Below are 54,798 nucleotides of genomic sequence, written 5' to 3'. Positions count from 1 at the left end.
GACCCATCTGTCTTGTTTTCCACTTGTATGTCCTGGGCCAAGAACTGCTTCTGGCACACAGAGGTCACTAAATAGATTTGGCTCACAAGGGGCACTGTATCAAGAGAAGTGAAAGGGAACCACAGAACATCTAGGTTCTTCCAACAGTGCCTATTTTTTAAACTCTTGGCTTCCCATCACCCAATCTCCCTGGAACCTCTAGCAAGTTGGCTTTATTCTTGATGCTCTGTTGAAACAAAGTTTATGGAAGTAAACACTAACCTAAATTTTGCACATTCAGTAAGTCTTTTTTTTTTTTTTTAAATTTTAAAATCTTCTTCTCCAGGCGTCAGCCACATACAATACTTGGTTTGTATGACTCAACCCTATCCTAGGTCCTGGGCTATTTCTGCAATCACTGAAGTCAATTGACAACTTCAGCCATGTTGGTTTTTGCTCCCACTGCATCTCTAACATTGCCTAGCACACAGCAGCAGCATCATCAACGTGTATTATGTTGCACAAATTAAGGAACCACTCTCCTGTCTCCTCTGGCCAGCTCCCCAAATCTTTCCTTGAGCCTCTCTAAATCATCTTTTCTAGTTTCTGTATTTTCAAATGGTTTTAACCATTACTGAGTCAAGGATGGTTACTGAAGTTCGTTAGTCAAGAAACTGAGTCTTTAAAAAAAACAAAAGGAAAAAAAACAACCTTTTCCTCCCCTCATTTCTAAATGCCTACCAGGTCTCACCATCACCTCATACCACCATTTAAATTATCTTCACCATTCTAACCCCTAAAATCAGTTCCCTTTCACAACTCTCGGTTCATTACTTCCAAATGCAGACCTCCAGCCCAAGCTTTCCACTTGAACTGCCACCAGGCTTACTCAATTCTTCCAAGATACTTCCTCCTGGTATCCCACAGCCAACAACAAAACCTAACTTTTGGTATCTTCTTCGTTGCCTCCATTCTATGTTCCCTCTCATTGAATGCACCAACCACCTCCTTGCCCCTAGCCCAAGACATCCAAGACTCCTACCTTCTGAGGCCTACTGCACCGGACACAGTGCTGTATTTTTATGTATGTGATCTTATGGAAGCCTCACACAGCCTACAACACAGAAGGAATGGGGGACTTGGAAGCTACTCCCTTTAAGTTTTACATATTCTCAGTAGAAACCTCCTCTCTACAGCCAGCCCCACTGCTACCTGAGTCCACGACCTCATGATTTTCAGACTATTGAAGAACCTGTTGCCTGGTTTTCCAGCCTCAAGACTTATCACATCCACACCATCATCTTCCATATTAACCTTGCTAATACTAACTAATCATGCCATTGCGTGTACTTACTTAAAACCTTCCAAAGGTTTATCATTGCTTCAGCCTAAAGTCCAAACTCCTTAGTATAATACTCAAGACCTTCCACAATCTGATCACTTGGCCCTCTAGATTCTTCTCTTGGCAACCCCCTCAAATTCTCTCGACCTGACAAACCACAATACCTGTGATTGAAAGGCCAAGTAAACACACGAAACATTGAAACATATTCCTGGGTCTCACTTCAGATACCCATTGGCAACACCCATCTGGTCCTATGTACCCTCTGCCCAAGAAACACAAATTCCTTTCTTATGGCATTGGCCCCAGGCATCTTTTGTCCGATTGAAATCCACTGTCCAAACCAACTCTGATCCTCAGGACATCACGAGATGTCAGATATGAACTTTTACAAACTAGTATTCAAGGAACTGAATCCACCTGTTTGCATTCTATACTGAATGTGTTAACCCAGCTGTGTCTCTCCCACTTTTCTTTGGGTCTTAAAATTAATTTTAACTGTGATCAGAGTAGCTTCAATTGGTCTGTGAGCCACACATGATCTATGGGAATGATTACCATTGTATCTGAGAATTTCCCACTGAAACCTTATCTACCAAGGGCCATAGGCACTGGCAAACAAGAGATAAGCTCATCTTATACTCAACTCACAGGCCTTTCTTAATGCATCACTGCCCACCTCTCACAACCCCTTTGTTCCAATTGTCTTCTGGCCCAGGACTGCGAAATTCCGCAAGGCTTCAGGTCAGTGCCCACTCACCTCAAGGCCTAACATTTATTCCATCCTGGGCATGACCTATCTTAAAGGGCCTCTCCAGCACTCAGAAATCAACCATGAGTAATACTAAAGATTTCAAAGATCTTAAGACCAAGTCAGATTATTTCACTACTCTCAAGCCAAAATACATTAAAATCACTATTTTTGTAGGTCAAAAGCAATTTCATAAACTTGAACCTACTATACCAACTTTAGGCCTTGGCCACTGTTAATAGCACCTTCACTTATGTAACTTGCAAGCCCATACAGTTAGACCTTCAGTTTACAACGGAGCACAGGCACATTAGTAAAATCACACTAACAAAATGTCAACTGGATTCAGCAACTATGCTCGAACTTAATTATACATCCCTAACGTATAGAGTACTGAGTCATACCGAGTCTCACATATTGGAAGGAAGCGCAATGTAGATTTAAATCAGCAGGGGCTTTATAAGTTAAATGCAAGCTGAGACCTGAAGGATGAGTTAAGAACTAAGGAAAAGAGCAGGAGGAAAAGAATTAGCTAGAATTCTGGGAATTCATTCTAGGATGCAGAATGCATTCTAAAGGTAAGGTTGGTGAGACAGTGGTGATCATGAAAACCCCTTCAAGGTCAGGTTAAGGATATTATTCCTAATACAACGGGAAGCTACAAGCTAGGACAGGACAGCTCAGCCACACCACTGTTTTATACTAGTTGTCCCGACATTTGTGCTGTTTCATTAATGTTCTATTCTCTCGCTCAGCAGTCCAACAAAGTTGGCCTTGTCTTCACGTCAAAAAACTGTCTGGCAGTAACATCAGAATTGGGAAAGCAAGACAAAAAATTTCAGAGCATTGAAAAATCAATGCTCACCCAGCTGAGTGCGGGTTAAAAAATTTCTAATAGGGATCTATTTATCATTGTCTTTAGCCTACAAATATGAGTTTATACCTGGCATTCTTTACATTCTACTCAATCCACTGCATTTGCACATAGCCCTACAAACTTTCTTCCATATTTGTTATCACCTCACACAGAGCAAGTTGCTGCACTTAGCTGACCATGTGAAATGGCATGCACAGCATATAAGCTAGGTGCCAAGCAACAGTTAAGATCACCTTTCCAAAAATCTGAAAAATATGTATGCATAGCTTCATCACAAACTAACACAATATTGTAAATCAACTATACTTTGATAAAAAATTTTTAAGGAAAAAAGTCACCTTTCTAAAATAGAATTCATTCAACTCTTATCATCCTTCATGTTCTCACCAGTACTCCAAAACCTATCATACAGGATTGACAACCACTCCCCAAAGACAACAGAGCCACTAAAAGAAATTAAGTTATGCTCTTTCACTTTAACATTTTAAATATCCATATACGTAACATGAGTTGTGCAATGTTAACCCACTATATTCTTCACATCGTCTGCCTGTGCTGTCTGCCTTGAAGGAATCCTGGAATTCTGCTTGTTCTTTATCCTCTTAAGCAGTATCAGAACCCAGTTCAAAAGTTAGTGTTCCAAAACTGCCACTTAACATGTAAATCTGACTTCAAGTTGTCCCATTCGCAAACCTATATAAATCATCGATACAAGCCTATTAAAAATACCTTAGCACACCAGACTTTTTTTTAAACCAGAACATTTATTGCGTGACTAAAATCACGGCAATCCTTAAGATGAACTGGATGCTGCAACAGCTGCCCTCTTGGGTTTAGGTGTTGTTCCTTCACGGAATCCATGCCTACACCGTGTTAAAAACAAAAACAAGAACGGTTACTCCAGCAATGTCTACATATATAAGGATGAATAAAAAATCATCTGCACTCTGGCTGTAGGATTTATAGAAGTTTTGACATAACCAGAGTGCGGATAACTTCTGACTCACCCTCATACATTTTAATTTTGTTAAAACAGATTTCTATGAGCTTATCTCAGTTAAATGCTGAAATCAATATTACATTCATATGTTCAGACATTTATTTTTACAACATCATTGATAAGCTGCAGTATTTTATTTACTTCCTTCTGCTTCAAGACAACCATTTCATGGATACAGTTAACTTTGGGGGTAAAAAAAAGCAACGTATTTGGTTGTACTGATTACTGGGCCAGTATTTCCCCACTACTTAAGATTCCTACAATGTTTGTGAAAATGAGTTCTTAAATTATGAGCCAGAGATCCTACTTTTCTTCAGCCAAGGAAAAACAATGCGCTTAACGGTAGACATTTTCTCAATTGCTTAACATCTTAACTCATTTAATATTAACACCTACTTGAAATGTACTATTATCCCTCTTTTGAGGGACAGACAGTTGGCTTCAATTCATGCTCTTAACTCTTACAGTGAACTAGCAGACCACTGAACCCTAAGCCCCCACTACTACTGAGTAACTGTGTTAAGTGCAAAGAAAGGTCACTTCAGCACATGAACACAAGCACATCCAAGGGTGTTGTTTACAAACCCCCAAACTGTTTTTGTAAAATTTGAAAATCTGGAATTGAGTGGCAGAGGTCAGAAATTCTGCTCAATATCCTACTACACTGCACAGGAAAACCCCCTCCTCCCCAACAAAGAAATCACCTCAGGTGAGACCTTACATGGGCTAACCCCTCAAAAGCTGCCACTAAAATGCAATTTCTATTCCAGATGGGGGCTGAAAATAAAACTCTAAGGTCTTTAAATAATAAGACTGTAAAATTTCTTCCTATACAAATGCAATAGCCACTGACAGTTTTACAGCTGCCTTTCCCAAAGCCTTCAAACTGAAAGCCTCATGTATCACACTGTTATCTTGACAAATCTTGGTAGGAAAGTGAAATGCAGACGTGCTAACGTCATCACGCTTTCTGGAGTCTAGCTCCAACTACACCCCAGCATATATAGCTCATACTACTGTTTACTGAAAGATTCCTAAGATCCTGAAGAACTGATCTGAAGGTTATGGTGGCATTAGAAAAAAGTTCCTTGCCACACCTCATCCCACCAACCAGGGTACAGGTGAGAGGACTGTTACCCAAGCTCACAGAACCAACTACAACTGAAACATAAAAACTGTACCTGAATCTGCGGTATACAATTTTTAGGTGCCTCATTCGACCAGTCCCGGTGGTATTTCGCCTCTTGGCTTTAGCACTCCAGTTATCTAAAACACAAATTCAGGTTACGGTTCTATACGGGTTTCCCCACACACCTTGTAGGCACTGTCAGTCAATGTACTTAAAAAATGCCTGCTTCGGGTTTTAACCCACTTCATCATATACAGATGCACAAGTCTGCTAGGGACCAAATAATGTTCAAAGTCACGCCCCACTTAGGTACAAAACAAACAAGAGAGACTATTCTCAACCTCTCGAGATACATTTAACACAGTCTAATAAACATGGACTTACACTTTCTCTTTCGCTTGGCCGGGTAGCCACATTTGCCACAGGTCGACTTCTGGAGGTGGTAGGCCTTAGAGCCACAGCGGCGGCACAACGTGTGCGTCTTATTCCGACGCTTTCCAAACGATGACGTTCCCTTCGTCTGCAAATTGAATGGAGAGATAACTATTAAATCTAGCAATTTCTAAATACCCCTACATTTTCGGCTAAAGAAACTACTGTTAAGATTTAATAACCATCACAAAGGCTGAAACTGTTAGAGTCTGACCTTTCTTAAACGCTGAATCAAAGACCACTATCGCAATTTCACTTTATCTAAAGCCCCCTCCAAGAGTTGCTGTGTTTTGAAACCTGCTACGTTACTAAAAAAGAAAAAAAAAGGCATAAGGCAAAAGACGAGATAACGCGCGTTCTCCTACCCAACCCTACTCCAAAACCTAAGAGCTCCTGCCCAGGGACCCCTGCCAACGATTCCTTTGTTTACAGAGTCAAATACTCCCAAACCATGCTTCTTCCATCAGGTCCATTAGACGGCAGGGCTACGCGGGCTCCTCAAAGGTCAGACAGCAGCAAGGGGCCTAGAGCAGCGGCAGCTCCACGACTGCAGGCTCAGCACCCCCAGATAGTTAGGAGCCATTCTTCTGCCTCTCGGGGACCACCGCATGTCCCTGTCCTGCCCACCGGCTCCCCTTATCGAAAACCTTGCCGGACCCCCACGGATACCAAAGAGCGCGGTGCACGGAGCGAGGATGGAAGCAGATTCCGAGAACCCTTGCAAACAACTCACCATCTCGCTTCTGCCGCCGAGACCAAAGAGGCCGGAAGAGCAGGCACTTCCGCTATATCGCCTTCAGAAGCTTCCGCCCATGGGAGTACTTCCGGCGGGGCGCGGTGCACCGCTCTCAAGCGTCCGTCGCTGCAGTGTGGGTGGGGTCAAGAGGAGGATCCGGAGCGAGGTGGGGCCAATAGAGGGTTCAGAGGGGCTAGGCTTACTGCTTTTTTGGGGACCGGAGTGGGCGTATCCCCGCCGGACCCGCCTTGCCTTGCGGAACTCGGCTTCTCCCCCTGCTGTTGTTTCCCTCCGGTCTTCGAGCGTTTTCAGTCAGAGCTGTGATCGCGTTGCGGATTCCGGTCTTCTAGGGAATGGGGACACTGTGGTTTGATGCTGCTTCCTCGGGGATAATCTCGCCGACTCTACGCTCCTGGCGTCTGTGTAGGGTTCAGGGTGGGACTGGGGTCCATTCCCAGATTCCTCCTCACTCCAGCCGAAGCTTTTGGCTGACAGGTCGCTAGGACGGAGCTGGGCTCAGAATGTGAAGAGAAAGGCAAATAATGTTTTTTCTAACTGTAGTAATTTAAAGGCAAATAATTTGATCCTCAGGCTTATTAGGCCAAGGAGTCAGACGTGGAACCTGTTAAGTATTCTCTCCTAAACTCTAATGTGAGGAAATCTGGTTCAGCAGCTTTGCCTAGGGGTTGGACATCTGTACTTAAAAAACACTGTATAACGTTACTGTTGGTGGTTCCCAGATCTTCTTGATAAACACTAATCCACTTGTAACCTTCTTGCCTAGGAAAGGCCCCACCCTCGCAAAAGGATAAGCTATCCAAACATTTGAGAGGTAGTAGGGAAGAATGATCTTGAATGTGCCTGCTTTCTAAAGGAAACAGAATTCGTGACCTATCACTTGTAAAATACTGGCAGCGGTAATTAACTACTAACAGAACGAGATTACCTCTAGGAATCAGAGGTTTAATTTTGACAGGTTACCATTTGATTAGTGCCTAATCAGTATTAGGCTCTTCTAGAAACTGGGAATAGAAACTTTAACAGGAGAGAGTCCCTGTCCTCATGGGAGTGGTAGGTGGGGAGTGGGGGGTTCCGGGGGAGGTGCAACCAGGGGAGAGAGAGAGAGAAGGCCAGCAGTTGAGTGTTTGGACCAAACTGCAATTCAGGGGAGACAACTGGATTAGGTGCTGTTTTAGTTCCCCGTTGCCATTCAGACAATTTACCACAAGCTTAATGACAAGAGAAAACATTTAATCAGCTAGTGTAGTTTCAGTTATGTGAGATGAATACACTCGAGAGCTATGCGGTACAATATTGTGTCTGCAGTTGACAATACTGCATTGTACACTTAAGAACAGTTGCAAGCCACCAAATAGTCTTTAAGCTATAACCAATCAAGTAATATCCTTTCTTTGCTTCTGCACTTTATATAAAGTCTTTCCCCTGCTCATATAACGCTACTAACCACTTCCGGTTTGGTGGTGCCCTTTTTGGATCAATTTTTGCTTAAATAACAAATTTTGACTGTGCCTGTTTTTCTTTTTTAATAACCCCTTGTGAGTACTCTGGCCTCACCCAGATAATTCTCTTATATCAAGGTTAGCTGATTAGCAACCTTAATTGTCCTTTGCCTTGTAACCTAATATATTCACAGGTTGTGGAAATGAGGACATAGTCATCTTTGGGGGAGATCACTAGTCTGTTTAGCACAGGTGTTATGACAAATGAGATCACTGTAGACTGTTGTTGAACCCTTGTGAGTGTGCCCCAGCCACACTGAGGCCAAACTGAAACATTGGAGTTTAGAGCAGAGAAAGGTTTATTGCAAGGACCAACGAAGGAGGACAGCTCAGCTCATACTCAAAAGCCCTGAACTCTCCAATGGTTTTCACAGAAGAGCGTTTTTGGTTTTGAGTGGTTTTTTTTTTTTTTAATTATGTATTTATTTTTTGACCATGCCGTGAGGCTTGCAGGATCTTATTTTCCTGACCAGTGATTGAACCTGGCCCTCAGCAGTGAAAGCTCAGACACCTAACCACTGGACAATCTTCCCTCTGGGAAGAGTTTTTAAAGGCAAAATAAGGGCTGCAGGGCGTGTGACCTTTCTCTGATTGGTTGGTGGTGAGGTAAAAGGGTAGTGTTCCAGGAATCTTGTGCTCAGCCATCCTCCACCTGGATGGGGGCCTTAGTTCTTATAGCAGAACTCAAATATTTGTATCATATTATTTTATATATATATATAAATTGTGGAGCAACTAGGACTCTGCTCTATCGCTGCACTATTGTTTCTTGACTGCCTTTCTTTTGTTTCTGCATTCCCTCACTTCCCTAATTAGTAACTGTTTGAATCTGCCCTTTGGAACACAGTGGCGAAGGTTTAGGAGGCTGAAAACTTTTTCCTACAAACAAGAAAAGGGGGATATGGAAAGGCTTTTGTACTCAGGAGGGCCCCACAGGGTCCAGCTCGTTTTAAGAAATGGTAGGCCAGGTAGCAACCACTGAGGAGCCCAATTGTGTGACAGGCACTATGTAAGAGTCTCTTTTACCCCAGACATTCCCCAAGTTGTAAACATAAGAGTGAAATAGTTTTCCTCCTCTTCCTTTTTGGTGTGCTTGAAATCACACCATTCTGGCCCTGGTCAGGTAGGCCCTTGGCTCTGTGGAAGCCTATGAAGCCAGCTTAGAATCTCCAGATTTCTATCCAAATGCCAGGTTTAGGTCAGGAGTAGATTGACTTCTGAAACAGATGGTCTCTGCTGTAAACTAGGCATTCGCCCTATGGCATTTTGCCTTTTGGCAGAGAGTGATAGAGACTTCATAAATCTTACATCTGTTGTTCTGGTACAGTTAAGGTCTCTTGATTTGACCTGCCTTTTTTTCCTACAATAGATGAAATTAAATTAGTGCTGACTTTTCTCTTTAAAAAAATCACATAACAAACTCCTAGCTGCAAACAAAATTTTTACACCTATTTCACTGTATTTGATTTGAGGGATGTATTTTCAAATCTGCATCTCCTGGCCACCCTTTCCCCAGCTCAATTCTGATACCGTGTAACTCAGATTGGGACTTGAACCCATGGTCTTTTAGCTGAGACCACACACTCGTTCTTGGGACTTAGACCCACAGTCTTTTCTTGATGTCTCATCACAGAATTCAGTGAGAGACAAAGTGATAGGTAAGAAGTGAACCTGTTGCCGAGTCCAAGCTCGCCGCACGACAGGCCAATAAATTGGGAGATGAGGTGTTGAGGCAAGGAATATGACTTTATTAGGAAAGCCAGCAGACCAAGAAGATGGCGGACTAGGGTCCCCAAAAAGCGACCTCATCGGGGTCTAGATGCCAGTCTTCTTCACAGAACAGAGGGGGAGAGAAGATGAGGAAGCAAAGGAAAAAGGCCATTTATCTTGAAAAATATCTCCCCACATTGGGGAGGGGATTTGTTAACGCCTTCCTTTCTGCAGCCATTCACAGGTGGACAGGGTCAGATTGTCTCTCTGTGATCTGAACAAAGGCACTTTAGCTTAACATTCAGGTGCAGGGCCGGGGTTCCCTGAGGCAGGCTGTTATGTGTGATTATAATAACAAAAGCAACAAAAAGCAAAGGTGGAAGCCAAAGAAACAGATCCAACATGGAGTCAAAATTGGCTCTTCACTGTTACAGACTTATTTAGAGAGAGACACTCCACCTAAGGAGAGTGGGCCATCTCAGAAAGCACCAGGGTATGGTGTTGTCAGTTTTTATAGGGGTGGGTAATTTCATGGGCTAATAACTGGGAGGAGTATTCTAGCTATTTTGGGGAAGGGATGGGGATTTCCAGGAATTGGGCCGCCACCCGCTTTTTTGACCTTTATGTTTGGCCTCAGAACTTTCATGGCGCTTGTGGGTGTCATTTATCTTGCTGATGTGTTACAGTGAGCATATACTGAGGCTCAAGGTCTCGTGGAAGCAGACTTGTCCACCATCTTGGACCTATTTGGTTCTAATCAGTTTATGTCGTGTCCTTGGGCTATGTCATGCTTGTAAAGGTTTTGTCCTCTGCCCGTCCCTCTTGTTTCACTTCCATTTGCATTCTAAGCATGTGCAATGCAAATTTCCTGTTACCAAGGAACTGGTAATTTAAACTTCCTTCCCTAAATTTAAATTTTACTGTGAAATATGCAACTTCAAATAAACACTTTTCTCCCCATCAGCTTTGAGATCTCCTAGAGCGGGTTATTGTGGGAGAGGAGGGTATTTAGGGAGAGTAGTGGGGAGGAGATGGAGTTTGAGAAGCTCGTTATTAGAATAACTTACCAAGTTGAATTAAAAAAAAAAAGATGGGCAAAAGTACTAACATTGCCAATCAAATTGTTACATTAGGTGGGATACATCTCTTGAAACATATACCTTTGTGATACATTTTAAAACTCTTAATTTTTAATGTCATGTAAGGATTTTTTATTCTTTTTCAATTTTAGGGACACCAGAATTTAATGAATCGTTATCCTTGGTTCCTAATATATACTCAGCATTGGTCCATGCATGGCCTGCTTTCACTTACGTGTTTAACTATTTACCTTTAATAATATAATAAACACTTATAACCTCATCCCCAGATGATATCCTATGTCTAACTCCATGATTTCCCTGTCCCCCAATCCCATCCCATCCCCAATCTCCCCAACCAAGGTAGCCATCCGCCTGAATTTGATTTCCTTACTTCTCATTTTATATAATTATTTTTTTATTTATTGGCTGTGCTGGGTCTTTGTTGCTGCACACAGGCTTTCTCTAGTTGCTGAGAGCAGGGGCTACTCTTCATTGTGATGCGCAGGCTCCTCATTGTAGTAGCTTCTCTTGTTGTGGAGCATGGACCCTAGGCACATGGGCTTCAATAGTTGCGGCACATGGGCTCAGTAGTTGTGGCTCACAGGCTCTAGAGCTCAGGCTCAGTAGTTGTGGTGCACAGGCTTAGTTGCTCCGTGGCATGTGGAATCTTCCCTGGGTAGGGCCCGAACCCGTGTCCCTTGAATTGGCAGGCGGATTCTTTACCACTGCGCCACCTAGGAAGTCTGCCTCATTTTATATAATTATATTGATTCCATGTGTATTTCTAAAATGTGTGTATGTGTCTGTATTTACATTATTTTGAGCTGTTTAAAAAGGGTGTCATGCTGCATATAATATTTGGGGGCTTAAATTTTCCCCTTAATATTGTTATGATTTATTTATCTCTACTGTGGGTCACTGAAATTCATTCTTTTTCAATGCTGCATATTACATTATATGAAATACTACAATTTACTCAACCAGTATCCTGTTGATAGTTATTTAGATTGTTTTCAGGTTCTTGTGAATTATAACTGAAAATAAAAACCAACTAGAGTTTTTAAAAAAAAATTAAAGTCTGCTGATAAAGACAAAAATGTAAACTATTAAAATAAATAGAAATGTTTAAAGTAGGAAGTATGAAGACCACTGTAGGGACTTCCTAGGTGGTGCAGTGGTTAAGAATCTGCCTGCCAATGCAGGGGACGCAGGTTCGATCCCTGCTCCGGAAAGATCCTACATGCTGTGGAGCAACTAAGCCAGTGCGCCACAACTGTTAAGCCTGCGCTCTAGAGCCTGTGAGCCACAACTGTTGAGCCCATGTGCCACAACTACCCAGGCACGTAGAGCCCATGCTCTGCAACAAGAGAAGCCACCGCAATGAGAAGCTTGCGCACCACAATGAAGAGTAACCCCCCTCCACTGGCTGCAACTAGAGAAAGCTGTGTGCAGCAATGAAGACCCAACACAGCCAATAAATAAATAAGTAAATAAACAAATTAAAAAAGAAAGTATGAAGACCACTGTAATCATATCACTAGAGATACCAGTGTTATGATTGGGGCTTCTCTTTCCTGGCTGTCTTCTTTTAAATATAGTGTGTATGTATATACACATATTGTGTATATACACTATAGACATATTAACTTTTTAAACAAAAATGGGATCTATAACTTGCCATTTTCCTTACTAATATAGCATGGATATCACTACTTGTTAACGTGTGGATTTACTTCATCCTTTTTTTTTTCTTTTTTTTTTTTAGTGGTATATGGGATAAGAGCAGAATGGTTTTGTAGATTTTGCACTTTATTTTTATTTATTTATTTTTTAAGTCTTTATTGAACTTGTTACAATATTGCTTCTTTTTCATGTTTTGGTTTTTTGGCCACGAGGCATGTGGGATCTTAGCTCCCCGACCAGGGACTGAACCCACACCCCCTGCATTGGAAGGGGAAGTCTTAACCACTGGACCGCCAGGGAAGTCCCTACTTCATCCTTTTTAACATCATTTTGGTACTCCACTGGAACTGAGCAGAGCTCTGCGCCCCACCCTCACCCCATCCCAAGCACAAAGGCCCCTCCATGTCTCCTGGCTCTTGTTTATAGAAAAGCTGAAATCTTCCAGGCCTCCCTAGGTCACAAAAGAGCAATCTCAAGCAATTAATGATTAGGATAATAGAGTCACAGACAGTATCTGATGCACATTCCTGAGGGTTTTTTTTTTTAATTTAATTTATTTATTTTTTATTTTTGGGGGGGTACACCAAGTTCAATCATCTGTTTTTATACACAAATCTCCGTATTCCCTCCCTCCCTCAACCCCCCCCACCCTCCCTCGAGTCCCCCTCATCCTCCCCCTCCCAGTCCTAGGTTTTGTTTTTAATAAATTATTTATTTATTTATTGGCTGCGTTGGGTCTTTGTTGCTGTGTGTGGGCTTTCCTCTAGTTGCCATGAGCGGGGGCTACTCTTCGTTGTGGTGCATGAGCTTCTCACTGTGGTGGCTTCTCTTATTGCAGAACTCAGGCTCTAGGTGCGTGGGCTTCAATAGTTGTGGCACGTGGGCTCAGTAGTTGTGACTCTCAGGCTCTAGAGTACAGGCTCAGTAGTTGTGGCGCAGGGGTTTAGTTACTCTGTGGCATGTGGGATCTTCCTGGACCAGGGATCGAACCCATGTCCCCTGCATTGGTAGCCAGATTCTTAACCACTGTGCCACCAAGGAAGTTGCCCTGAGTTTTTTTTTACAGAGACTGCCACCAGAGGGGAAAAGCTAACTGCATGATGACTAGACCATAGCCATGACATAAGCTGCTCCATCTTGAGCAGTACTGAATCTATGGCTAGTACAATTCCAAGAACTGGCCTTAAGAGAATGGAATTAACACTATTGCTCATAATAATCTATATCTTGGTGGGTATCAAAATAATTGTAGCTTGTTCTGCCTGCATATGTAAGTGGGCAACCAAAATTGTCAGCAAAGAGATGCTGCAGACCCATGCTGACATCTTCCACTCTAAGAGTGTGGCGCCCTGTGTCAGCATGAAGAAGTTACAGGAGACAGACCGTCGCCCCTAATCCCGTAGAAATGGGATGAGGTTGTGACAAGTGGGGATTTGTAAGCAGCTCTTGGCAGGAAAGAACTCTCTGCAGAAGGCCCCTTTTGCCTTGTCACTAACCTTAAACCAGGCACCCCCATGTTCTACTCATCTCCAGCCCTAGCATGCCTTTCAAATCTTGATCACACAATACCTTGCCTAATCTACTGGTTCTTTCTGTAGATCAAAGAAGTTGAAATGAAAAATAAGTAATTGACAGATGACCAGATCTCTTCCCTAGCTTCCCCTTCAGTCATCTCTTGAACAAACTGTATGAACAAGATAGCTCTAAAGAAAAATCACAAGAAGTGACAATACTGCACACGTCTGCACACAGTGGGGAATGGCGATAACTCTGACCCCCATCTCAATGATTAACTGAGATTATTTCCCTTTTTCCTTATAAAAGCTTTCATGGCTGAGCAGAATCCTCAGAGGTGGTTTTTGGGGGACACCGAGTCCACCATCTCCCCAGATTGCTGGCATTCTGATTAAAAGCAACTTTCCTTTCTGCCAACATTCATCTCTCTCTCAAGTATTGATTTTTGAGCGGCGAGCAGCTGGACCTGATTAGGTAACACCACTGTTGATGTATCAACAATTGTTCCATAAATTCCCAATTTGTGGAAATTTGAATTATTTTCAATTTTCTGCTATTATAAAAATGTTGTAATGCAGATTCTTGCACATACATCTTTGGGCATTTGTCTGATTATTTCCTTAAGATAATTTCCTAAAAGTGGAATTGCTGCATTGAATGATATGAGTTTTGATTTTTATCTATCACATTTATTTATTGCTGCATATTGACAGATTTCTCTCCAAAAGGGTTAATCGATTCACATTCTTATTATTGTAGATAGAGCTCAGAGCAGAGAATACCTAGTCCAGTCTGAATTTCAAGAGAGGCTTCTTAGAGGATTTGACTCAGAGGCGTTCTCAGGGGTTGTCACATGAAACTGAGCCAAGTCATCAAAAAAACAGATGAATAATCTACAGGGAGCCAGGGTCTGTGGGGGCTCAGGGCTGGATTCCCCCACTGCTTTGGCTTGGTTCTATCTGCCCTCTCCAACACTAAGTGTCATTGACATGGTTAATCTTTGCCAAATAGAATTACTCTTTGCCTTTAAAAAAAAAAGCACAGAAAAGCAAAACTGAAACAGACTTGTGTTTTTTCACTGGAACAATTTCATAGTCCATTTCCGGGTTTTCAGGAAACACGAACAATGGCTACCATGAGTGTTCCCTCAGAAATCATAGAAAAAGAACGAAAAAAGTTACTCGAAATCCTCCAACAAGATCCTGATTGTATCTTAGATACATTAACCTCTCGGAGGCTAATTTCTGAGGAAGAGTATGAAATTCTGGAAAATATTACAGATCCCCTGAAGAAAAGTCGGAAGCTGTTAATTTTGGTACAGAAAAAGGGAGAAGAGAGCTGTCAGCTTTTTCTCAACTGTTTATTTAATACATTTTCAGAGTCAGCTACCATTTGGGACTTCAATCATGGTAAGTTACATTTCTACAGCTTTTTTGGCATGAGAGGGAGGAGGCAGATTTCCTGAAAAAAAGAAAATTATTACCTTTAATTTTCTTTTGTCATTCTCCTGGAGATAATTTTCACTGAAATATGATAAAAGGGAAAAGTGTCCAAGATTTAAAAAGCAGGGAATGATGTATCTTATTGTTTTAGGGGATTTATAATTTTTTGTTCAAACTCAATCCCCAGAGCCTGCAGTTGTTTTAGTGCTAGTATAAACTTCTTATTATTCTGGCAGTGACATCCCGAAATACTCACAGTTGGAAAGAGACTACTGTTAGTGACACATGGGGATTTCTTTATCAAGTAGGTGAATTCATGGGTATTAACAACCTCAAGACCAAAAGCTGCATCTTTCACTTAGTATGGACATTTTTTTAAAGAACTTTTATTGAGCTATAATTGACATACAATAAACTGCATATATTTGAAATATACAACTTGATATTTTTTTCTTATTAGTAATGTGTATATGGCAATCCCAATCTCCCAATTCACCCCCCCACCCCCACCACCCCCCGCTTTGCCCACTTGGTGTCCATATGTTTGTTCTTTACATCTGTGTCTCTATTTCTGCCTTGCAAGCTGGTTGATCTGTACCATTTTTCTAGATTCGCATATATGCATTACCATACGATATTTGTTTTCTCTTTCTGACTTACTTCACTCTGTATGACAGTCTCTAGGTCCATCCACATCTCTGCAAGTGTCCCAATTTTGTTCCTTTTTATGGCTGAGTAATATTCCATGGTATATGTGTACCACATCTTCTTTATCCATTCATCTGACATTTAGATTGCTTCCATGACCTGGCTATTGTAAATAGTGCTGCGATGAACATTGGGGTGCATGTGTCTTTTTCAATTATGGTATTCTCTGGGTATATGCCCAGTAGTGGGATTGCTGGGTTAGTTGTATTTTTAATTTTTCAAGGAACGTCCATACTGTTCTCCATAGTGGCTGTATTAATTTACATTCCCACCAACAGTGCAAGAGGGTTCCCTTTTCTCCACACCCTCTCCAGCTTTTACTGTTTGTAGATTTTCTGATGATGCCCATTCTAACCAGTGTGAGCTGATACCTCATTGTAGTATAGCCATTTTGAAAATATAGGAAAAATAATTTTTAACACACATACGTGGTGGATTAGCACCTTGATTTTCTATGTGAGAAGAATGACAGCAGAACCCTAGTTTTCTGGAGCAAATCAAATGCTAAGTTTCAATGTTCAAAGATAATTAGTGGCAAATGAGAGAGCACTTCTTCCAGAATGAATTGTTTAGCAGTCCTGTAAATTACCACCAGAGACAGGTGTAGCTCCTTTTCTAAAAAATAGTGAAGATTATTTTAAGAGATGTTAAAGAAGCAGAAGCTCAAATAAAAAGATTAATGTTAGTGGTCTCTAATGTAGCAACCATTTCCAGGACTTATTCCAAATTAGAGCTATTCGCTTCTTGGTTAGAAATTATTAGATCAGATTTCATTAGCAATGGCCCTAGGATGTCTGAGCTGGTTTTGGGTCACAGTAAATCCACAAGAAAACACAGGATTCAAGTTTCCTACTTCACTCATTTACCCTTTGAGTTTGCTGTGAAAGAATCAAACTTTCGAGCAAGACAGTGTTGTGATCTGATATTTTTCAGTGGGAGAAAGAAAGTTCTGACAGTTGACTTGTTGCCATTTATGTAGGAGGTGGTAGGTATTCCTATTATCCAGTGAAATAAAGGAGATGGTTCTTTGAGGTCATGGAAAGTCAAGTTAGTATAGCATCTGTTAATTTCAAAAAAAAACCGAAATAAAAATCCCCCAAACTTTCTTATTCTTTCCAGAATTTTTAAAACATGAGTATATAGAGTCACCTCAACCTATGGGGATAAGCAAGGAAGATCTTTTTTTTCCTGGAGAGAAACAGCCTGAGAATCCTGAGATCACCATGTCCTTCAAAGAGAAAGAACACTTGGATTTGGAAACCTCTGAGTCTTTCACGGACAAGAAAACTAGTTATCAGGAAACGGCTTGGTTCTCAAAGGAAAATGAGAAGGAATACAACGCACCAACATTCACATCACCACGATCGGTTGACAATGTGGAGTATGAATTTCCAGCAACTATTGAGTATTTACAGGACAGACAGAGATATGAGGAGCCAGATGATTCTCTGTACTTAGAAAAAGAGGAATATCTAGAATCTGTTGGGTACTCTGAAGATGCAGACCCCACTGTGGAAGAGGAGGCTTATGATGACCCTGAGTGCATCACCTATGACGGAGAGGAGGACTCTGTGTATTCTGAAGACGGCGAAGAGGACTCTGTATATTCTGAAACCATGGCGTTCTCTCATGAAGAACAGAATTATGAGGATTCAGAAACTGGCATGTCCTTGGAGGAGGAAGAGGAGAAAAGCATGGAAGGTATGGGAATGATGTGTGTATAGTTACTTAGGCAACAATTATTTTTAGGTTGCCATGACATAATGGGGAGAGGGGCTGAGGAAGAGCACCAGATGGCAGCAGAAAAGCAGCTACTCAAATTCCTTGGACCTCTCTAACTTGGAATTTCCTTAGAGATGGGTGTTGACAGGGAGTAAAACCCAGGACCTAGAAACAGTGGACGGTATAAGCTAAAGTAAATATTGACTATCAACTCGTAGGTTTCTGCAGTCACCTCCATCATACACATAGCCACTAATTTTAGCTGTTACCTTCTGTTCCTCAGATTAAAGCTTTTTAATCATTTTAGCACCTTCATGACCAATGGAATATGGGGGTTATGGACCTAATTATTGAAGTGGAAACAGCAGAGGAGTTTGTGGTAAATGGATAAGATCCCCAAATAATGTTTGGCTGGATTGAGTCCAAATATTGCCATTTTGATGAAGAAAATTGTACCAGTATCTTGAATTTGAATATTTCTGTTTTTATTTTTAAGGATGTATTTTATTATTTATTTTATTTTTGGCTGCCTTGTGTCTTCATTGCTGTGTGCGGGCTTTCTCTAGTTGTGGAGAGTGGGGGCTTCTCTTCGTTGTGGTGCGTGGCTTCTCATTGCAGTGGCTTCTCTTGTTGGTGGAGCACAGGCTCTAGGCATACGGGCTTCAGTAGTTGTGGCACTCGGGCTTGGCTGCTCCGCCACATGTGGAATCTTCCTGGGCTAGGGACTGAACCAGTGCCCCCTGCACTGGCAGGAGGATTCTTAACCACTGCGCCACCAGGGAAGTCCCTGAATATTTCTTAATGAAAACTCAAAATATGACAAATGCTTAATTTGGAGAGATACTGTCTGGGAAAATAAACATCACTAAGTTCTGAGTATAGAAGGGAAAGGTAGGGACTTCCTTTGTGGTCCAATGGTTAAGAATCTGCCTTCCAATACAGGAGATATGGGTTCATCCCTGGTGAAGGAACTAGGATCCCACATGCCATGGGGCAACTAAGGCCACACGCTCTAGGGCCTGTGTGCCACAACTAGAGAGAAGCCTGCGCATCACAATGAAGATCCTGTGTGCGCCAACAAAGACTCAACGCAGCCAAAGTAATTAATTAATTAATTAAAAAATAGTTGGCCATTCCTGACCATATTCAATAGATAATCCTGTGGAATAAAAGTCATATTAAAAAAAAAAAGGGGGAAGGTAACTACCAACTCACATTCAGTCCAAATCCTGGAAATTCATAATCCAGTTATGCATCAGAAAAGAGTCATTTCCTCCTTAGCACACCTTGACATAGTTACTAGGGCTGCTGTAACGAAGTAGTACCACAAACTCAGTAGCTTAAACAATAAATGATAGAAATGTATTGTCTCACAGTTTAGAGGCTGGAAGTCTGAAATCAAGATGTCTATACGGTTGGTTCCTTTTGAAGGCTGTGCAGAAGAATCTATTCCTAGCTTCTAGTAGTTTGCTGGAAATCTTTGGTGTTCTTTGGCTTTAGAAGCAGCCCCTCCTCTCCTCACCCCCTACCCCACCCCCACAATCTGCCTTCATCTTCACATGGCTGTCTTCCTGGGCTCGTGTCTCTTTGTTCAAATCCCACCCCCCTTTTTTTAAAAAATAAATTTATTTATTTATTTATTGGCTGTTGGGTCTTCGTTGCTGCACACGGGGTTTCTCTAGTTGTGGTGAGTGGGGACTACTCTTCATTGTGGTGTGTGGGCTCCTCATTGCCATGGCTTCCTTTGTTGTGGAGCACGGGCTCTAGGTGTGTGGGCTTCAGTAGTTGTGGCACACGGGCTCAATAGTTGTGGCTCACAGGGCTCTAAAGCACAGGCTCAGTAGTTGTGGTGCAGGGGTTTAGTTGCTCTGTGGCATGTGGGATCTTCCTGGAGCGGGGAGCAAGCCTGTGTCACCTGCATTGGCAGGCAGATTCTTAACCACTGCGCCACCTAGAAAGCCCTTAATTTCCCCTTTTTATAAGGATACCAGTCATATTGGGTTAGGGCTCACCATAATGACCTCATCTTAACTAATTACATCTACAATGACCCCATTTCCAAATACCATTACATTCTGAGGTACTGGGGCTTAGGATTTCAACATATGAATTTGAGGGGTACATAATTCAACCCATAACACAACTCTTGCCCCATCCCCATACCTTCCCAATACATAGCTGCTTGTAGACCTCATTCTTAATTTTTAAAATACATTACAGTTGTTGCATAGGGTTGAATTAATTATTCATTGCATACTATCATCATTATTCTGCAAAAAGCCCCTTTTGTTTATCTATTTCATTTTTTTCTCTACTTCCCATTCACCTTCCTTCATAGGTAATATTCTAATATTATGTGTTTCTTGCATGATATTGTTTTGTTTTCCATGATTTTCCTGTATCATTTATTTATCACAATAATAATATTGCAACATAGCATCTCAAAATTAGGGTCACTTAAAATAATAAGAGTGTATAATTGTTCATGTGTCTATAGTTGGCTGGGCAGTTCTGATTTTCTCTGGGTTTTCTACTTGTATCTGTGGTCAGCTGGCTATAGGCTCATCTCTGATCTTCCAGCAAGCTAGTCTGGGCTTGTTCTCAGACTACTTGAGGCCTATTCTTATGGTGAGGGCAGAGGATTCAATGAGAGAGAGAGAGAGAGTAATGAAGGCATTTTGAGGCTTAGACTCAGAACTATAGTGCCATCTGTATGGTAGGTTTCCTAGGGCTGCCACAATAAAGTACTACAAAAGGGTGGCTTAGGACAATGGAAAATATATTGTTTCGCAGATATGGAGACCAGAAGACTGAAACCAAGGTGTTGGCAGGGTCATACTTTCTCTGAAGACATTAGGGAAGAAGCTGTCCAGTCCTCTCTCATAGCTTCTGGTAGCCTCAAGTGTTCTTTGGCTAGAAAACCATCTTCTCTTTTGTGTCTTCAGATCATTTCCCTTGGTGCATGTCTCTGTCTTCAAATCTCCTCTTTTAATAAGGACACTGATCGATTGGATTAGGGCCCATCCTAATGACCTCATTTTAACTTGATGACCTTTGTAAAGACCTTATTTACAAGTAAGGCCACGTTCTGAAGTACTGGGAGAGCCAACTTATCTTTTTGTGGGGGATACAATTCAACCCATAATGCCATGACTTCTGCCACATTCTGTTGGCAAAAACAAGTCACAAAGCTAATTTGGATTTAAGGGCTGGGGAAAAATAGACTCCACCTCTTGCAAAGTAATATTGCAAAAGATATGGATACCAGAAAGCCATAAATTGGGGCTATTTTTGCAATCAATCTAACACCTTTAGGAAAACAGATCAAGAAAAGTCTCAGTAATAATGCACTTAGGACCTGCAATACAATTCTAACGGGTACCAACCCATTCTAGTTGACTGGAGGCATGTGGCTATCCTCTGTCTCTTTCCTCTGTAACACTTATCTATGCAGCTGGGAGCTGGAAAACAAAAACCCAAATGCATCTGTTTCAAAGGAGAAGGATCTTCATGCTTTTTGTCATGTTAAATTTCATATCCCCCTCTGTACCGCCCTCCCCCCCCCCCCCAATCACTGTATCTCAAATCAAAGTCTCAGGAAGACTTAAGGCATTGCCTGTGTGATCTGCAGTGTATAAAGTCAACTTCTATATAGACTATACCAACCAGTTCCCTCTGTTCTAGCTTATACTAGTTGGCCTTTCAGTGGTAGGAACCCGTATAAATACTATTTCCTCTGCCTTTTTTTTCTTTCTGAAGATCCAAATTTTAATTTGATATTATTTCCTGTTAGCCTGAAGAATTTTGTGTATTATTTTTTTATTAAAATATGTCTTTATTTTGCCTTCATTCCAGAGGAATATTTTTGCTGTAGTGAATTTTATTTTTTTAAATTTATTTTTAAAAATTAATTATTTTTATTCATTTATTTTTATTTTTTTAAGCTCTTTATTAGAATATAATTGTTTTACACTGTTGTGCCAGTGAATCAGCTGTATTTACACATATATCCCTATATCCCCTCCCTCCCGTGACTCCTTGTCACCTTCCCTATCCCAGCTCTCTAAGTCATCACCCATCATTGAGTTGATCTCCCCCTGTTATTGAGCAGCTTCCCAGTAGCTATCTATTTTACATTTGGTAGTGTATATATGTCTATGCTACTCTCTCACTTTGTCCCAGCTTCCCGGTCACTGCGCCCCCCCCAGCCCCCCCCACCCATGTCCTCAGGTCCATTCTCTACATCTGCATCTTTATTCTTGCCCTGACACGGGGTTCATCAGTACCATTTTTTTAGATTCCATATATATGAGTTAGTGTACGGTATTTGTTTTTCTCTTTCTGGCTTACTTCGCTCTGTATGACAGACTCTAGATTCATCCACCTCACTACAAATAACTCAATTTCATTCCTTTTTATGGTGAGTAATATTCCATTGTATATATGTGTCATATCTTCTTTATCCATTCATCTGTTGATGGGCATTTAGGTTGCTTCCATGCCCTGGCTATTGTAAATAGTGCTGTAATGAATATTGTGGTACATGTGTCTTTTTGAATTATGATTTTCTCTGGGTATATGCCCAGTAGTGGGATTGCTGGGTCACACGGTAGTTCTATTTTTAGTTTTTTAAGGAACCTCCATACTGTTTTCCATAGTGGCTGTACTAGTTTACATTCCCACCAACAGTGCAGGAGGGTTCCCGTTTCTCTGCACCCTCTCCAGCATTTATTGTTTCTAGATTTTTTGATGATGGCCATTCTGACCAATGTGAGGTGATACCTCATTGTGGCTTTGACTTGCACTTCTCTGATGATTAGTGATATTGAGCATCTTTTCATGTGTTTGTTAGCTATCTGCGTGTCTTCTTTGGAGAACTATCTATTTAGGTCTTCCACCCATTTGTGGATTGGGTTATTTGCTTTTTTGGTATTAAGCTGCACGAGCTGCTTGTATATTTTGGAGATTAATCCTTTGTCAGTTACTTCATTGGCAAATATTTTCTTCCATTCTGAGGGTTGTCTTCTTGTCTTGTTTATGGTTTCTTTTGCTGTGGTGTGCCTGGAGGGGGGCTACTCTTCATTGTGGTGCACGGGCTTCTCATTGAGGTGGCTTCTCTTGTTGCGGAGCATGGGCTCTAGGCACACAGGCTTCAGTAGTTGTGGCTCATGGGCTCAATAGTTGTGGCTCACAGGCTCTAGAGCACAGGCTCAATAGTTGTGGTGCATGGGCTTAGTTGCTCCACGGCATGTGGGATCTTCCTGGAGTAGGGATCGAACCCTTGTACCCTGCATTGGCAGGTAGATTCTTAACCACTGCACCACCTAGGAAGTTCCTGTAGTAAGTTTTAGATTGACGATTTTTTGCATTCACCATTGTATGAATATTATTGCTTCCATTGTTTCTGATCCTAAGTCTTGTCATTTTATCATTGTTCCCCCTTAAATGCTGTGTTATTTGTCTTCTGGTTGATTTCAAGATTTTTTTCTTAGAATTTTTTCTGTGGTTAACTCTCAGATGTCTAGGTGTGATTTTCTTTTTTCTCATCTTCTGTAGAGTTTGTAAATCTATAAATTTGGGATTATTTTTTCCAAATTTGGAAAATTTTAAGCCATTATTTATCCACATATTTTTCTGTCCCACTTGCTCCCTCCTCTCTTTTCAAGACTCCAAGTACATGTATGTTAGAGTTTCTGATATTTTTCCTGAGGTCCCTGAGGCTCTATTCATTTTCTTAAAAATATTTTTTTCTCTTTATTCTTTAGATTGCATCATTTCTATCTTTAAGTACAGTGAATTTTTCTTCTGTCATTTCCAGTCTTCTTTTAAGTGCATCTACTGATTTTTGAAAAAATTCAGATATTGTGATTTTTAAGTATAGAATTTCAGTTTTTAAATGCTTTCTTTTTTTTTCCTGAGAATTGCTACTTAGTCATTCATTATGGGTTTATTTTATTGTACATTCTTGAAAAATAGTTAAGATAGCTGCTTTAAAATTCTTGTATGCTAAGTCTAACATCTGGGTCATCTTGGAGTGGGTCTCCACTGATCAAGTGATCATTCCTGTTTCTTTCTGTGCCTCTTAACTTTGGATTTCATCCTGTGCATTGTGTGTGATTGGCTATAGAGACTCTGGATTGTGAAACTTCTCCAAAGAACCTTGGTTTTTTAGTTGGTCTAGTTCCCAATTAACCTGACTGGGCTCAAATTCAAAACTCAGTCTCCTTCCAGTGGGTGGCAGCTAAAATCTCCAATCATTTTACTTGGCCTTGCCTGGGCTATTTTCATGAATTTTTAATTTACAAGAAATGGTATTGAGTTCTAGAAATTATTGCTTCTTGCTTTTTTTTGTCTATCTCTGTGCTTGTTAAATATATCATTGTATTGCTCCACAGTAGACTGTTATTACCTTGTCAACATTTGGCATCTGGCTTGGGCTGTGTGAGCCAGTTTCTGTGCTGAAGAAGCAGAGGATGGTTGTCCTAAGGAAAAGCAGGGGATAGGCAAGAGCAGAAATTAAATGTTTTCTGCAACCTACCTCCTCACTACCTCCTCTGGGAATCCTTACCTATCGTATATACCAGTTCAAGCACCTTTCAGACCATCCAAGGATTTCCTAGAGTTACTTTTGTTAATTCTTGAAATCATACTTTCTCTCATTCCTATTGTTTTTTTTAGACTATTTTTATAGGAGACCCAAGAAGCTTATGATAACTTGCTATCCATAAGGAGCAGAAAATGCTCTCTGATTTCCTTTCTCTACTAACCACTGTCTCTGTAGTCTCAAGAAGTAGCTAGACGATAAATTAGAAAATGACAACAGGAGAAATTAGGTACAACATGTAAATTCTGATAAAACCTTAATGATAACAAAATTCTCCATTTCTCCAAACTTTAGCACAATTAACATTTAAGAAATGAATCAGTATCAACCTAGAGAATTCCCCATACATGTGCTTAATGAAGCATTAACAGTGTTTTTCATTGCTGCATACAAATATTAGCCAAAAAATTGGAAAACCTAAATGATCATCAGTAGACAATGGTTAAATAAATAATGGTTCTTCCAAACCATGAAGTACAATGGATTAGCTAAAATGAACTAAGTAGGTCTTTATATATCCTTACTTGGAAGAATTTGCAAGGAATACCACTGAGTAAAAAGAAGTTGAAGAATCATTTGGTATAATATCATTTATAAAATAAAATAGCATCCATTAAACCAAATTGTGTATTTCTACATATGCAAACATACTTATGTACTTGCATAGAAAAAGGATGCGAAGGACATATACTATATGTCAATATAGTATACCATACTATATTGACATATCTCTTAGAAGGAAAGTAGAATTGGCAGAGTGATGAAAAAGACCTTTCACTTTACTTGTATTTTTTCATTTTTTTTTTCTCAGTGAAAATGTCAATTATTTAATTTTAAAAGTCAGTGAAGGAAGCTTAGATGATGAACATGACATTCACTGGCTATCTTCTTTCCTACAGAAAGGAAAAAAGTGTTTAAAGATGTCCTGTCCTGTTTGAACCTGGATACAAGCAGAAAGCTTCTGCCAGATTTCGTTAAACAATTCTCCTTAGACCGAGGATGTAGGTGGGTGCCTGAGACTCCATGTGACTTAGCCTGGAACTTCCTGATGAAAGTTCAAGCACTGGATGTGACAGCCAGAGAGTCAATCCTCAGACACAAGGTTCTGGGTGAAGACAGCAAAGGGGAATTGCTGACTGGAGTAGAGAATTTGGAAATTAGAGAAACAGAAACCATTAATCCCCTTGATGTCCTTTGTGCCTCTATACTGTGTTCAGAGAGCTGTTTGCAACGCGAAGTCATGTCAAACATGTATCAGTGCCAGTTTGCCCTTCCCCTGCTACTGCCAGATGCAGAAAACAACAAAAGCATTTTAATGCTGGCGGCTATGAAGGACATTGTGAAGGAGCAGTCAACACAGTCTTCAGGAGGGCCTACAGGGGATACAGAAAAGTTTCTCACTCTCATGAAGATGCCTGTCATCTCTTTTGTGCGTCTAGGACACTGTAGCTTCTCTAAGTCCAGAATCCTCAACACACTGCTCAACCCTGCCCACCTGGAATCGCACAAAATCTTTCTCCATCAGGATTTGCCTGTTCTGGTGCTTCCTCGGCAGATCTCGGATGGCCTGGTTGAGATAACTTGGTGTTTTCCTGATAGTGACGGTCTAAAGGAAGACTCCAGTTTTTTCCAGAAGCCTGTTGCTCTGGCCAACCTTCGTGGGGATCTAGAAAGTTTTTGGACACAGTTTGGTTTCTTGATGGAGGTTTCCTCAGCTGTGTTTTTCTTCACTGACTGCCTAGGTGAGAAGGAATGGAACTTGCTAATGTTTTTAGGAGAAGCTGCTATTGAAAGATGCTACTTTGTCCTCAGTCCCCAAGCCAGGGAGAGTGAAGAGGCTCAGATTTTCCAGAGGATCCTGAAGTTGAAGCCGTCACAGCTACTGTTTTGGGAGGAGGAGGAAGCTGGGGAGAGGGGAAGGAACATGGAGGGTCTTCAAGCTGCCCTCAGAGAAGTGATGTCCTCTTCACTCAGATGTGTGTCTGTGGAGGACATGGCCCCCCTGGCCAGGGAGTTGGGAATACAGGTAGACCAAGACTTTGAGAACATTCAGGGGATTCAAGTTTCCCCTCGTGAAAACGTGGCTGGAACAGCTGACGATGAGGGACCACAAAGACACTGTCAGCCAAAAGACTCATCTGAAAGCCCTGCTGAGATATCTGTAAGAGAGCCTGAGGCTAGATGTGAGATCAGCCAAAATCTTCAGAATTTCCATCTCACCCCAGTATTCATGCCTCTTCCGAAAAACAGCTGTCCGTTACCAAGCAGAATTCAAGGTAATTTTAACCATGTTTCTTTGACAGCCCCCTGGGTTATGGGCTCTCACTTTTGGTTACAGCAGAGGTCTAAGAGGTTCCATCCTTCACCCTTTCAGAATATGAGGGCCCCTAGTCCAGGTAAAAGTTTTGGGATTCAATACTTCCAACCCCAGAGATTTTATTCAGGTGAAAGATTTACAAAATTTTCAAGAACTGCTCGGGGACATCATGTGCATAGAACTTTTGGGAGACCACCAAGGCCCATTTCTCAGCGTGTGCAGGCCTGGCCTGAGAGATCACAGACAATGGGAACCCTTGAAAAGTCTGGAGAAGTGGACTCTCAGGGAGGTCACCTCCATTCCCTGGGTTCACAGCCAGCAGGAGCAGTTGGGAAGTCACAGCCTAGTCAGGTCTGTGCCAGGGAAACACGGCCAACTGACGCAACTGGAAAATTCATGAGAACAAAATCCCATATTGAAAATCCTCAGCATCCAGCCTTGCAAGCAGCAGGAGCCTTACAAAAACCCTTAAGGACTGCCTCTCAGCAGGGAGCTAAGCTGAAGACACAAGGTGGGCCTTCAAATCCATCTTTCCAAATGGGATTCCATCCCACGTCCAACAGCAAATTTTTACCCAGCTCTCAGCTCAAATCCAAACAGCCCAATGCATCCCAGGCCAAGCAGTCCCAGCACAAACCCTCCCATCCTGTGTTCTCTCAACCCAAACCCACTCAAACAAAACCCACCCAGCACCAGCCCACTGAAGCTGAATGTTCTACATTCAAACACACTCAGCCCAAGCCATACAAGTCCCAGTCCTCCCAATCTAAGCCTTCACAGCCCCAGCCCTCCCAAGCTAGATCCTCTCCATCCAAAGCCACTCAGCACAAGCCATGCCAGCCCCAGTCCTCCCAATCTAAGCCTTCTCAGCCTAGACCCACTCAACCCAAGTCATTTCAGACTGGTCCTTCTCAGGCTAAGGCATATTACCCAAGAGCAGGGCCCAAGAGGGCAGCAAAGCATTAAAATGCTTACTCTAGAGACCCGTGAAATGTATATAGAGCAACCTGAAGGAGAGTGGCAGTGATGGTGAAAGAGTCCTATCATTAGCATGACACAGAAAACAAGATACGCACAGCCTAACTGGATATCATAAAAATACAAGAATTGTTTCCCTGAAGAAAGGAAAAGTATGAAAAGAGTAAAGAATAGAATCAAGCAGCAAATAAATGAATTGAATACAACCTTGAGTATTAGGTAATATATAACCTGAATTGAGGGAACATAAGACAGTTTCACTTGGAGAAGAGTGGAGATGAACATTTAATTGAAAAGTGATAATAAAATAGGGCACAAATAGCCTCAGTGTTGCAAGAAAAATGGCTTTAGGTGTTGGCTGCCCTAGAGGTGTTTCGGTCAGAAATATTTTTTTTGACATCAGCCGCTAAGCAGATAACCCTGTTTGTTTGGAATGTGTACATCAATTTGCTTGTGATAATAGCCCCAAATTGCTTGGATGATAAAACTCGTTTGACCCTTACATGTAGAAATAACGAACTAACAGCCAATAAAATTAATTATTTTGCATTAACTTTGGAAATGATCTGTGTATGTTTCATATTTTAAATGTTTGTAGTGGTTAAGATAATTTGGCTAATTAAAGGACCTGATATATTAGCCTCATGACTCCAACTTAAAATATATAATAGAATTTTTTATTTTAGAGCCATGATTTTTTTTAAGTTGAAAAGATTGATAGGTTTACAAAGTTTGTAAAAAGTGTTGAAATGTGTAAGGGAACTTAAGATTCACATAATTTACAATTTTAACTTATTAGATTCATTATCGTTCTAAACATTTGGTTAAGCTCTGCTAGTTAAAAGCAGTAAGTAGGAAGAATATTAAATTTAAAATATTTAAGTGAAGTTTAATTAACCAAGTTTGTGAGTGACACCAAATATTAACAAAGGACCACTTTAAAGGAAGATGTTAAAATTCACTAGATTTAGAAATAAAATAAGATTTGTAGGTTGAGTTAAGTGCACTGCTTTTTGACATTTGTAACTTTTATAAAATTAATACTAGTTTTAAGTAATAAAAGCACCCCACATTGTCTTTTCTGGGTAAAAAAAATCAAAAATTGTCTTCAAAAACACACAAAAAATCCTATTAACAAAAAAGATGAGAAATGATCTTTGAAAAGAAATAATCTCTGAGAACATTTTCATATGACAATAGGCATCCTTCATTTGTTCGAGCATGTATGAAACAATCAGTATTGAGTATTTAGAGGGTGTTCAGTCTCTCTCAAGGTTACTGTAAGGGTGAAGAAAGAACTAGAGGACTATGCATATGAACTTTTGTCTCTTAGCAGGCAAAAAAGCATAATAATAAAAGCATAAGTTCACAACTACAAAATCTTTGCTGTCAAAGTGAAGTTTCTCACTAAAAATAATCTTTTTTTTGGTTAAACTTTTGAAATGAGCAATAGGAATGTTGTTTTTAAAACCTTTTCTCTGTATCCTTCTTTGAGATTTGTTTCTGGAGGACAGAACTTGTTGAGTTATTGTCACCAACAGATTCTGTATCAGCCTGGGGTTAATGATACATATATGGTACATCAAACTAGACAATTTGAGGAGAGTTTAATAAAGGGACTGTGTATAAAGGGCCAAGCAAGATGCAAAAACAGTACGAGGAGAGTGTGGTACCCTGGATCTAGTTAGTAACAGCAAGGCACATTCATTACTACTCCAAGGTCTCAAGGGAGAGGGGAGGGAGCGCTTTCCCGGATCAGAAGAACGGTGTGGGAAGGGTTTTGGGTCTGGGTAGTTGCAGTGACCCACAGGGAGGTATCCCAGGGAATACAGTAAGTTCTCTGCATACAAAGGAGTTCCATTCCGAGCACGTGCGTAAGTCCAACAAAGTTAGCCTAGGTACCCAACTAACACAATCCGCTATATAGTACAGTATATACTGTATATGCAGTACAGTACTGTGCTGTACAGTAATTGGTTTATAGTACATTTCACACACATAATACATAAAAAACAAATACAAAAAATAAAACATTTTAAATCTTACAGTACAGTACCTTGAAAAGTACAGTAGCACAGTACAACAGCTAGCACACAGGGGCTGGCATGAGTGGACAGGCAGGAAGAGTTACGGACTGGAGGAGGGAGAGGAGGTGGGAGGTGGTGGAGCTGAAGGATCCTCAGCAATAGGAGACGGAGGGCAAGCTGCAGTGTCACTCACGCCTGACGGTGACGGCACAGGTTCTGGTTCCTTGCTGGAAACAGATGCACGTCCGTGTCTTTGAAAGTTTGCAACTTGAAGGTTTGTATTGAGGGGACTTACTATAAATATCTATTCCTTACCTCTGATCTGCCAGTACACCCCCTTGGCCAAAACCAACCAGAAAACAGAGACCAAGGAGCCCACCTAGGCTGTTCATATAGGTCAGCCTTTCAGGGTTCAGAGCAGGGTGGAGAAAGGATCTGGAGGGGCGAACAGAAGGTACCCAAAAGATTCCTTTTTCCATTCCATTCTTCCTTTTTCCCTCTTGTTTACTTTCTTCCTTCTCTCATATGTATTTATCAAGCATCTATTTTGTGTGAGTCATTGGACTCGGAACTGAGAAGACATGGAATCAGAATGAGAATCCTATTATAGTTGTGAGATCCTGTAAATCTCTGTGTTTCCTTCCTATTGTAAAGCTATAAGCTCATTATACATGGTTTTGAAAATGCAGAAATAGACAAAGAAGAAAGGCACATGAAAGTAATCTGTAGGGCTTCTCTGGGGGTCCAGTGATTAAGACTTTGCACTTCCAATGCAGGGGGCGTGGGTTGGATCCCTGGTCGGGAACTAAGATCCCACATGCTGTCCAGTGCGGCCAAAAAAAAAAAAAACCCCAGAAAGAAAGTAATCTGTAATCTCATAACTTAGAGTAACTAGTAATATAGTCCTCTAACTCACTAATAACACTTTCATGTATTTTTTCTGTGTTTATGAATTTACAGCCAGTACTCTATTACATTTTTGAGTCTGTACCAGGGTTACTGTGGCAAAATCAAACACAGTATTAGGGACGGCAGTATAAACAGCATGAAATATTAGTTTTCCAGTTGCCTTAAGAAAGTCTGCATTCAGGAGATGAAATGTAGTGGAAAGGTGTTATTGTATAATGTACAAGTCTGATTGTTTTGTTTTTTAAAAATATTTATTTATTTATTTATTTGGCTACACCAGGTCTTAGTTGTGGCAAATGGGATCTTCATTGTGGTATGCAGAATCTTTTAGTTGCGGCACATGGGATCTTAGTTGTGGCATGCAGGATCTAGTTCTCTGACCACGAATTGAACTCAGGCCCCCTGCACTGGCAGCGCAGTCTTAACCACTGGACCAGCAGGGAAGTCCCAAGTCTGACTGTTTCAAGTCAAATGCAAAAATTCAGAACCATTTGTTTAGACGTGTGCAATTTACTAAGATGAGAACATTCAATTTGTATGTGACTTTTTTTGTTGTTAGCAGATTGAAGAGTCTACCCAATGATTTATCATTTTTAACACCTGAAAATCCTTTCTTAAATGCCTTAAATCAATTTATATTTTGAACAAGAAAGCAAATAAAGATTGCTTTTTTTTTAACATTAAAAAGTGTGTTCTTTGTTGAGATGCTTGAAAGGAGTATACTCCAGTGTGATACAGACTGACCACAGGGACAAAGTTGTCTCATTAATCATATTAGCCTCATAAATCTAGGTTTTACTTTCAGGCATTGTGACCTCCTTCATTTCCTCATGTCTTGGAATTCTTTGTAGTCTCCTTTTGTGATTAAGGTATAGTTCCCTTTCCAATATTTGCTATAGGACCCATGTAAACAAAGTATGTATTAGGGAGGATAAACATGGCACTGACCGCTAAAGAGTCAGGCATCTGATTTAATGGGTGGCTTTAAGTGCTAATTGGCTAAGGGTAGTTATTGGTATTTGTTAGGGTAAAGGCTAAGATGCTATAGCAAAGACAAGGTGAAAATATAGCAGCTTAAATAATATGGGAGGTTCTTTCTCCCCTGTGTAGCAATTCAGCCTGTTTAAGCTGATGGAGATCTCTCCTCAATAGCGCTAACCAAGCACTAAGTTCCTTTCACCTTGTTCTTCCATCTCTTTGGGTATTGCCTTTTTCTGCAAGATTGAAGCCACTCTCTCTAATGTCCTTGATCCAATTTATAGAAAGGTGAGAAAAATCAAAGTCCAGAGAAACCAGCCTGACTTTAAGTTAGGGAGGACTTGGAAATGACAAACTTCTTTCACTCCCACCCATTAGCTTGAACTTGGTCCCATGGCCACACACAGCTGCAAAGGAGGTTGGGAAATGTAGTCACTAGCTGAGTGCTTATGCCTCCGGGAAGAAGGGGCTAAGAGAGGAAGTCACCAGATGGCACTCCAGAACAAACATCAAAGTTCATCCCTGTCACCTTAGTTATAATATTTTGCTTATTGTCATTATAGGATATACATTATTTTAGTGATGGGGAGGGGTAGTAATTGCCTGAATTGTAGAGAAGATTTTGTTTTGTTTTTAGTCTTTGTACATTATTTTAATAAAAACACACTGCTGTGTAAAATATACAGATCTCAAGTTGTAACATTCAAATATGGAATGCAATAAAGTAGCTTTGTAAGTTTGCTTCACTGAGACAGACTTTCTGTCACATTTAAGCTTTTATGATTATTAAGACATAATGTGGACTTCTTTGGTGATGCAGTGGTTGAAAATCCACCTGCCAATGCAGGAGACACAGGTTTGATCCCTGATCCAGGAAGATCCCACATGCCTCAGAGCAACTAAGCTCGTGTGCCACAACTATTGAGCCCACGTGCTGCAACTACTGAAGCTCCTGTGCCTAGAGCCCATGCTCCGCCGCGAGAAGCCACTGCACTGAGAAGCCTGCACACCACAACAAAGAGTAGTCCCTGCTCACCACAACTAGAGAAAGCCCACGCACAACAAAGAAGACCAAATGCAGCCAAAAATAAACAAATAAATAAATAAATTTATTTAAAAAGACATAATGAACAAGAGAAGTACAGACTTTCCAACCTCATGATTAGTAAATTCCCCTGCAAAGGAATGAAGGTATTCAGTCATTAATAGGGAAACAGTCGGCAAATTAGATGGCCTTGCCTATGTTGTATTACGGTGAGTAAGAGACACAATAAAAGCTATAAGAAACTGTAGTTAAATGTTAGAAGTATAGGCATATAGCTTTCTCAGACTTCTACCAATGATTATATACTTGGTTATAAACATTCTTAAATATAAAATAGTTCACTACGATTGCATCTATATTTGTTCCACAATAACAATTTGTTTAATGTTTTTGAGCTGGTATATATTTTTGAACTGGAGTCATCTACAAAGAAATATTGAGAAATCCTGAAAAGAAACTATTCTTTCCAAGTCGAATTATATTTAAAAGTTAAGAGGTCTATGGAAAACAAAAGTGTGGGTAAGAAACATTGGCTACATGCCAATATCTAAAAGTAATTCTCACACAAATAATCATCTTTTTTGTCTTACAAAACAAAACCAAAAAATCCTAAAATTAATCCCACAAATGCAAGTTTGCAGAATTTAGAGTAACAAAATCAAAGCCGGTCTTGTCATCTGTACATTAATTTGATAAATCAAACTGTGTCAGAAAAACAACAGAACAATTGCATCTGCTCCTGTGCAGAACTGATGATGACTTTCAGCCCTTAAATAAAGATAACTGTTACACAGCTCTTTTTTAAAGAAAGATGTATATCCAGGAACCCAATGGAACGTTACTTCTGAAATTCCATAAAAGCTGTAAGGCAGCCAAGTGTTGATAGTATTTAGGGACAGTGACATTTACACTCTTAATGACCATCTACAGGCTTTGTGCCAATATTCAGAAAATATGCTTTTCATTGACTATAGATGAAAAGGTGAGTAAAGAAATACAATATTAAATCATATCCCAGCACAGAGCTATTATATTTGTATAAAGGAATCAGTAGTTACCTGTTGTTTTAAGTGAAGTACCACCTAGGCATTAGGCTGTAATCTAAATGTTGATAGTTCCTAATTTCAGCTCCCAAGATAAACAGAAAGAGCTTATGTATCGAGACTGATTCTCTTTGGCCGTAAAGGATACCATTTTCTCTGGGGGCAGTCTTTAGTTTGCTCTCTTCTCAGTACCAAGTCAGCGGTTTTCCTAGCAGAAGTTTCTGCTGGTGTGGTTTCTGTTTGTGCTATAAAGCTCTCAGTTTTAACATCTGGTTTCCTGTAACAACCAAAGAAGACTTCTTGGTGGACTCTCTGGAGCCAGATAATAGGCTGCATCTTTAAAACTTGGGAAAAATCCATCTCTTTGTTCAATTAATGCAGGTGAGGACTTCATGGGTTCACTGGTCTCCTTAGCTATTGTTTCTCCCCTGCATTTTAAGTTTTCCATACATGGGGCTGGATCAGGGTCATATTTTAGCTCCAATGGATGTACAACAGGGTGGTACTGCTCCAGAATTTCTTGTTTTGCTTCTGTGATTTTGATGACACATTCAAGGACCTTTCTGGGATACTGCTTATGTTTTGTGGCTATATCCACTATGATTTCATCAGTCTGGTCTTCAAGGATTGATATCAAGGTCTTTTGATATCAGAATCCATAAAGCAATTGTCTGAAGCTTCCTGCTATGCTTGCCCATGAATGCTGACATTCTTCTGCACAGCTGATTCAAAAGTCCACTGCACATCTCATGGCAAGGGTTCCCGCAACTCCCCTGGCAGCACGTCCCTGAGCTTTTGCACAAATCTGCCGCACAGTTCTAGCATTTCCATCATCTCCTGCTTTAAGGTGCAACACACTGGGAAGTCTTTTCAGGAGGTGGCAGGGACCAAGGCCCTGTCCCAGCTACACTCTCCACCTCCCGCAGCAGGGAAAGAGCCGACGACTCAAGAGCCGTCTCCATTTTTCCAGCTTGAATTGTCTGAAGAGAAGATTTTGAATGGTGATGCAATGAAGAGGGGATTTTAGATTATCTTCTCTTTTAAATAATATAAGGTTGCTATTGCAGTCTGGGTACTGCCTGCTCCTGACCCTAAATTGCACTCGAGAGACATTAAGTTTTCTATTATTCTATAATGGAAATGTAAAATAGACTGTCTCTTTAATCCAAGGTGTTAACATTCTTCACACTCTTTTGGCCAATTTTCTTAAATTATAAAGCAGTGGTTTTATAATTTGAGTGTGCATAAGAATCCCCGAGGTGGTTGTTAAAATCACATATTGTTGGGGCTCCCTGCAGAAATTTGGACTCAGTAGGTCTGGAGCAGGTCTGCGCAATAGCCTCTTAACAGGAACTCATTGAGGCAGAAGATCTGGGGCCACATTCTGCAAAACCCAGATCCAGCCTGGCCTGCAAGCCTGTTTTCCGGTGCTCAGAGGACGATATTTTCACTCATCCAGGAATCCAGGCTGGGATAATTTCCTTTCATTATCATTCTTATTAAACTCATTATTCCTTTCCTGCTGGAAAATTGGACACTGAAAAGCTGGTGTAATGTAATAATGAGGTAGAAACTTTCAGCCGTTTAAGATTAGGGCTGTCCTACTTACAGGCTCCTGTATTGAATACATCTCATTCTGCCTGCAAATTTTGTATCTAATTAAATCTATAAGGCATCCTTTTATTTTTCAAAACGTGCTTCTTTCTCTTTGTTCCATGGCTAAGACTTGATTTTTTGCTCAGGCCCCAATTTTTTCTTCCTATTGTCCAATGTCACCGGTATATGACTTTACTAGTGGTTAATGCACTGTAATTTTGGGCTTGGGTCATGATTTGACACCCCTACATCTTTCAGCCTCGCAGAGTAGATCAGTTTCTCTGGGATGCAGAGGCAGAGAGAAAGAAGAATAGAAGAAGATACTGAGATGTGCATATCCTGCAGAAGGGCCCTTGCTCCTATCCTCAGTTCTGGGTAAACCACCACCCCTACCCCTAGGCCCCACGGTGCATGATAAAACCCAAAGAGAGATTTGAATATCTCCTGTCTTTAGTATCTGTCCCACTTCCCATAATTGGATGGGTGAAGGGATGATGCAAGAGAGGAGGAAATATTAATAAAAAAATGCATCAGTTAATGCTTCAAATATCATCCCATCACCACTAATAGCCCAGGTAGTGGGGACAGAATGACAAGAGCAGCTTGAGGAAAGGCAGAATTTAAGGGACAGGCAGAGGATCAGTGATGTGTATGGAGGAGGACTGGATGGGGAAGAAGAGCCAAGCGGGGTGCCTGGAAGCGCTGGGTGCGGTGTTTCAAGAAGTCAACAGAGACTGTCTTATCAAATTAGGGCCAGTTTCCTTACTTTTAGACTAGACTTACTTTTGATGCTTTTAAGATAAGGAATGAGATGAGCAACTAAGAGATAGAACTCTCAAAGGATTATTCTGTTGCCTCTTTATTCTGCCCAAACCGTATTAACATTATTCAAATACTACCCACACAGTTTCAGTCCTGGGCAGCCTGGGAGTGTGCTGCTTGGGGGATCCTGCCATGAGGAGAGTCGCTGGCCAGGAGCCCGGTGCTGCACTGCCATGGGAAGTGGTCCAGAAACCGCACTCGGCAGGCTGCTCTGAGCCAGGGACTCAGCATAGTGGCGCTACCGGAGCTGGGCCAGTCCTTCCCACTTGTGGGGACCCTGCCAGGAGATCCTTGCTCTGGGGCTCCTTGTTGGCCTGGCTGAGGCTTTCTCCAAGCTGCACTGGAGTCTGAAGCTCTTCCTCCCCAGCCCGCCTGGCTTCTCTCTTTCCCTTCACTGTTGCCAGAGCAGCAGGCAGTGTGAGGCTCTCCCCGCCCACCCCTGCTCTCTCCTCCCTTTCTGTGTCACAGACTTTTCATGGACTTGAATTCTATCTTAACTTCTGCTTCCTGGAGGACCTGAACTGGCGCAAGTTATTTGTGAAAAATGTTTCTTCTTCTTTCATTGCCTTTGCAGTCTTGGACACACCTACACCCCCTTGTGAGAAAGCAGACCCAGGGAATCTTTGCTATAAGAACTGAGACCCTTTGCATCATGTGGTTATTGTCATTATAGCCTTAGGGAGAAAAGGGCACAGAAGCCAGGCTCGGAAAGGTCCAGATGTGAATGAAAAGTGAGAAGTGGACACTTGAAATTTGGTTGAAAAGGAAAGTGCTGTACCTACTGGGTCAACAATTTTTTTTTCTTCCTCTCTCCTTCCTTCCTTCCCCTCCCCCCTTTCTTCTCTTCTTCCTTTCTTTTCCTTCCCCTTCCTCCTTCTCCTTCTTCTTTCTTCTTCTTTTTTTTTGGCTACCCCGTGTGGCATGTGGGATCTTAGTTCCCCAACCAGGGATCGAACATGCATCCCTGCAGTGGAAGCACTGGCAGTGAGGAGTTTTAACCCCTGGACCACCAGGGAAGTCCCATCCTCACTCTTCTTCAAATTCATTTTTTTTATTCTTTTTTTTCTTAAGTCCAAGGTAACATAATATTTGACAAAAAGTTCAAACACTATAGGAATATATGGTGTAGAAAGTCCCTCATGATTCCAGCCTCTGGATAGCATGAGTTCTCAATATTGTCTGCGCATTAAAATCACCAGGGGAGATTTTTAAAAATCCTGATGCCGAGCCCACAGCCTGTGTCAAAGATACCGAGATCTCTGGGAGTGGCGCCTGGATAGCAGCGTTCTTTAAAGCTCTCTCAGTGAGTCCACAGTCAAGGTTGAGAACCATTGCTCAAAGTATGATCTGTGGGCCAGTGGCCTCCACGTTCAGCAGAGTCTCAGCTCTGCAACCCCTCTACCTACTAAATCGTAATCTGCATGCTAACAACATCCCTTGATATTTCATATGCACAATCCTTTTTTTTTTTTTTTTACATTTATGGTCAGTTGACTTTTTAAATTGAAATATAGTTGATTTACAATGTTGTGTTAGTTTCTGGTGTGCAGCAAAGTGATTTGGATATATGTATATGTATATATACATATATACACAAATATATATTCTTTTTCAGATTCTTTTCCATTATAGGTTATTACAAAATATGACTATAGTTCCCTGTGCTATACAGTAGGTCCTTGTTTTTGTCTATTTTATATATAGTGCATGTATATGTTAATCCCAAACTCCTAATATATCCCTCCCCACATTTCCCCTTTGGTAACCCATAAGTTTGTTTTCTATGCCTGTGGGTTGATTTCTGTTTTGTAAATAAGTTCATTTGTATCTCATACACACAATAAAAATTGAGCAGCACTTTTTAGAGAAAAATCGCTAAAAAGAAATCAGGAAGCCTTTTTTTTTTTTTAAAGATGGAATGAACTCATGCTTTAGGAGTTACTGAGAGGGAGAATCTTTAAAGGGAAAAGGATAGAAAGTATAAGACAGAATGTCATAATTGGTAGGGGAATGTTCCATAACAGGTGGGAGAGATGGGGGCAGCCTGTTGGAAAAAATGAACTTTGAAGAGAAAAGGGAATTTGTCTTCTTGGGACTAGGGAAGGAAAAGGGAGTGGATGATAGACTTACAGGTAGGTTTTAGTTGTGGGGGAAACTGGAAGTTGATGGTGTTGCCTCCTGATCGCCTTTGTTTTCTGCTTTCCCAGGGGAAGTAGGAGGAGAGGCCATCTGGGAAAAATGAATTGGGCGAAGAGGAATAATGGCTATTGAAGCGCTAGTATATCCCACAAGAGGTGTTACATACAAAAAGCATATATCCTCCTTTCATTAGCCCTATGACAATCATGTTACACAGACCAGGGCATCAATGCTCTGCTGGCTTCTCCTTTGCTCAGTCTCTACACAGCTATCCTGAGGTTCCCTCTCTATTTCTTCACTCCTTTAGGGACATCACTCAGTCCCCTGACTGTAAGTGTTATCTACATGACTGCCTGCACCCCCCCCCACCCGCAATCTGCATTTCTAGCCTTGACCTGTGCTGTGAACTCCATCCAATTGTTTATTCAACATTTCCATAACATGCCTGGTAGTGATTTCGGTCACAGGCAGCAATAAGGGGCAGGTTGCAGCAAGCAGCAGCGAGCAGTAGCTGGAAGCAAGATCTTAATTCTTAGTTCCCAGACCAGGAGTCCTCACCATTGGAGCACAGGGGCCAGTCGCTAGGGCCTGGGTCCCTAGTTCTTGCCTGTCTTGTCAAGAATGAATTCAGGCGAGAAGGCAGAAGGTAAAGAGAAAAGTAAAAATGTTTATTGGAAATGTAAAGTACATGCGGAAAGATGCACAGGCGAACTCAGGGAGAGTCTCCAGAGTCGCTCCTTCGGGGAGTTTCAATTCTTTATAAAGTGGTAGTCTTCCAGGTCTTTGTCTTCTTCTTGGCCAATCATATTGCTTTGATCCCAGGGTTCATTTGCCTCTGGACCCTCCCCTGGGTATGCATGCACCCCTCAATTAAGATGGATCCTATTGCAAAGGCCTTTGGGAGAGAGATAGCAAGACATTATGGTCTGGCATCCCCTGCCTTTTTGACCTCATGAAGGCTTTTACACATGTGTAGTGTCTCCCTTGTCCCAAAGATGGGGAGTGTATGACCTCTTGATCTCTAAGAGGGTTTAGCCCCTCTCTGCCCCTGCCATAAAAGTGTCCAAAAGTCCAGTTATTTACCCTATTTCTGTTGCTGTTTCTTCTATCGAGGTGCAGATCTCAAAATAGACAGGAGTCTGGTCATAAATATGCAGTCCAGAGCCCAGTAGTCTCTTGCCTTAGGAAACGTAAACAGGGGGCTGGTAAACGATGTCTGGCCTGGAGCTCATCTTCTTCTCACTCCAGAGGTGTGAACAGGCCAGTTTTAAGTGCCTAGCCTGGGGCCCATCTATCTCCTACCTCAGTAGAAATCTCAAATTTATCATGGGCAAAAGAGAACTTTTCCCAAACTTGCAACCCATTCCTCCCGGCCCCCTCCCCTAATTATAATAATGCCAAAACCCAGGACTTCTGGCAGTATGTCTTCCCTCTACCTCCCTCCACTCCAAAGTACCAAGAAGCCTTGTCCATTTGATCTCCATTGTATTCTGAGTCCATCCACTTCCCTAAGATTTCCATTCCTACCAGTCCAATCTAAGCCACCATCACCTCCTACAAGGACCACTGCAATAGAGTTCTACTTCCTCTCTCTGCTTCCACTGCTGCTGCCCTGCAGCCCTGTCTCTGCATCTCAGCCAGAGTGATGTATGTGTGTCTATACATGGCAGTTTTAAACACATACGCAAATAGAATAGTATCAGAAATCCCCTTAATCTTATCACAGCAAATCTAAAAATTATCAATAACTTGTCAATCTTATTTTATCTCTCGCCCTACCGCAACATTTTTCTTTAAAAAAAAAGAACATTTAAAAGCAAATTTAAGAGGCCGTATTATTTCAACCATGCATATTTCAGTAGATATCTCTAACAGAGGAGGATTTTAAAAATTAAAACCAGAATGCTTATTACCTTCTCAGTGCTGCGCACGTTTATATATTTGATCTCATTTAGTGTTCATAATGGTCTTGAGGGGAGGCATTGCTAGATGATTTCACCAACAGGAAAACGTGGATTTAGAGTGTGCTGGCCCAGAGGGCTGAAATTTGAAGCGTGAGTTCTCAAATTCCCTGTCTGGTGTGCATTCCACCCATCATGACTTCTCTTTCCTGTAAGTGTGAGGTCTCCTCTACTCATCCCTTAGTGGCTTACATCTAGTGATCTTGCACCCTTTTAAGAAAAGAGAAAATAAAAGTAGGAATAATCTATATTTTCAGATTTTCCCACTTAAATTTTTCTCTAAAACTTAGGAAAAACATCATTCTACTGCCATCTTCTGGACCTTTTGAATGCTAACACATCAATGACAGTATAGATCTTGTACTTGAAACCAGGTCTGTCCAACTCTTTCTAATCTAGGACTGACAGATTAAACTTTGTATAATTAAAACTACCTCTTTATTTAATTGGAAAAGTTTTTTTTTAAATTAAATATAGAGGCTAAAAAGTAGATGTATGTAGAGGTCAGTCATTTTTGTTCGTAGGGAATGGAAGCAAGAATACATAGCTAAAATTAAAGAGTAATTCAACCTTCACCTTTGGGCCATGAATTTTAATCTCTTCCAATGACACTTTGTAAAATTAATGTTAATAGAGGTGTCGGCTAGAAAAGCATTCCATTGCTGGTGAGAGTATAAATTATCACAGTCCTTTGGGAAGGCAATTCAATTGCATTTTTTAAAAAATAAAAATAAACTATCTGTGACTTTTGACCCAGTAAATTTGCTTTAGGAATTCATCCTGCATATATTCTTATCAATGTATACAAGGATGTATATATCTTTGTATAAGATGTATAATCTCATCTGCCTTATAAAGGACCAGAAAAACCCAACACGCTTAAGTAAATGATGCTACTACATCTATGCAATGTGGTTCTCTGTAGGTGCTTCAAAATCATGGTGTATTTCTAAATATGCTGGTAATAATTACTAATAATAACTGATATTATAAGAGGTTTGTTTAAAATATTTTGGCCTAGAACTGGAAGATACTATGCAAACTAAGTACTCTTTCATATTTTTTACTAACAGATATTTATCTAGCAGAAACTACATTTGTATTTCTGTCCCTAGAAGAGTGATACACTCAGCTTTTAAAAAATGGAACATGAGACAATAAAGTCCTCAATCTTAGCTTCATAATCTATGGTACAATAAATAAGATAAAGATAATTTGAGTGTAAGTTATATTGCGTGGTTTCTCCTCAAGAAAAATTTAAACTAACAGGAAGAAAAGCTTAGTGCTCTGTGAAATCCATGCCATGAAGCCAAATTTACAGTGCAATGTATTTTTACTTAACTTTATTATGTAATAATAAAAGATTGACTAGTCACAGTAATCATGACTGGTATTTATCAAGTCTTTCCTATGTACCAAGTGCTGTCCTAAGTGCTTAGCATGTGAGAAGTCAGTTGGTCTCCATGACTTTGGAAAGATAGTATACAGACAATATTTCTATTTGGTGAAACTGAGAGTGAAGAAAGTTAAGTGAGTTAAGTTAAGCACATGGTCAAATCCGGAATTAAGTTCAAATATTCTGAATTTGGATGCAGTGCCTTTTTTTTTTTTATTACACGCAAGTGAGTCAGAAGGGAAAAACATATAGATGCAAATGTCTATATTAGAATGCTTGGTAATATAAATGAAGGGCCAAGTACACCACCTGGTACATTGTATTGATAACTACTCAAAAAAGGTTGACTATAACTCTTGCTATTTTTATTACGTTGAGAGGACAGTGAGGGTAAGTCTTTGTCCAAGTGACACAGGCAGGTTTCCTTCCCACTCAACGCTCCCACTGAAAATTCTCAATTGTGTTGTAATGTATTCATACTCACATGAAGTGTGAGTCTCATGAAGGCAGGAGTTGTCTCTGTTCTGTTCACTGCTGTCTCCTGAGGCCTATGAGACAGCTCGTATTAACTGCTCAGCAAACATTTGACACCTAGATTGAGGAAGCAGAAGGTTTTCTTGCTCCTTTTTTCTTCTTTTTGACCGTGACATGTTAACCTACTATTGTTTTACTCTTCTGTATAATTTGTACACTTCAGAGCAGTGCTTTCCAAGTTTTACTGGTTATGAAACTTCCTGGGGTCTTGTTAAACATGTAGATACCAGGAAAAAAGTAGATCCTCAGAAAGTTCCACTATGTATTTTTATACCCCCATACATGAACCTCCACCCCAAATTTGGTTTGGACGTCAAGACTGATGATGCCATACTATAGCAAAAGAGTATCATAATATATAATGAAGTTTTCTGGGGATAAAAGACCTGGGTGGGCTTTCCAGTGGGTCCACATATGGCTTGAGAGCAGGGAAAAAGAGGCCTGGGGTTTTGTCCTGTTTAGGGAGAAGGGCTGGACTAGGTCCCTTTCAGGAAGTTGTACACACCACCTTTGCTGATATCACTTTGGCCAGAAGTTAACAATATGGCCTCACCTAACTGCAAGGGAGATAATAACATGTAGTCTTTATTCCAAGCTATTGTATGCCCAGTTCAACATCAGAGTTCCATTGCTATATAACAAGGGGAGAATGAACATAAAGGGACCAGAAACAGTCTCTGATCCAGTTATTACATAGACATTAGCTGGAATAACATCAATTATTTCAGATCACCTGTGTATGGTTTACTACTCATAATTTCTAGTTAGTGTTCCAATGGTTGCTATTTTTGTAACTTACTCTGGGTTTTACGTATTGAAGTATTTATTTATTTATTGGCTGCGTTGGGTCTTCGTTGCTGCACATGAGCTTTCTCTAATTGTGGCGAGTGGGGCTACTCTTCATTGTGGTGCGTGGGCTTCTCACTGTGGTGGCTTCTCTTGTTGTGGAGCTCGGGCTCTGGGGGCACGGGCCTCAGTAGTTGTGGCACATGGGCTCAGTAGTTGTGGCTCACAGGCTCTAGAGCTCAGGCTCAGTAGTTGTGGTGCACAGGCTTAGTTGCTCCACGGCATGTGGAATCTTACCAGGGCAGGGCTCGAACCGGTGTCCTCTGCATTGGCAGGCGGATTCTTAACCACTGTGCTGCCTAGGAAGTCCATTCTGGGTTTTAGTATGTTCCATAGCAATGCTTGGTGAGCTGGGGAGATGTAGCTTGATGGAAAATATCATTTATTTATTTCTGGCAATGTGCCAGGCACCTGATTGGATACTTTCACATATCTTTTCTCACTTGGAAGAGCCAAGAGAGTGATAAGAAGAAAGAGTTCTCTCATCCAAGGTCGACTACAGGCAAAGTAAAGTAGCATTTCTTTTCTTTTTTTCTTTTTGCATTTAATAATATTTTATTTATTTATTGAAGTATAGTTTATTTACAATATTCTGTTAGTTTCAGGTGTACAGCAAAGTGATTCATATATATATATATTCAGATTATTTTCTATTACAGGTTATTACAAGATATTGAATATAGTTCCCTGTGTTATACAGTAAATCCTTGTAGCTTATCTATCATGTGTACAGTAGTGTATATCTGTTAATCCCATACTCCTAATTTATCCCTCTTCCCCTTTCCCCTTTGGTAACCATACATTTGTTTCCTATGTCTGTGAGTCTGTTTCTGTTTTGTATATAGATTCATTTGGGCTATTTTTCAGATTCCACATATAAGTGATATCATGTAATGTTTGTCTTTCTCTGTCTGACTTACTTCACTTAGTATGATCTTCTCTAGGTCCATTCATGTTGCTGCAAATGGCAATATTTCATTTTTTTTATGATTGAGTAATATTCCATGGTATATATATATATATATAGATATATATATATATACCACATCTGTTTTACCCATTCATCTGTTGGTGGACACTTAGGTTGCATGTCTTGACTATTGTAAATAGTGTTGCTATGAACATTGGGGTGAATGTATCTTTTCAAATTAGAGTTTTCATATTTTCCGGATACATGCCTAGGAGTGGGATTGCTGGATCATATGGTAGCTCTATTTTTAGTTTTTGAAGGAATTTTCCATACTGTTCTCCATAGTGGCCACACCAATTTTTCCCACATCCTCACCAGCACCTCTTAGTTCTTGTCTTTTTGAGAATAGCCATTCTGACCTGTGGGAGGTAATAAGTAAGGTAGTTTTTCTTTTTTTGTGACTTGTGCTTTCCTTTTCAATAGATCTTTCCTAATGTGTGTTCTGTGTGTGTTTCTACAGCAGAATGGCCAATGTAGAGCATAACTGAACATATTCAACTGTGCAAAATGGTACATAGGACTTAAGTTCAAATGGAATCATAATTTGTTGAAATAAATACTTGAACATAACTTGAGGTCTTACAGAACAGTGTTTCAGTTAGATGACCTTTAAATCCAATTGGCTGAGCTGCCTTATCTCTAGAGCCCAGATTACAGTTACCCTTTCCCTGCCCAAACTAAAACAGTCAATATGTGGAAGGATCAGGGCCAATGGTTGGGGCAATCATAATTGAGTCCTGTTTCTAGAGCTTTCCCTAGCACCCTGCAAATCTAACCTGCCTTGGATGAAAAGACACCAGAAATTTCTCAAAGGCCAGTGGTTCACATGGTAAGTGTGCTGAGTATTCTACATGATTCCCTTGGTTCCCATTTCATGTTAGACAGCATCTAGATGGCTTTCTTCAATTTATCGTACAGGACAAACACAGGGACTCCATTCATCTTCTAAGAATTTTGAATCAAGCACCTAGGAAAAGGCTTACCCACTGCCTTTTTGAAAACCTTCCTCCAGCATTCAAAGACCCCAATAGACACACATCAACTCCTTTGTGCCCACATTACAACATCAACTACTGGCTCACAGTGTCATGGGGGTAGGAAACCACCTCGGCTTTTAAATTCTGCTGCCTTGGTAGATTTTTCAGCATCAGATACAAATTGGGTTCTGGGAAAATACGATGACAGAAGAAGAGGAGTGAAGTGACTATAGCTATTCCACAGAGGACCACTTTGCTAGCAAAATGCCTCTGATGTTGTGTGTGTTCGTGTCCATCCTGAGAATCCCGGCTTGTAGTTATCCTTAAAGCAAAGTGAACGGCTCAATCAAGGAAACATCTGTAGACACTTGTCATGGTGCCCTTCCAGAAGGAACACACCTCCTATCCTTTAGGAAGATGGAATATACAATCCACAATGCCTTTGTAGAGGGAGTCAGCAGTAACCTGTCAGCTCACATGCTGCAGCTTAACCCACTCGATTGGACCACTGCAGCCTTGGAGATGGCAGTAGTGATGCTGCAGTCAAGAAATCCTTGTAAAGTAGATGACCTCTCAATTTTTAATCTTTTTTTTTTTTGGCTGTGCTTTGTGACATGTGGGCTTTTAGTTCCACATCCAGGGATTGAACCTGAGCCCCCTGCAGTGGAAGTGCAAAGTCTTAACCACTGAACTACCAGAGAAGTCCCACTTTTTAACCTTATTTTATTCCAGTTTTATTGAGACATAATTGACATAAGGCACTGTATAAGTTTAAGGTGTACAGCATAATTATTTGACATATACATTATGAAATGATTATCACAATAAGTTTAGCAAACATCCATCATCTTCTATAGATACAAAATTAAAGAATAAAAAAATTGTTTTTTTCTTGGAATGAGAACTCTTAGATTTTACTCTTTTAACTACAACTTTCATATATAACATACAGCAGTGTTAATTGTATTAATCACATTGTACATCACATCCCTGGTACTTATTTATCTTATAACTGGAAATTTGTACCTTTTGACTGCCTTCATCTGAATCTGTTCTAGAAGAATCAGGCTCAATATAACTCCTTTCTTTACCTGGGAGTTTAAACCATCAGTGGCATTTTTTCCATATATTTTTGAAAGATGCTCTCCTATGGAATATAAACTGTTTTACAAATTCAATTTTATTTATGGGCAGCATCATATTTTTTATACTCTTGCTGAAGAAATTTAGGGTAAATGGAAGGTTGGTTTTACCTTTTCTTTTTTTAACCAAAAGGGCACATCACTCAGCAGACAGCTTAGTTGTTATGAGAGTAAAAATAAGTTCCTCCAGTATAAGGTGTGGGGAACCTATTGGATCAAAAAGGATAATAAGCTTTCTTCTTGAAATAGGCCTAATCAATATGCTTTATTGTACTTTATTAGGACATTCATCAATAATGAATCAAATACAAGGCAAACTTTTCCTGAGAGAGTTAGAAACTCTCTGGCTGGAGTTAACCCTGGGATCTGGGGTTGTGTCTATGAATGTTATTTTCAAAATGCTCTGAGTACCCACCTTGGGCCCAAATGCAGAGCATCATTGGGCCTTGGAAATGTTCTTGTTTGGGGAAACTTAAATATCTCTGCTGGAACAAGGGTCCCGTAATCACTCCACCATGCAATGCTTAATTGTAAAGGGAGTGGGGATGTGATCTCACTGAGAGCAGGGCTGTTTCTAAGCAGAGTTTTTAAGGATAATGAAGGCTGACTCCTCAGGTTCCAGCTGTGAGTTAACAAGATGGAATTTGGTCAACAGTTGGAGGTGTTGGCCTCAGTTAGGAACATGCAGAGTTCACCCGTGGCAACAAAGGGTAAGGCAGAGTATTTGGGCTCAGATACTGGTAGGTGCAGTGGCTCAGTGGGAGTGTGTGGAAGTCCTTTGTAATGGATTCCACTTTTTCAATGAAATAAGAAAGCCATCTATTAAGAACAAATGTGAGATAGATCTTGAACATAAGAGGGGGAAAGTAAGTATGAAATAATTATCCACAAGTCTTTCAGTGTAAGGATTCTTGGATTCTTTCAGTCTAAGTTATACATAGCAGCTTTCTACCTATTAGGAATAATATCCCAATTATCAATATTAAGTAGAAATCAGTAAGGAAAGATTCCTGACAAGATGAATAAGAAAGGAATGTCATAGGGCATAGACAAGCAAGACAAACACTGGTTAAGCCCAGTATTGATTCTACTAAGCCTCATAGGGCTAAGAGACAGCTCTGTTCCTGCTACTTGAAATCTTGTTAGCATCAACTCACCCATCTTTATGTCCACCTCAAAAGACACCAGTTTATTTCCAGGGCTGAGGATTGGAGCAGAGGCTCTTTTTCTTGTCCAGAATGGCTGCCTGAGAGTATTCTGAACCATTGTGCTTTGATAGGCATCCCAGGGATTCTGGAGATTAAAAAGACTCAGTGTGAGTCCAAAGTTATCTTCTTTCTCTTCAGGGCTTCTAGTAGACAAATGTGAGGTAGAATTTCTAGCTGAGTTAGAAGTATAAAGAAGCAATACGCTGTAACCAGAGAGGAAATACACTGGTTTTGTGGGGGTATGTGGAAGCTCTCTCTTTTGATTCAATTTTCTCAGTGAGGTAGAGAAGAAGGTTGTTACCAGAGAGTGAGTTTGTGGACAAAGGTTTAGAAAAAGAAGTGTGAAATAGTCACAGTGAACAATTGAATGGACTAGACAAAGTAGTGTGATTACCATTTAAAGGCCCACTTGAGGTTCATGGTCATCGACTTAAAAGGAGACCAACCACAAGGTACAGGAAGAGAACATGGAAGACTGAATTTAACAAGAGTTGTGATTTTGACATATATATTAGGGATAACTGACGGGGTGGAATGGGGAGAACTGGCAAGTGTAGTTTTGACTATAAGAATCCAAAAATTCTCACTCTGAAACACTTGTGGATAACTGTTTCATCCTTCTTCTCTCTTTTAATCCATCCTATCATAAGAAAATATATTTGTATTTCTTGTATTTGCATGAAAGAAACACTGGAAAGACACCCCAAACAAACACAAATGGTTACTTATACAAATACTTACCAACAGGAGGGTAAGGGGACAGAAATGGAGTCCTTCTAATCCTTCTGAAACTTTTCTCAAAAATAGAAGAGGAGGGAACATGTTCCAACTCACTCTAGGAGGCCAGTATTACTCTGACATGAAAACCAGAGAAAGATATAGCAAGAAAAGAAAGCTACAGAACAAAATCCCTTATTAGAATAGACAAAAAGTTCCTCAAGAAAATACTAGTAAACTGAACCTAGCAAATATGAAAAGGATTATATACCATGGCCAAATGAGGGTTTATTCCAGGAATGCAAGGTCGATTCAACATATGAACATTAATCAAGGTAATACAAGAGTGAGTCAAAAATTATCCACACTCTGGCTGTAGAATTTATTTTAATTAACTTTTAGAAAAAACAAAGACATCATTTTTCAACTCAGTCTCCTTGCTTTTCAGTACGCTTTATCCATCTGTCAACAAGCTTTCGTATTCCCTCATTAAAAAATGTTTTAGGTTGGTACACTTTAAATATATGCAGTTTATTGTATGTTAATTGTATCTCAATAAAAGTTCTTAAAAAAATAAGCAGCAGGATATGTATGTAAAAAATATTTGAAAATATTTTTAGGTGGAAATTCAGTTAATGTTAAGAAAAGCATCTGTGACATCTATTTATTAAAATTTAGTGTTTATTAAAATAAAAAAAATGTTTTAGGCTGAGCTGCGAGCCACGAATGTACCGTTGTCTTCACTTCTTCATCAGAAGTGAAACTTTGTCCTCGTAGGGCTGATTTCAGGGGACCAAACAGGTGAAAGTCAGATGAAGCAAGGTCAGGACTATAGGGAGGATCCTTTAACACCTCAAAATGAAGTAATCCATGACAGACTTAGGTTTTGAAAAGTTTGTGCAAGATGGTACTGAAACAACTCACAGCAGAGCATAAACAGAAGCGTTTGGATACCTGCAAACAAAGTTTGGACCGATACTCTAAGGAAGGTGAAAGTTTCTTAAAGAGAATCATTACTGGTGATGAGACATAGACTCATCACTATGAGCCTGAGAGTAAATAGCAGAGTATGGAATGGAAACATCCTCAATCGCTGACCAAGAAAAAGTTCAAAAGTCAACCATCAACTAAAAAAATTCATGCTTACAGTTTTCTGGGATTTTCAAGGGCCAGTATTGGAACATTATCAGGAAAAAGGTTCAAAAATCAACAGTGCTTGTTACAGTGAGATGCTTATTGAAGAGCTGAAGCCTAACTTCGGATTAAACACAGAGGACTGCTATCCAAGGGCATTGTTATCTTGCATGACAATGCACGTCTGCACATTTCTGCCCACATTGTCAACAATCTGCAAAAATTTCGTTTTGAGGTGTTAAAGCATCCTCCTCATAGTCCTGATCTTGCTCTATTGGTGCATTCATGGCTCACAGTTCAGCCTAAAATATTTTTTAATGAGGAAATATGAAAGCTTGTTGACAGATGGACAAACTGTGTTGAAAAGCAAGGAGATTGTGTTGGAAAATGATGTATTTGTCCTTTCTAAAAGTTAATTAAAATAAATTCTACAGCCGGAGTGTGGATAATTTTTGACTCACCCTCATACATCATAATTAAATGAATAAAGGACAAAAAGCACACAATCATCTCAACAGATGAAGAAAAAACTTTTGACAAAATCCAACACCATTTTATGACATAAACACTTAACAAAATAGGAGTAGAAGGGAACTTCTCCAACATGATAAAGAGAATTTATGAAAGACCCACAGCAAACATCACATTTAATGGCAAAGGATTTAAAAAAGCTTTCCTCCTAAGATGAGGATTTTCAACAAGGATGTTGAGATAATTCAGTGGGTAAATAACAGTCTCTTTAGCAAATGGTACTAGAACAACTGAATATCCATAGGCAAAAGAATGAAGTTGGACCCCTACTTCAGACCATATACAAAATTAACTCAAAATGAATGAAGACCTAAAAAGAGGTGTGAAACTCTTTGATAAAATATAGGGCTAAATATTCTTGACCTTGGATTTGACAGTGGATTCTTAAATATGACACCAAAAGCAAGGGAACAGCAAAAAAATTAGATAAATTGGACTTCATCTAAACTAAAAACTTTTGTCCGTGAATGGACACTATAAAGAAAGTGAAAAGACAACCTACGGAATGGGAGAAAATATTTGTAAATTATATGTCTGACAAGGGTCAGACAGTAACTAAAATATGCAAAGAACTCTTACAACTCAATAATAAAAAAACAAGAAACCAAATTAAGAAAATAGGTAAAGGACATTTCTCTGAAGAAGAAATACATATAGCCAAAAGGCACATGAAAAGATACTCAATATTATTAGTTATTAGAGAAATAAAAATCAAAGCCACAATAAGATACCATTTTGTATCCTCTCAGATGGCTATAATTAAAAAAGGACAGTAAGAAGTGTTGCTGAGGTTGTGGTGGGAATGTAAAATGGTGCAGCTGTTTTTGAAAACAGTTGGGTAGTTCTTCAAAATGTTAAACAGAGAGTTACCATATGACCCAGTAATTCTACTCCTAGGTATAGTCTCAAAAGACTTTGGAGACACGTGTCTATATAAAAACTTCTATATGAATGTTCACAGCAGCATTATTTATAACAGCCCCAAAGTGAAACATCTCAAGTGTCCATCAACTGATGAATGGATAAACAAAATGTGGTATAGCCACAGACTATTACTCAGCCATAAAAAGGAATAAAGTACTGATACATGCCACAACATGGGTGAACCCTGAAAACACTATGCTAAGTGAAGAAGTGAGACACAAAAAGCCACAGATTATATGATTCTATTTATATAAAATGTCTAGAAGAGGCAAACCCATGGAGACAGAAAGTAGATTAGTGGTTTCCAGTACTTAGAAAGGTGTGGAAAATAGAGAGTGACTGCTAATGGTTACAGGATATCTGTAGATTGTGGTGATGGCTTCACAATCGTATGAATATTTTTTAAACCACTGAATTATACACTTTAAATGGGTGAGTTTTATGATGTATGAATTATATCCCCACACACAAATACACCAGACAGAAGATAGAGAGTAGAAGATATGGAGGGCTTGGCTAACACTGACAGTAGAACACAAAGAAGCGTGTGTAACTCAGAAGTATGTTTTACAGAACTTGTTGACTAATTGCGTGTGGGAGGCAGTGAGGAGGAAGAAAAAGTCAAGAATGATTTCGAGGTGACTTATCACCTTGTATTGCATTGACTTGTATATGTATTTGCTCATCCCATTAAAATATGTTTCTCAACCCCTGGCTAAAAACATAGGGTCTATTCTGAGGGAGAAGTAAGTGGCAGTTTTAGACACTTTTGAGCAAACATTAACAAGTATGGCCATTTTCATGGGTCTGTTTAATACAGTTCGGGAGTGTTGCTCAATTTCCCCTGCGAGCTGAGAGGTTCCTTCCTGCGTTTGGACAGTGTTGAAAGGCTACTTCCCATTTTGAGGTTTCCCTACTTTAGTCTTGATGGGAAAAGCCACTGACCTCTGTTGACTACTTTAAGTGCTGAATGTTCTGCCGAGTTCTTCCTGATGTTTTCACAAATGAGGTGCCCTCTTCATTTCACCCTGCATTGGGCCACATGTTTGGAAAGATTTTTTTTGACAATAAAAGCATTTATTAACATAATTCATTTCACTTTTTGCCTAATCAAAGTTATAATGATGCGACTGTCAACTGGACCTTTTCACTGTGTGAACTGTACCACCACTATCACAATGCTAGTTGATATAATTTCAATCTAAAGAAAAGGATCTTGATACTGGGATAAGCCTGTACATTCTCATTTTAGATCATATAAACTTAGGCCAGTAAAATAGTACTAGTTCCTCAATGACTATCTCCACAGACTCCTAAGAATCTACTGTCAGATTGTTGGTAATATCCCTGGTAACTATTAATCAGGTTCCTTCTGGACTGAATGTTTTTAAGTAGATTTGATTATTCTTAGGAAGTTTGGCACCCAAACTGTGTATCATTGGAGGAATATCTTTGGATAAGCTGCTAAAAATATTTGCTGAAATTTTTCTTTTGCTCACATTTGTTTATGCAGATATTTAAAAAACTCACTTATTGCCCATGGGTGGGGAGGATGTGGAAGACTATATGTGTTCAAGATGCTGCAGTGCATATTTTATAGATCTTGATTTCATCGACCCTATAAAAAAAGATTTCATTACCCTTTAAGTAAGAAAATTGAAGCTTAAGAAGATAATTCAGATAGCAAATGGTAAAGCCTACATTTGAGACAAGATTTGTCTGATGCTCTCCCTGGCAAGTCATATTTTCTCCCAAGAAGCAGGCTCATACTAGTAGAAGCTGAAGAAGGAGCAAGAAGAGAGTGAAACTAATTTCTTTATGAGTATGAGTAACTTATTACATCTATATGTATATTTACATACATACCATCACTTACATGCTTGCTGTTAAAGGGCATACATTGGAAACACTGTCATGTAAATACCAAGGAAATATATCACAGTGCACTAAAGTGAACATCTATGAGTCACTAGATCTACCTTGCATCCAGACCATCCTTTTGGCCCTGGTGCCCATGAAGCATTTCAGTAAGATTCCAGTTTCTATCATGGCTACGTGTATCCTCACAATATACTCTGGTTCCTTCAAACAAAAGAACGAACACACAAACAGATATACAAAAGACAAAGAGTCTTTAGGATGCTTATTTTATTGCACTATGAATATAAAAGTAACAGCAGCTAACAAAATAAAATTAAATAATTCAAAATTTCTTTTGTGAATAGGTAATGCATTCATTAACATATTGAAAATATAAACTAGTATAAGGTATAAAGTCTTAGTCCCATCTTTTTTTCGGTATAACATGTTTCCATCATTTCACCTTGTGGATGAAAAATGTTGTTATCAGTAAACAAAGAATGTTGCAGCCACCAAGCCAGCAGCCACTGCAGCCACTCCCGGCTGTGCACCCTGAGGGGACTCAGGATGGAGAAAAGAAGGATACTGGCCCTAGATGGTTAAGGTGCATAACAAAGGAATGTTTTCAATGAGCTCAGACTCTTGTATCTTCCCATACACAGAACAGCGCCAAATTCAATAACTTGAGATGTCTGATTTTCTTTAATTAACAATAATCTTTTGATGTTCCAGCTACCTGGTTTTTTTTGCAAAACTCCTATATATCCTGGCTCCTCCTCTACCTCTCTGGAGCAGTCCCTCAGAGTGATCTGGGAGGCTGTCTTCCAGGCTTTAAGTCCTTAGAAGATCCTCTGAATAAAACATAATTCTTGGCTTTTAGGTTGTGCATTTTTTTTCAACCTAGTCCCTTTCTCCATGCATTCCCTGTCAGATGAAAATTTTTATTAGTTTCTCGTGTATCCTTTCAAAGCTTCGTCATGTGAATATGAACAAGTAGGAAAGTATTCTTTTTGAATTAATTGCTTAAACTTTCTTTTTTTCTTCTGTTTTATTAAGATATAATTGCTATACAGCACTGTATAGGTTTGAGGTGTACAGCATAATGATTTGATGTACATACTTCATGAAATGATTATCACAATAAGTTTAGTTTATCCCTCATATAGATAACAGAATTAAAGAAACAGTAAAAAAGTGTTTTTTTCCTTATGATGCAAACTCTTAGGATTTACTTTCTTAACAACTTTCGTATGTCACATTATAGCAGCATTGATTATCAAAGGGGATAACTACCCAAGGTGGATGAAAATCGTCTGGGCACGTAGACCAAACTGAAGTGCAGTCACTTCCACAGCTGGTGCAGGGCTCTGCTCCTGACTTCCCCTGGGCACTGAGCGAGCCCCACACACACGCAGAGAAGCACCACTGCACCTGGGGATGGTGCAGAGACCACCCCCCCCACCAAATATATTCTTATTCTCCTTCTTCCTTTTAATCCCAAAGTAACTTACTATTCTGTATCTTTCTTTTTCTTCTTAACAGTGTATTTTGTAGATCTTGCCATATCAGTGCATAGAAAACTTCATTTAATGTGTATACTAGGCAAGTTACTTAACCAATGCACTGCTGATGGATATTTGGGTTGTTTCTAATTTTTGTATGCTCGCTCACATAAATCGGACTGTATTCCAGGTGTTGTGCTCATTGCTTTACTCAGGTTCATTTATTTATTTATTTTAATTTTTAAATAAATAAATTTATTTATTTATTTATTGGCTATGTTGGGTCTTCGTTGCTGCACACGGGCTTTCTCTAGTTGCAGCAAGCGGGGGCTGCTCTTCCTCGTGGTGCACAGGTTCCTCATTGTGGTGGCTTCTCTTGTTGCAAAGCATGGGCTTTAGGTGCGTGGGCTTCAGTAGTTGTGGCTCACGGGCTCTAGAGCACAGGCTCTATAGTTGTGGCGCACGGGCTTAGTTGCTCCGTGGCATGTGATATCTTCCTGGAGCAGGGATCGAACCCGTGTCCCCTGCATTGGCAGGTGGATTCTTAACCATTGCACCACCTAAGAAGTTCAGGTTCATTTAATATAACAACCCTTTGAGTTAGATAATATTATTTCCACTTTTCAGGTAAGGAAGTGAGAGGATCAAAGAGGCTAAGCAACTTGTTCAAGATTTGAACAAAGACTGTCAGCCTGTAGAGCTCATATTTGTACTAGTGAAACACAAATTAGTACCCTTTATTGCTTTCGGGAAAATTCCTGCTTTTAAGGAGAAGTTTCTAGTTATGTGTTTATAACTGTTTTCTAAGATTTTATCACAAACATTTGAAAATTTTGTACAATTCAGGATTTTACTCCTTTTCACCACTCATTCTTTTTTTTAATTTTCTTTTTCTTTCTTCTTTCTTTCTTTCTTTTTAAAATTAATTAATTAATTAATTTTTTGGCTGTATTGGGTCTTCACTGCTGTGCACCGGCTTTCTCTTGTTGCAGTGACCGGGGGCTGCTCTT

The 54,798-nt window shown here is 40.1% G+C and overlaps 2 protein-coding genes, 1 non-coding gene and 1 pseudogene across 4 annotated transcripts; 1 reads left to right on the top strand and 3 right to left on the bottom strand.

The window, feature by feature from the left end:
• Positions 1 to 3,693: 3,693 nt before the first annotated feature.
• On the bottom strand, positions 3,694 to 6,367 carry RPL37 (ribosomal protein L37). Its single transcript, XM_057708509.1, has 4 exons — positions 6,244 to 6,367; positions 5,463 to 5,598; positions 5,131 to 5,215; positions 3,694 to 3,812 (listed from the first exon to the last, which is right to left on the bottom strand). The coding sequence occupies exons 1-4, from the start codon at positions 6,244 to 6,246 to the stop codon at positions 3,743 to 3,745; spliced, it is 294 nt and encodes a 97-aa protein (XP_057564492.1). The 5' UTR covers positions 6,247 to 6,367; the 3' UTR covers positions 3,694 to 3,742.
• LOC130837620 (small nucleolar RNA SNORD72) lies at positions 3,995 to 4,074 on the bottom strand. Its single transcript, XR_009049383.1, has one exon. It is a non-coding gene; the product is annotated as a small nucleolar RNA SNORD72 (small nucleolar RNA).
• Positions 6,368 to 14,880: 8,513 nt separating the features above from the next.
• On the top strand, positions 14,881 to 28,067 carry CARD6 (caspase recruitment domain family member 6). 2 transcript variants are annotated; one of them, XM_057708062.1, is made up of 3 exons: positions 14,881 to 15,165; positions 17,026 to 17,607; positions 25,132 to 28,067. In XM_057708062.1, the coding sequence occupies exons 1-3, from the start codon at positions 14,883 to 14,885 to the stop codon at positions 27,513 to 27,515; spliced, it is 3,249 nt and encodes a 1,082-aa protein (XP_057564045.1). In that variant the 5' UTR covers positions 14,881 to 14,882; the 3' UTR covers positions 27,516 to 28,067. The 2 variants fall into 2 exon arrangements, with proteins under 2 accessions (XP_057564045.1, XP_057564046.1); XM_057708063.1 differs by lacking the exon at positions 17,026 to 17,607.
• A 5,570-nt stretch (positions 28,068 to 33,637) lies between these two features.
• Positions 33,638 to 34,491, bottom strand: LOC130837411 (kinetochore-associated protein NSL1 homolog; annotated as a pseudogene).
• Positions 34,492 to 54,798: the final 20,307 nt, after the last annotated feature.

The sequence above is a fragment of the Hippopotamus amphibius genome, chromosome 15 (genome assembly GCF_030028045.1).
Source record: "Hippopotamus amphibius kiboko isolate mHipAmp2 chromosome 15, mHipAmp2.hap2, whole genome shotgun sequence".
Taxonomy (NCBI): Eukaryota; Metazoa; Chordata; class Mammalia; order Artiodactyla; family Hippopotamidae; genus Hippopotamus; species Hippopotamus amphibius.
This window is presented reverse-complemented; position numbering and strand designations above follow the sequence as displayed.

What these genes read in the sequence shown, in the direction of transcription:
- RPL37 (XM_057708509.1), bottom strand. An exon ending in GGCCAAGCGAAAGAGAAAGT is followed by an intron (nt 5,216 to 5,462) that starts GTAAGTCCATGT and finishes TTTGTGTTTTAG; the next exon opens with ATAACTGGAGTGCTAAAGCC. An exon ending in ATTGTATACCGCAGATTCAG is followed by an intron (nt 3,813 to 5,130) that starts GTACAGTTTTTA and finishes AACACGGTGTAG; the next exon opens with GCATGGATTCCGTGAAGGAA.
- CARD6 (XM_057708062.1), top strand. Translation starts at nt 14,883, where the DNA reads ATGGCTACCATGAGTGTTCCCTCAGAAATCATAGAAAAAGAACGAAAA. An exon ending in CATTTGGGACTTCAATCATG is followed by an intron (nt 15,166 to 17,025) that starts GTAAGTTACATT and finishes TATTCTTTCCAG; the next exon opens with AATTTTTAAAACATGAGTAT. An exon ending in AGAGGAGAAAAGCATGGAAG is followed by an intron (nt 17,608 to 25,131) that starts GTATGGGAATGA and finishes TCTTTCCTACAG; the next exon opens with AAAGGAAAAAAGTGTTTAAA.